Source organism: Antechinus flavipes, chromosome 2 (genome assembly GCF_016432865.1).
Source record: "Antechinus flavipes isolate AdamAnt ecotype Samford, QLD, Australia chromosome 2, AdamAnt_v2, whole genome shotgun sequence".
In the NCBI taxonomy this organism is placed as follows: Eukaryota; Metazoa; Chordata; class Mammalia; order Dasyuromorphia; family Dasyuridae; genus Antechinus; species Antechinus flavipes.
This window is the reverse complement of record NC_067399.1, coordinates 186,151,755-186,223,843: the sequence shown is the minus strand read 5'-3', so window position 1 is coordinate 186,223,843 and position 72,089 is coordinate 186,151,755. Positions and strand designations below refer to the sequence as shown.

Sequence of the window (72,089 nt, the reverse complement as noted above, 5' to 3'; positions counted from 1 at the left end):
GCCAGGAAAAGATAATGATAAATGTTGGAGGGGATGTGGAAAAACTAGGACACATTGTCAGTAGAGTTGTGAAATAATCCTACCATTCTGGAAAGCTTTGGAACTATGCCCAAAGGACTACAAAACTGTGCATGCCCTTTGACTCAGCAATGTCACTCCTGGATTTGTATCCTAAGGAAATGATAAAAGAGAGAAAAGAACCCACATGTGCAAAAATGTTTGTAGCAGCTCTGTGGTAGCAGAGAATTGGAAAATGAGTAGATGGCCATCAATTGGAGAATGGCTAAGTAAGTTGTGGTATATGAAGATAATGGAATGTTATTATTCTATAAAAAATGATCAACAAGCTGACTTTAGAAAGTTCTGGAAAGATTTACATGAACTTTCAAAACAAGCAGAACCAGGAATACATTGTACACAAAAACAGCAAGAATGTCTGATGATCAATTATGAAATACTTGAGTCTTTTCAGTGGTTTAGTAATCCCAGGCAATCCCAATAGAATTTGGATAGAAAAAACTGTCTGCTTCCAGAAAAAAAGAATTATGAAAATTAAATATAAATCAACATATCTTATATTCATTTTTTTCTGTTTGTTTTTTTCTCTCATGGTTTTTTCCTTTTGTTCTGATTTTTCCCTCCCAACATGTACTTTAAAAATAAATAAACAAGAAAAAATGGTATAAAAACATGCATACTCTTTCATCCAGAATACTATCACAAGATTTATATCCCAAAAACATCCCCCTAAAAGGGAAAAGGACCTACATGTTCAAAAATATATAAAGCAACTCTTTTTGTCTTGATTAAGAAATAGAAATTGTTGGGGATGGCTATCAATCTCTGTTATATGATGCATAGTGAAATGAACAAAACCAGGAGAACATTGTACACAATAATAGCAATACTGTTTGATGGAGAACTATGAATAGCCACCATGCTCAGCAATGTTATGATCCAAGTCAATCCAGGGGACTAATAATAAAGCATACTCTCTACCTCCAGAGAAAAAACTAATATTGTGTGAATATAGACTGAAGCATGGTATTTTTCACTTTCTTTTTTTTTTTTCTTTTGTCTAAACCTTCTTATACAAAACAACTAATATGAAAATGTTTTATATAATTTCACATACATAACCTATACTTGATTGCTTTCCATCTCAGGGAAAAAGAGAAAGAACAGATGAAGGGAATGATAGAATTTGGAATTCAAAACTTTAAATAAAAATGTTTTGTTTTGTTTGTCCAAATGTTGTTGTTCAGTCATGTTTGACTCTTGACTCTATTTGGGGTTTTCTTGGCAGAGATACTAGAGTGGATTGCTATTTCCTTTTGCAGCTCATTTTGCAGATAAGGAAACAAATAATCAAGGTTTAGTAATTTTCCCAGGATCACTTAGTGTCAGGGGTCAGATATGAATTCATGAAGATAAGTCTTATTGACTTCAGGCTCAGAACACTGTCCACTGCACTACCTACTTGCCTACTTATTACACTACCTACTTCAGCTTTCCAGAATATATAGCAATTGGCTTGCCTGGGTTGGGCATCTCACCTCATTGTTTCCAGTTAAATGCTGCTGCCTGAAGTCATGAAACAATTTCACCTCCACTCTAAACCTCTATGGAAACTGATAACCTACCTGAACTTATTCCTAAATAATTGACATATTCCCACATTGAAAGTCCCTCCCTAATCCATTGGTTTTGAACCTGATCTTTTTATTATTGTTATTCAAGTCATTTTTCAGTCATATCCAACTCTGGATACTAGAGTAGCTTGTTATTTCCATTTCCAGTTCATTTAGTAGATGAGGAAACTGAGGCAAAGTTAAGTGACTTGCCCAGGGTCACACAGCTAAATAAGTATCTAAGGTCAGATTTGAACTCAGGAAGATGATTCTTCTTGATTTCAGGACTGGTACTCTATCCATTGCACAGCTTAATTGCTTGATCCTTTTATATCTCACTAATTGACTCACTATCTTATAAATCACATGGCTTTTCCAAACTTCCTCAATCCTCCTTTAACTTCCAGGCCTGTGATCCACCCTCTTAGATAAGAATCTTGCCTCATATGTATCTGAAAACAATTGAAGCCATTCACTAAGATCTCCCTTTTATCTCTCTTCTTTACCTCACATTACTAAAATAACTTCTTCCATTTTCGCTTCCTTCACTGTTTCACCGGAAGTGATGGCCCTTCTTATCAAGGTTAACTCTTTTTACATGCTCAAATTGATCTCAATACATTTTATCTTCTCTAGTATATTGCTCCCCTCTATCACACTCATTCCACCAATTATTTTCAATTTCTTCTCTTACTGACCACTCTCCTACTACTTATAAGCTCATGTCTTTCTACCTTCAAAAAACTTTCACGTGATCCACTTTATCTTACTTGATACTAGCTATCATCTTTGATCTCCCTTTTTTGACAATTCCTTAAGAAAGCTATCTATAGCTGGGGAAGGGGGTGGAGGGAGGGAAGGAGGGGAAAAATCGGAACAGAAGTGAGTGCAAGGGATAATGCTGTAAAAAATTACCCTGGTATGGGTTCTGTCAATAAAAAGTTATTTAAAATAAATAAATAAATAAAATGATTATAGAAAGAAAGAAAGAAAGAAAGAGAGAAAACTATAATTGATACTTTCACTTACTTTCTTTTTACTCCCTTTTTAATTCTCTATAGTCTGGCTTCTGATTTAATGATTCAATTGAATTATTCTCTCCAAAGTTTCCAATGATCTCTTAATTGCTAAATTCAATGGGCTCAGATTTCTGGGTTATATGACTAACATATAACATATGATTAACATATAACTTACATAACATAATGCAGAACTAGACATTTTCTTGAATCTTCATGACCTCTCAAAACTCTTCAAAAATTATATGCAAAGACAAAGTAGCTTCAGCTGTCTCTATGGTCTTGGAGACCAAGAAACCTAAAAGAAGGTTAAAAACTCCATGAATTAATGTTTAAATCAAACTCATTCAGCAGTACCTTTCTCCACTTCCTATTACACTCTGAGCCTCAAAGACAAACTAGTTTCTCAACCCATGAACTTGCAATAAAATGCAACTCTACTCTACCCATCACCACCTCTTTTAATGCCATGGTGATCCAAACTGCCAAATTTTGTTGAGGTCTCAGTGCTAGTGCTACACCATCACATTGTGCTACATCAGAACTTTACACGAGAACAAAAGAACATAGGGAATAGGGAAGGACGCATGTATGGATTTGTGATAGAAATGTATCCTGTGCTCTTGTCCCTTATCTTCCCAGAACCTTAATGATCCTAACTCTAAATAACAGGAATCTTACAAGTTCGCAATAGCACCATGATGACAGTGCTCAGTGATTCTGGACCAGAGAACTGAGGAACAGAAAAATAGGACACAATGCTATGGGGTGGGTAGAGGAGGTATGTGGCACTCCACTGTGCCTAAGAGAAAGAACCCAGCATCCAGCTGGGGCCAGTTGTATCTTCATAAAATTTACTTGGGGAAAAGATCTAGGTTAGTGAACCCTGAATTGGCCAGTGTGGGCAGAAGCTAAGATATTCTGAGAGCCATTCCCCAAGAAAACCATCATGAGAGGTAAGGGATTCAGAAAGTGAGAAATAGAGGAAAATAAGAAGAAAAATAAGACTGGAATTAACAAAAGTTTCATGAGGAAGAAAATACAAAGATCTTGAGCATAAGTAGATTAACTAAAAGAAGAAAACATCAGTGCCAGAAGTAAATACAGGCTCTAAATCTTATAAGCAAGTTCAAGCATTTGTGAATAAATACTGCAAAATAAAAGAAAATTATTCAACATTTAATGAGACCGAGAATCCAGTGGAACCACAACACAGTTACTGAGTAGTTTAAGAAGGAAATAAGAATAATAAAAGCAGAATTTATAGATTCCTAGCAGTTCGAATGTTTTTTTCTCTCAATCTTCATCCTTCTTGACTTCTCTGTAGGCTTTGATATCAATTATCCCTCTTCTCCCTAATATTTTCTTCTAAGTTTTCATGACAATTCTCCTAGTTCTTCTCTTACCTCTGTGATCATTTCTTTTTTAGTCTTCTTCACTGGATTTTCATATAAGTCATGCCTTCAAGATTCTGTCCTCTGCCTTCTTCTCCTTCTAGACTCTTTTATTTAATGATCTTATCAGCTCATATAGGACTTTCGTCTCTATGCTGGTGACGAAGATCTATTTACACAGTCTCAACTTCTTGCCTAGTTTTCCATCTTACATCTCCAATAGCTAGATGCGACAAATTATCTGAAACTCAACATGTATGAGAGTAAATTCATTATCTTACCCCACTCCCTCCCCTTGTTCTAATTTCCTTAATACTATGGAAAGTATCACTATCTTTCTAGTCAACCAGACTTACAACCTAAGTTTTCTTCATTTTCTCTCACCTTACAACAACCACAATATGCATTTGATTTTACATTTATAACATCTCTAATATATGCCTCTTTCTCTCCTCTAATATTAACCACCATGATGTAAGCCCTCATCACCTCATGTCTAGACTGTTGTAATAGATTACTGGTTGGTCTCCCTGTCCCATGTTTCTCCCCACTCTACTCTAATATCCACTCAGCTGTTAAGTTCCTCTTCCTAAAGCACAGATTTGACCATTTGCTCCACCAGTCCCCATTCAAACAAACCCAATGGTTCCCTACTGTTTCCAGGATCAAATATAAAATTCTTTGTCTTTGAAAGTATTCCATAACCTGGCCCCTTCCTGCCTTTCCTCTTTGTTTGTTTGTTTGTTTTTAATATTTTATGATCCCCATTCATTCACCCATCCATCCACATATTCTATAACCCAATGACATAGGCCTTCTTGCTGTTTCTCATGCTAGGCACTCCATCTCCTAAATCTGAGTTTTTCTCCTGGCTAACCCCAATGCCTGCAACTTTTTCTTGCCTATTTCTGCTTCCTGCTTTCCCTGGTTTCTTGCAAAAGTCATCTAAAATTCCACCTTCTACAAAAGCCTCTCCCAATTTTCTGTCTTGGGATTAAATAAAATCTAAAATAACTGAGGAAAAAGAGGTTTGAGCTTCTGAGAATATTTATTAAGCAATGCATGCCAATTTTATAACAAATTGAGATCAAGATTCCTCAGGTTAGCACTGGACCCCAACTAGGAAAGACTTTTTTATGCATTAAAAGAAAACAATTTAAAAGATATAAACCAAGATAAAAGAGGGGGAAATAGGACTGAAATTACCAAACACTAAGTTAAGCTCATTCAGCAGTACCTATTTTATTTCTATTTGGAGGAAAGATGATGAATTTTACAAGTTGGGAGGGGGGAAGAGTGAGTTTCAATTAATTAGGAGATGCTGAGTAATTGCATCCTCCTGAATTTTATGAAACAATCAATGACTTATACCCTCTATTTTCTCATGAATAATTTGCAAAACAATAATAACAAGATTATGGATAATACAGGTAGCATCAAAAGATAGTTAATGCTCATGAGATGGAATCAAATTGGTTTTCCTGATTTTCACACCAAACCAATTCCCATTTTGTGACTGACCTATACTCTATTTCTTTGCTCTCTCTCTCTGTGCATACATAGATACATAAATAAATAAACATAGACACATGGATATGTGCATCTATACATACATATATATTTACACACACACACACACACACACACACACACACACACATACATATATACACATACTCATGGCAGTCAGATAGTTCAGTGGCCTGGAATCAGGAAGACTCATCTTTCTGAGTTCAAATCTGGCCTCACACACTTATTTGTTGAGTGACTCTAAACAAATCACTTAACCTTATTTGCCTCACTTTCCTCATCTGTAAAATGAGCTGAAAAAGAAAATGACAAACCACTCCAGTATCTTTGAACCCCCCCCCCCCACACACACACACACAAAAACAAAAATTCCAAAAGGGGTCATGAAGAGTTGGACATGACTAAAAAACATCTGAACAGCAATATATATGTATATATGCACATAAATGCATACATATGTAAAATATCTCTACATGTAATTTTTACAACGTTGTTTTATGTTGTCTTTCCCATTAAACTAAAATGTCCTTGAAAACAGGGGCTTTTATCCCTCTTTGTTTTCTCAGTACTTAGCACATTGTACCTAACACATCAGAAATGCTTAATAAATGTTTGTTGATTAGTTGATGATTGAAAATTGGGGCTAAATCTGTTTCCTAAAAAATTATTCATCTCTTTTCACTAAATTTTCAATTTCATACTACTTAAGGGACTAAAGATATTTTGGATTTAAGGGGCATCAGGATCTATTCAGCAAATGATTCTTCTAAATAGGATGAGGAATGTAAATAATAGATAGATTTTGGCATTCCATTGATCTTATATAATAGCAGATATCATCTGTCTTCCCATTGTACAAACTGCCAAGCAATAATTTTCACAAAGGGTTTAATAGACAAAACACTCTTATTTTGTGAAATGAAATTTTAATTTGTTTTTATATTTAATGTCTCTTTTAATATATAACATATTTTTAAAATCCCTTATGACAGATTTATTTTCCCTAATATTCAAATAGAAAAGACAGAGAGAAGGAAGATATCTCAGCACTGCTATAATAATTTCAAACTTACCTAGTATTTTCTCTGCAATAGGAAGAAAGAATTTTGACTCTGAAGCTTAGGCATTCAACAATCATGAAAGAAAACCTTCTTGCAATGCTTTATTGTAGTGTAGTGATAACTCTTGATTTCCCAAAGGCTATACCAGGTGAGTCTTAAAAATGCTTCGAGTACAAGCCTTGATGTTAGGTTTTTGTCTCTACTCTGAAAATCATCCTATATCATTTTGGGGATTATCAGCAAAATTGCTCAAGGGTGATATTTTTGGTCACAGCAACTAAAAATAATTATCATAACAACAACATAAAAATGCATAGTACTTTAAGCCTACAGATCACTTTGCATATGTTAGCATATTTAAGCCTCCCCACAATTCTGTGAAATAGGTTTGACTATCTCTTATTTTAAAATAATAATCAAATGTAAGGTAGTATGAACTAAACAGAGATGTGGTAACTGCTCTCCTGGCCTATGCTCTGGTCTAGGAGTGACTTTTTTCACCCCAAAACTCTGTCTAGAGTCCTTACTCCCTTACGTATGCCCAGTGTGCTAGTGTTCCTTCTTGCACTGGGACTGTGACCCACAATCTTGTATGGGTAATGCCAAAGAGTCCTGCACCAGTGCCAGAAAAGGGATCTCCAAGGCCTGCTGCTGGCCTGCCAGAGCAGTCTTTTCAGTAAGATAGACCTTTCCTGTTACCTTTTTTTTGTTGTATTAGGCTAGAAAATTGCTGCATTCTGTCCTTTTGTTATTTCTGCCTCTCCAAAATGTATTTTGAGGGATAACTATAAATTTGTTTAGAGGAAAATTTGGGAGAGCCCAAGCAAGTCCTTGCCTTTATTCTGTCATCTTAGTTTTGCTTCACATTATATATTCATTTTTAATTCCTTCGTGATTCTTATATTCCATGTCCCATGTCCCATTGCCATTCAGCAGTAAAGGCAGCTTATTGAAATTAAAAAGCTAGGCCTTTATTTCCATGGAAAACTTGATCCTATTAAAAAAAAAAAAGCTTGGCAATTTCATGAAAGAAATCCAGCCCACTCTTCTCTTCCTGTTCAACTTAAGGCCTAACATTTTAGAAATGGGGAGACAGATAAGTTAAATGTTAAAAGTTAAAAGATAAATAAAAGTAAATTACTTGCCTAAAGCAAATCCATTAACACAATGAATAAGTGTCAGAGATCAGACTCAAACCCAGGTCAGACTTTCTACGCCTACCTATCTTCTTTCATCATGACTCTCTATAAAAGCATAGCAACATTAGGATGTTGAGTGCACTCACGTAGGAAAAAAAATCCAATGATCCTTGAAGCATTTATAAATACTAGCATATATCATTTCGTATATCTTTACAACACTTAGAGGAAAGTTTTTATGTTCATTTTATAGCCTTTCATAAGCCATAACAAGTAAATTGCTGCCATGCATGCCCTGGAATCATTCTTATTAAGGGAAGCAAAAGAATAGAATGAGAAAAAATGTCAGATTTAAATAATCTGGAAAGAAACTAAAACCCTTGTGAGTTGTAGATATGTTTATTGTGGATGTTCCTTTCCCATTCAAAACTTTTGCATTGACCACTTTCTACTTGACTATTGATCATACTGATTAAAATATGAGTATTGTCTCTTAACTAAACAATGCCTGGTTTTATCACTTGGAATTTATGTAATGTCATCAGATAAACTTTGACATAATCCCAACTTTTCCTCTTACAAACACTGTAGTTCCTCCTATAAACACTGAAGAACTTCCCCCATTCCCTCCCTTCCCTCCTTTTTCCCCTCCCCTGGCAATTGGGGGTATGTGACTTGTTTAGGGTCACACAGCTAGGAAGTGTTAAGTTCTGAGACCAGATTTGCATTTAGCTCCTCCTGACTTCAGGGCTGGTGCTCTATCCACTGAGCCACCTAGCAGTCCCCTGGACAATTCACTTTTAAAAGTGAATTCTATATATAAATATAATAATTATCTATCTATAATCTATAAAATAAATAAATAGAATCTGGGAAGACATAGGAAAGTTATCCTTAAGGGCACTGCATGGTTAGGAGAAAACTCAGATATATGATTGAAATGGTATTGCCATGAATCAAATGAAACATCAATAAAATGAGGAGATCTGTGTGTCCTTCTGTAATGCCAGAGAAACTGAGATAGAGATTAGAGAACAATTTAATAATTTATTTAATGGAGAGATTTACTAGGACCAAATGGATCCATGGTTTGGTCCCAGGACTGAATGAAACTGTCGTCTCAAAAAATCCAGCAGTGAATGTCAGATACAAGAATCTTTTATAGGGTAATAAGAACAGTGACAATGGGGGAGGTACCTGGATGGGGATGACCTAATGGAAGGAGGCACCAAGGATGACATAATGGGAGGTATTGGAGAGGCTCCTGATATTCTAATGATGTCTAAAATGGATAAAGACATTTATCCCATCAAACATTAAGAGGGATTGATTATAGCCTAAGATCTAAGATCTAAGACCTTTATCCTAACATTAAGAGGGAAAGATTATAACTTGAGGGAAATCAGGACATTAAAAGAGAACTGTGGCACAACATTCCACACTCTCTCTTTTCTAACTTCAAATCTTTGAATTACCTTCCTCTAGAAGGTCTTAGCATCATAATTTTGACCAACCCTAGTTGTGAAGTAAATAAACCAAATAAAAACCAAAATAAAAGGAGTTATGGCAATGTCAAGTCTCTCCCTGATAATCCCAAAGTTAATCAGCAATACACAAAGCTCCTCATTGCAATCAAGTTAGGTCCTCTGCAGTAGGGGAACATTTGGACAGCTGTGATCATTGATACATGACTTGTCCTCTGCTTACAGAGCATCAGGGCTCAAGGCAGTTGTGCTGCCCATTCAGAGGGACAACCTGCTCCAGGGGAGAAGGGTGAGGCTGGGAGTAGCTCCACCTGTCGCTGCCCAAAGGAACAGACAGGGCTGCAGAAAGGATCAGATTTCTGAGCAGATTATGCACAGTTAGACCAAGGCAGGCAAACCCCAAACTTTTAGAGGCCCTATATCAACTACAAGGTCCTCTTAAGTACGCTGAAATACTAATTAAGGACCTGGGACAACAGGAGTGGAGAAACAGATCAGAGACTGCCAGTTCCAAGACAGGTATCTTATTTCTGGTTGTTTCTAAAAAATAATCCCCAAAACTGAGTCTGCCAGGGCAATTCCAACAGAATAAGGGATTTCAAGATTAAAGTATAACCAGCAAATCATAGTCCAGTAAATTTAAGCAAGGAGTGAAAAATGAAAAGGACTGTTTCTGAACTAGTAAGATAGAGAATGGGGCAGAAGTGCCTAAAAAAATACACCAGTTTCCCCAATTTCCTATTTCTTCCTCTCTTTTTTTCTTACAGAAAGGAATTATCAAATAACCATTCCACATATAAACCCCACGGTGAATCAAAATTCCTATACATATACATAACAGACTAAAAATCCCTCTAATATAACACCAATAGTTTAACAATTTCCATCCCAAGTCTTAAACACAGTAATAGTTTTAACAATTCAACCACTTTCCCACTCCCCATATCAATCTAAATTATATCAGAAGGGGAGATGGTTTTCTCAAAAACTGCTTCCTGCTGAAGATGGGCGGAGATGTTCAGTCCAGGGAGGGGGATGGATATGGTATGGCGTGCTGACAATCAAAGCTAATCTAGGTCTCAGAAGCAAGTCAATATATCTGTAATTTGACCAAATCTAGAAACAAAAAGAAATCTAACAAAGAAAAGTTAGAACAGTCTGAGAAAGAAAGACTGGTCCACGAGGACAGCAACAAGATGTGGCCTCTCATTAGTTATAAACCTTAAAAAAAACTTGAATATCCAGACACAATATCTAATAACCAATAGATGACCAGACTAAATACTTATTTGCTCAAGTATTTAGGGTATAATGATTACAGATAACCAGATTAGAAATAGCAAGTTATGACATAATTGAATTGCATTAACAGTTTCTTATTTACCATTGCTCTGATTATAGAAATCAGTTACAGGAGGGAAAAAATGCAATGACATATTAACTATAAACCCAACAAATTTTACCTCCAATAACAAATCCTAAACAGATATTTACCATAATCTTATATTTATACAAATCAGTTTTCTCCTTTTAGCCAAGAACCAGGTGGCTATAACTTGATTTTTTAAAAATGTCTGGAACAGTTTAGAGGGAGGGGGAGGAGAGGATTCCACATGGCTACTCTTCCCTCCACTCCACCTCCAAAGAGGCAGGGGGGAGGGAAGGGGAACTAAACTGCAGCCCAGGCCAAGTAGATGTGTCATACCTGAAGTAGCAGAGAGTAGTGGAGGTGAGTTTAAATCTTCACCTTTGAAGACAAAAGATCCCTACTTCACCCAACCTTTAAAGTAGCAGAAATCAGTGGGGATGGGGGGGGGGGTTGGTGGGGAGAGGAAGATTTTCCATAAAACCCACATGTCCAGCAGAGCTGGATTTAAAGCATAACTTATAATGTTATAATATTGGTAACAAACTCTGAACCAATTTAAATTCCCAATAATATATAACTGCTTTTCCTATCATATTTCAAATAATGAAACAGTATAGTTTTTCTCTCCCTCTGGCCCCACGTGGCCATTATTTCCAATGGACTTCTCCCAAGTTCCAACTTGGCCAGAGTTGAAGCCTTCAGAAAAGTCAGATCTTTTTTGCTATACACTTTATCTAATTAGAGGCATGTTACCCCTTTCAGGCAAGTTAACAGAACTTCTTTAACAAGTTATTATTCTTTTAAAATCTTATGCTTAAAGATAACTAAATCTAGCCTGCATAGGCAATAGTAAAATTATTTCTCATAATTTAAATCTGTCTAAAAGAATACTCAGAACAAATCTGGCATGCAAAGGCAATAGTAACATTATTTCCCAATTTAGAATCATCCTAAAATTCCTAATCAAATGTTTCCTCCAGCTGGAGTTCAGAATTATACTAAGTACAGTTGCAACATTGAAATAACCAATTCCCAAATTTCTTGATCATTGTTCTTAAATTTAACAGAGCTCTTAAATTAACAAAACAGACAAACAAATCATACAGAACATAGAACACATATAGACTGCACAATCAAAACATTTAACACAGACCAGGGGCTATCTGGAAAGAATAGCCCCGAGGGAAGGAGGTGATAAAGGCCTACAGTAATGGCAATGTCAGAGGAGAAAAGGAAGAGTATTTGAGAGATATTGTAGAAGTGAAATCAATAGGTCTTAGCAATAGCTTAGATATGGGAAGAGATAGTGAGGTATCCGGAATGACTGACTCCTGAGTATATGTTTATATAACCTGAGGGACTGGAAAGATAATGTTGCCTTTTATACTAATAGAGAAGTTAAGAGGAGGGAAAGATAATGTGTATATTTGGTGCTGAAAGATGATTGCCTCTTGGGTGTGATTTTTCTTTCAAACCTATATAACATAACTACCATGGCAGTTCAACACCAAATACACACATTATCTTTCCCTCTCTTTCCCTCCTCTTACCTTCATGCATTTCTCTCATGCAGTGGGCATAAGTCTTTCAAAATTGTTCCTCTTCATACTTTTATTTTCCTTGCACAAATTATTCTCCTCGTTCTAATCACTTTACTCTAAATCAGTTCATATTAGAGAGTATTCTATGAAATCTTTTGTCATTTTTCTGCATAATAATACTGTCATATTTATATACAAAAATTTGTTCAGATATTCCCCCATTGACAAGTACTCTATTTAGATTTTAATCCTTTGCTTTTATTTTTCTTCTCTTCTTTATAAATCCCCTTTAGGATCAGGAAGTTTGTTTGCATATGGCTTTTATTCTCCAGTATTAGACTCCCTTTTTAATGATTAATTATAAACCAACCCCATCCCCAAGTGTTTCTGTGTTGAGAGTTACACATGTGAGTTTAAGCTTTATTTATCCATTCATTTCAGAGAAGAGTGAGACTTATTTGATGCCCATTATATAGTATATTTCATTCTCTTTTCCATCTTCAAAACCTCAGAATAGAACCAATAGATTTCCCAGGTCTTCTGTTTTGCTTGAGTCTCTTAATACTCTGAAAATATTAAGGATCTAAAGGGACATGGGGGTGGTGGTGAAGGAAGCAGGGTAGCAGCTAGGTGGCACACAATGGAGAGAGTAGTAGGTCTCTAAAATTCATTTTCTTAAATTCAAATCTAGAAAGTCACTAAACTATGTTTTCCTCAGTTTTTTTTTTTTTTTTTTATCTGTAAAACAAGCTGGAAAATAAAAAGTGTATCTCTTCCAAGAAAGCATTAAATGGATTATGAAAACTCAAACCCAAATTAAAAATGACTGAGCAACATAGGAGCAACCTGTTTTTTTTTTTTTTTAATCTCTTTAGTAGAATGTTAGTATTTCATTACCACTTCTAATGGCTCAAATAAATTTGCCTTTCTTGGTTTCTCTTGATGCTTCTGTTCATAATTCAAAGTGAAACTATTTTCATCAGAAATGTTTGAAAATCCTCTATTCCATTAAAGATCCATTTTGTTCCTTGTAGGATGATATTCAGTCTTGCAAGGTAAATTATTCTTAATTATAAACCTATATATTTTGGGTTTTTTAAAATACTGTATTCCAAGATCTTATTTCATTTGTAGTAGAAACTTTCAGATCCTATGTGATCCTGGCTGCTTCTTTTTTGATGCTTGTAATGTTTTTTCTTTAATATGGAAGTTATAAATTTTGACTATTGTATTTTTGCAATTTTTTTTATGGGATTTCTTTCAGGAAATGATTGGTAGATTCTTATATTTTCACTTGACACTCTGGTTCTAATATATCTGAGAAGTTTAATTTATAATTTCTTGGAATACAGTTCCTATGCTTTATTCCAGAGGCCAATGATTCTTTTTTTTTTTTTCCTGAGGCAATTGGGGTTAAGTGACTTAGCCATGGTCACATAGTTAGAAAGTGTTAAGTGTCTGAGGCCATGTTCTCTTGACTTCAGGGCTGGTGCTTTATCCACTACACTATACTACTTAGATGCCCCAAGGTCAATAATTCTTAAATTATCTCTTGTCCTATTTTCTAATTCAGTTTTTTTTTATGTCAGATATTTTCTTCTATTCTTCTTTAATCTTTATAATTTATTCTAATTTTCTCATTACCTTAATAATTTTTTAGACTGGACTTAATTCAGATCAGTCTCTTCATATTTTAGTTTCATTATATAAAAAAAAGAGATAATTAAAAGTTATTCAAAACTTAGCAAAAAGAAATTAATTAGCCATAACAGGAGAAGGATATTAAATAAGAAGAGGCAGTGAGAACATCTTGAGTTGATTCAGCTGAGTAAGGTTCTCTTAACTGAGTTATTTATTGCGATCACCTCCAGGTGTCCAAGTAAACTATATTTCCTTTGTATTTGAGTGATCAGGAAATGATATCAACCATCTGAATATTTAGTGCCCTGAGCCAATCAATTCTCAAAGATGTCTCAATACCATTAAAGAAAAAAAAAATAACTACCCTAACTTGCAATGGCTTAGGGAGAGGTGACATAGGAATCAATATGACTATTTCCATTGTGGAAGTCTGGTCTGTTCTAATTTTTAAGAAGTCTGATGCTTGGATGAGTTCTACTACTTTATCTAACTTCCCTCTAATTATTTTCGTTTAGAGCTTTTACTTATTTTTTTTTGTCTCTAACTTCATTATTTCTAGGTATTGGTAATTATTTTAAAAATTTGTTTTTCCCTGAATCCCTGTTTGCCATTGCTATTGAGTTACTCTCTTCTTAAAAGCTAAGACTTTTCAACATTTTTGGATCGGCTATATTTTTTAATATTGATTAAAGTTTTCTTTTTTTTTTTTTTTTTTTTTTTTTTTTTTGAAACCAGGATCTCTGAGTGCAGAGCCAAAGCTCTTTCTTTTTTTTTTTAATTTTTTTTATTTTTTTTTAATTTTTTTTAATAATAATTACTTTATATTGACACTCGTTTCTGTTCCAATTTTTTTTTTCCCTCCCTCCCTCCACCCCCTCCCCTAGATGGCAAGCAGTCCTTTATATGTTGGATATGTTGCAGTATATCCTAGATACAATATATGTTTGCAGAACCGAACAGTTCTCTTGTTGCATAGGGAGAATTGGATTCAGAAGGTATAAATAACCCAGGAAGAAAAACAAAAATGCAGATAGTTCACATTCGTTTCCCAGTGTTCTTTCTTTGGGTGTAGCTGCTTTTGTCCGTCATTTATCAATTGAAACTCAGATCTCTTTGTCAAAGAAATCCCCTTCCATCAAAATATGTCCTCATACAATATCGTTGTCGAAGTGTATAATGATCTCCTGTTCTGCTCATTTCACTTAGCATCAGTTCATGTAAGTCTCGCCAGTCCTCTCTGTATTCATCCTGCTGGTCATTTCTTACAGAACAATAATATTCCATAACATTCATATACCATAATTTACCCAGCCATTCTCCAATTGATGGGCATCCATTCATTTTCCAGTTTCTAGCCACTACAAACAGTGCTGCTACAAACATTTTGGCACATACAGGTCCCTTTCCCTTCTTTAGTATTTCTTTGGGATATAAGCCCAATAGAAACACTGCTGGATCAAAGGGTATGCACAATTTGATAATTTTTTGGGCATAATTCCAGATTGCTCTCCAGAATGGTTGGATTCGTTCACAACTCCACCAACAATGCAATAGTGTCCCAGTTTTCCCGCATCCCCTCCAACATTCATCATTATTTTTTCCTGTCATCTTAGCCAATCTGACAGGTGTGTAGTGGTATCTCAGAGTTGTCTTAATTTGCATTTCTCTGATCAATAATGATTTGGAACACTCTTTCATATGAGTGGTAATAGTTTCAATTTCATCCTCTGAAAATTGTCTGTTCATATCCTTTGACCATTTATCAATTGGAGAATGGCTTGATTTCTTATAAATTTGAGTCAGTTCTCTATATATTTTGGAAATGAGGCCTTTATCAGAACCTTTAACTGTGAAAATGTTTTCCCAGTTTGTTGCTTCCCTTCTAATCTTGTTTGCATTAGTTTTATTTGTACAAAGGCTTTTTAATTTGATGTAATCGAAATTTTCTATTTTGTGATCAGTAATGGTCTCTAGTTCATCTTTGGTCACAAATTTCTTTCTCCTCCACAAGTCTGAGAGATAAACTATTCTATGTTTCTCTAATTTATTTATAATCTCGTTCTTTATGCCTAGGTCATAGACCCATTTTGATCTTATCTTGGTATATGGTGTTAAGTGTGGGTTCATGCCTAATTTCTGCCATACTAATTTCCAATTATCCCAGCAGTTTTTATCAAATAATGAATTCTTTTCCCAGAAGTTAGGGGCTTTGGGTTTGTCAAACACTAGATTGCTATAATTGACTATTCTGTCTTGTGAACCTAGCCTTTTCCACTGATCCACTAATCTATTTCTTAGCCAATACCAAATGGTTTTGGTGACTGCTGCTTTATAATATAATTTTAGATCAGGTACAGCTAGGCCACCTTCATTTGATTTTTTTTTCATTAATTCCCTTGAGATTCTCGACTTTTTATTGTTCCATATGAATTTTGTTGTTATTTTTTCTAGATCAATAAAATATTTTCTTGGAAGTCTGATTGGTATAGCACTAAATAAATAGATTAGTTTAGGGAGTATTGTCATCTTTATTATGTTCGCTCGGCCGATCCAAGAGCACTTAATATTTTTCCAATTATTTAAGTCTGACTTTATTTGTGTGGAGACTTTTTTATAATTTTGCTCATATAATTCCTGACTTTCCTTTGGTAGATAGATTCCCAAATATTTTATGGTATCAACAGTTATTCTGAATGGAATTTCTCTTTGTATCTCTTGCTGTTGGGTTTTGTTGGTGATGTATAAAAATGCTGAGGATTTATGGGGATTTATTTTGTAGCCAGCTACTTTGCTAAAATTATGAATTATTTCCAATAGCTTTTTAGTAGAATCTCTGGGGTTCTCTAGGTATACCATCATATCATCTGCAAAGAGTGATAGTTTGGTTTCCTCATTGCCTACTCTAATTCCTTTAATTTCTTTCTCGACTCTTATTGCCGAGGCTAGTGTTTCTAATACGATATTAAATAATAATGGTGATAGTGGGCAACCTTGCTTCACTCCAGATCTTACTGGGAAAGGTTCCAGTTTTTCCCCATTGCATATGATGCTTACTGATGGTTTTAAATATATGCTCCTGACTATTTTAAGGAAAAGTCCATTTATTCCTATGCTCTCAAGTGTTTTTATTAGGAATGGATGTTGGATTTTATCAAATGCTTTTTCTGCATCTATTGAGATGATCATATGGTTTTTGTTTGTTTGGTTATTGATATAGTCAATTATGCTAATAGTTTTCCTAATATTGAACCAGCCCTGCATTCCTGGTATAAATCCTACTTGGTCATAGTGTATTATCCTGGTGATGATTTTCTGTAATCTTTTTGCTAATATTTTATTTAAGATTTTAGCATCAATATTCATTAGGGAGATTGGTCTATAATTTTCTTTCTCTGTTTTCAGCCTACCTGGTTTAGGTATCAGTACCATGTCTGTGTCATAAAAGGAGTTTGGTAGGACTCCTTCAATCCCTATTTTTTCAAATAGTTTATATAACATTGGAGTTAATTGTTCTTTAAATGTTTGGTAGAATTCACATGTAAATCCATCTGGTCCTGGGGATTTTTTCTTAGGGAGTTGATTGATAGTTTGTTCTATTTCTTTTTCTGAGATGGGACTGTTTAGGATATTTACTTCTTCCTCTGTTAGTTTGGGCAAGCTATATTTTTGGAGGTATTTTTCTATTTCATTTAAGTTGTCGAATTTATTGGCATAAAGTTGGGCAAAGTAACTCCTAATTATTGCTCTAATTTCCTCTTCGTTAGTGGCGAGTTCTCCCTTTTCATTTTTAAGACTAACAATTTGATTTTTCTCTTTCCTTTTTTTAATCAGATTTACTAAGGGTTTGTCTATTTTGTTGGTTTTTTCATAGAACCAACTCTTAGTTTTATTAATCAATTCAATAGTTTTTTTACTTTCAATTTTATTGATCTCACCTTTTATTTTTAGAATTTCAAGTTTAGTGTTTGACTGGGGGTTTTTAATTTGTTCCTTTTCTAGCATTTTTAATTGCAAACCCAATTCATTGATCTTCTCTTTCTCTATTTTATACAAATAGGCCTCTAGAGATATGAAATTTCCCCTTATTACCGCTTTGGCTGCATCCCATACATTTTGGTATGATGTCTCATTATTATCGTTTTCTTGGGTGAAGTTATTAATTATGTCTATGATTTGCTGTTTCACCCAATCATTCTTTAGTATGAGATTATTTAGTTTCCAATTATTTTTTGGTCTACTTCCCCCTGCTTTTTTGTTGAATGTAATTTTCATTGCATCGTGGTCTGAAAAGGATGCATTTACTATTTCTGCCTTACTGCATTTGAGTTTGAGGTTTTTATGTCCTAATATATGGTCAATTTTTGTATAGGTTCCATGAACTGCTGAAAAGAAAGTGTATTCCTTTCTGTCTCCATTACATTTTCTCCAGAGATCTATCATATCTAACTTTTCTAGTATTCTATTTACCTCTTTGACTTCTTTCTTATTTATTTTGTGGTTTGATTTATCTAATTCTGAGAGTGCAAGGTTGAGATCTCCCACTATTATAGTTTTACTGTCTATTTCTTCTTGCAGCTCTCTTAGTTTCTCTTTTAAGAATTTAGATGCTACCCCACTTGGTGCATATATGTTTAATATAGATAGTGCTTCATTATCCATGCTACCCTTTAGCAAGATATAGTGTCCTTCCTTATATCTTTTAATTAGGTCAATTTTTGCTTTAGCTTGATCTGAGATCAGGATGGCTACCCCTGCTTTTTTGACTTCACCTGAAGCATAGTAGATTTTGCTCCAACCTTTTACCTTTAACCTGCATGTATCTCCCCGCTTCAGGTGTGTTTCCTGTAAACAACATATTGTAGGATTCTGGCTTTTAATCCATTCTGCTAACCGCTTCCTCTTTATGGGGGAGTTTACCCCATTCACATTTATGGTTAGAATGACCAATTCTGTATTACTTGCCATCTTGTTAACCCCGGTTTATGCTTTTCTCCCTTCTTTCCCCTTTCCCCCCCTTCCCAGTATTAAGCTTGTGAGCACCACTTGCTTCTCACAGCTCTCCCTTTTTAGTATCCCTCCCCCCACTTTAGAGTTCCTCCCCCTATCTTACCCCTTTCCCTCCCAGTTCCCGTATCCCCTTCCGCTTAGCTTATTCCTTCCCTTTTCACTTTTCCCTTCTCACTTTTCAATGAGGTGGGAGAAGTTTTACCATAGATTGAATATGTCTTAAGATTTTTCACTTAAAGCCAATTCTGAAGGCAGTAAGATACCCACTATATTCATCCCCCTCCATTCTTTCTCTCAGATATAATAGGTTTCCTATGCCTCTTCATGAGATGTACTACCCCCACTTTACCCTTTTTCTGATACAATGTCCTTTCCACATCAATTTCTAGAACAAGGTATACATGTATTCTTTATACATCTATATAGTCAAAATATAGTTCCCAAGATTAATCTTTACCTTTTTAGATTTCTCTTGAGTTCTATATTTGTAGATCAAACTTTTTGTTAAGTTCTGGTTTTTTCATCAGAAATAGATGAAATTCGCTTACTTCGTTGAATGTCCATCTTCTTCCCTGGAAAAAGATGCTCATTCTCGCTGGGTAAGTTATTTTTGGTTGCATACCAAGTTCCTTAGCCTTTCGGAATATCATATTCCAGGCCCTTCGATCTTTTAATGTGGATGCTGCCAGATCCTGGGTGATCCTTATTGTGGCTCCTTGGTACTTGAATTGGGTTTTTCTAGCCGCTTGCAATATTTTTTCCTTCATCTGAGGATTCTGGCATTTGGCCACTATATTCCTTGGTGTTTTGATTTTAGGATCCCTTTCAGTGGGTGATCGATGAATCCTTTCAATGTTTATTTTTTCCTCTGTTCCTATGACTTCTGGGCAGTTCTCTTTGATAATTTCCTGGAAAATAGTGTCCAGGCTCTTTTTTTCATCATGTTTTTCTGGGAGTCCAATGATTCTCAGATTGTCTCTCCTGGATCTGTTTTCCAGGTCTGTTGTCTTCCCCAGAAGGTATTTCACATTTTTCTCCATTGTTTGATTTTTTTGGATTTGCTTGACTGATTCTTCTTGTCTCCTCGAGTCATTCAATTCCACTTGTTCAAGTCTGATTTTCAGTGAAGTGTTCTCTTCACTCACTTTTTTAAAATCTTTTTCTAATTGTCCAATTGAGTTCTTTTGTTCTGTGGAATTTTTTTCCATTTCGCCAATTTTGTTTTTTAGAGAGCTGTTTTCTGTTTCCAGTTCACTAATCCTATTTTTCAAGGATTTTACTTCTTTATCCACTCTCTCTTTAACTTTCTCCAGGCTCTTTTGCCAAGCCTCCCTCTCCTTTTCCCAAGCTTCTCTCTCCTTTTGCCAAGCCTCACTCTGCTTTCCCCATTTTTCTTCTAGCTCCCTTGTGAGAGCCTTTTTAATCACTTCTATGAGGTTCATCTGTGCTGAGGAACAGATGGTCTCCTCCTTTGGGGAATCACCTGGGGACTGCCTGTTTTTAGTCTCCTCAGGATTTAGAGTCTGCTCTCTATCTGTGTAGAAGCTGTCAAGGGTTAAAGTCCTCTTCAGCTTCTTGCTCATTCTGTCTATTAATCAGAGACAAACTACCAAAGAAAAACAGAAAAAAACTGGAGTCTTTCTTTGGGGGAGGGGTTGGGTATGTTATCGAGCTTCCTCTACAGACTGCAGGGGGCAGCAGTGAGGCACTAGCAGGACTGTGCTGCGCCTGCGCTCTGAGATCCCAGAGCGTGCTGAGTCACTGTGGGGGGGGGAAGGGGGGGGCGGCCAGGTCCCGAGAGACTCCAGCTGTTTGGGGTTGTGTTCTTCAGCCCCGGTGTTTTTAGCTTCTCTGCTGGGCTGCTGACTTGCTGCTGGAGTAAAGTATCCAAACCTGTAGCGAAGCTCTCCCCGCAGAGACGGCTGTGATCACCCCCACCCCCTCTCCAGTCTGCTCCCGTGCTCTCACTGCTGTTGCCCTCAGCCTGCGCCCGATCTAAAACCGTCCCAGCCCTCCAGTAAAGACAGACCTTTCTTGGCAGATCTCAAGGATGGCTTCTCTTGGTAACTATATGTGGGTTTTTTTCAGTCAAGCATTGATTCCGAGGCTTGTAATGAAGTGGATAGTGAGAGAAAGCGCGGAGCTTATGCAACTGTGAGCCTCCTCTCCGCCATCTTAACCGGAAGTCTTGATTAAAGTTTTCTTTGCATTATTCCTCTTTCTAGTTTTGGATCTAGAATTGTATCTTCATCACAAGGTCAAATTTTATCCCTTGGTATACTTTTAGATGCATTGGTTGGCCACTGTTGGTCCAACTCAAGGTCACCTGGATTCCTAACCTGACTTCTCTCTCCGCCAAACTTTATTCTGAGAATCAGAGGATTACCTCCTGAGGACCTTTAATGACATCTCAGAACAAAATGCTAGGAACCTCTAAGTTTTCCGAGTCTGTATGCTCTACTCTTTCTTATCATTGCCACTGCTGAAATGATTTTCATTGCATGTTTGTAACCCCATGCTGCAGCTTTCTGATTACCTGAGGGCTTTATTTGAAGAGCCCTCTACACTTGTAACCTACATAAGTGCCTCTCAAGCTACATGTATCTCCGGCCATTTCTGGCTCTGTGAAGAGGTACTCAATAAAGAAAAAAAGTTCAACAGAATAAAAAGAGCATTGACGTTGGAGTGCCAAAGTTGGAATCATAGGAACAGAGCCTGAATTGCACCCTTATGGTAAGTCACCATTCTGGGTCTCAGTTTTCTTATCTGTAAAATAAGAAAGTGGAACTACATAGCATTTTATATGTTCTTCCTTCTCTCAAACCTATTATGAATGATCCTATGGTTTTAAATGATGAATAGAATTGGGAAAGCTAAGGAAGAAAACTGACTCACTAAACCCCAAGTATGGGAGTGTTTAGGTTGGTAAAACTCCACAATTGGCATAAAATCAAACAGTGAATGAGTCGTGGCACAATAAAAATATTCTGTTCATTCAGTGTCAACAAGCTCACTGGACAAACATCAGAGTAGTCATGAGTTCACCTTTAAAAAAAAAAATTTGCAAATATAGAACCAGGCAAAATGAGCACCGCCCCCCAGATAAAAAAGTTGAACCTAGTCAAGCTGCTTCCCCAAACTACATTTCCTTGCTAAAATATGCATTTGTAGATGTACAGACCTATTTCCGATAGCAGTAATAATTGGCTCATCCTAAAAAGAGACCAGCTCCCAATTTTAACACATATTACATGATTGTGTCACCTAACATCTTAATACTTCTACTAATTTTTCAAAAAATAAAAGTAATAATATTCATGCTAGCTATCTCTAAAGGTTGTTATGTGGAAATTCTAAATTATCATAAAGTGGATAATTATGAATTATAATTATTCTTCTCATCTTTTTTTAGGGGGTTCAAATAAAATAGCCAAAGAATAAATCACAATCCTGCTGGTTTTATTTTCTATTTAATGTTTTTTAGACTACATTGAAGATACAAGATAAAATGATAGTTTTTTGTAATTGAATAAGAGTATTGGTATATATGCTCAAAAGACTCACTGAAAATATCTTCAGGCCAATTCCATTAGCAGACAGGATAAAAAAGAGGGCCTATGAGTTCATTACTGGATCTATTTCATAGACTACCTTGGAGGAAAAAAACATTTCATCCTGTATTCAACAATTATTACTTATTAATTGTTTTTCCTTTCTTCCTCTCAAATTGTTTGATTTTTGAACTCTTCAATCTCTCTTGTTTGAGGAGTTTTTTACTTTGAAAGTTCCATGTTGCTATTTGCCCAAATTTTCAGGTTGTATGTAAAATATCTTCTTTTTTTCTGGAGGTACTAAAAAAGGATGCTCCCCAGTGGTATTAGCTTAAAAATTCTAAGTTTCTGGCAAAATTTTCATAAAACACCTGCTGAAATACTCTGGCCTTATGCCTTCCTCCCAGAATAATTGTGAAGAAATTACTTTTAATTGTTGTTGATCAGGGTGTTGCAGTTTTGTAGAAATTGCTTGTCCAGAAACTGTGGTTCTCTATCAGGTTTCCAGAAAGTTCCTGTAGCAAATTAATTATTCTCTTTCTGAAATATGCCACGTGATATCTTAATGTAGTGTTGGGTTATTTAAATTTTGAGTTGAATTTCTTTCAAAGCTATAGTAAAACTTGAGGAAGCTCACTGCAAGCAGCCAAAGTCATATTTGAGAAATATTCCTCCATGTACTGTTATAAAAAGTGTCCATAATAGTCCTCCTCTGATTATTGCATTTCTTCTTCCACTGCCCTCCCACCCTCCCCATACATACACACTGGACTTTAACAACACATATAGATTCTCCCTCAAATACTCTTAACCATTCAGTTTCTAAATTTATCTATTTCCATAGTTCCTCATACCATCTAACCTACACATAAAAAAGGTAACCCCTTCACCTACAAACACATCATCTCCTTGTTCAACAAATTCCCTTATCTAACCACAGTCTTTGGTTTTCCACTTCTCCTTCTGCCTTCCCTTTCCAAATACAAATCTTATGCACACTATGATCTATAATCCCATGACACCTCTGTTGTCTCCCAAGTCATCACCTTTACATTAGCCATTCTTCTCTTTTTCCCATTTGGACTCTTTGGGTATCTACTTTTTTTTTTTTCTTTTCTTAAGTCTCTGGCCTCTTATCTGCACCTTCCCAAGCCTCAACCTTTGATCACTCCTGCCATTTACTGCTTTTACTCCTATACAGATGCTTGTTTGTTAAAAGTGGAGAAAATTGGATCTACTATTCTACAGGTGTGCTATATACAATCTCAAATGAGTATTTATTGTCTGCTATCTGGGCAATTCTCCCTTATGAATTCACTATCCCACTCTCCACAGAAGTTTTTTCAAGTTTTTTCATCTCTCAAAAATCCTCATACCCCACTATCTTCCCCAAATCTCTCAGCTGAAAACTTTAGCATATATTTCACAGAAAATGAGGCTATTCATTAAGACAGCTTGCTTCTTTCCTCTTCCTCATCTGGTATCACTCATATGGCTTCTGGCTTTATCTCTTCCTTTGTCCTTGTCTCACATGAAGAGGTAACTTTACTCCTCACTAAGGGTAACTCCTCTATTTGTTCAAGTAATCACATTCTATTCAGTCTCCTCTAACAGGCTGCCTCCTCTGACATCCCTACTCTATCACTTAGTTTTAATCTCTTCCTCTCTAATGGCTACTTACCTATTGTTTACAAATATGCCTACATCACCCCATTAATCAAAAAATTCTCACTTAATTCTTCCATATCCACTATTATCCTATATCTCTTACACCTTTTGTGGCAAAACTCCTTGAAAAGGCTATCTACAATAGTTATCTGCTCTTTCTTTCTTTTCATTCTCTTGTAACCCCTTGACAATCTGGCTTCTAATCTCATCATTGCACCAAAATTGTTTTCTTCAAAGTTACCAGTCATCTCTTAGTTACTCAATATAATGGTCTTCCTTCATCCTTATTCTCCTTGACCATATCAGTCTGTTGCCAAGACCTCTCAATTTCACCAAGTCTTTCAAATATTCTCCCTTTTCTCTTCTAACCAAGGCACTACTCTGCTGCAAGCTCTTATCTCACACCTAGACCATTGATTTAGGCTCAATAGGTGGGTCAGACTGCCTCAAGTTTCTCTCTGCTCTAATCCAGATTCCATTCAATCATCACAGTAATTTTATTCAAGTCTTTCAGAACTTTACTCTCTCCTACCTTTTTGGATGTCTTACCTCTTACTCCCTGCTTGATACTTTTCCATCCAGTGACACTGATCTCCATACTGTTCCACAAACATTCCACCTGTTTAAGGCATTTTCTCTGACAGTCCCCTAGATATGAAATTCTTTCCTTCCCTATATCCATCTTTTAGCTTGCTTCCTTCCTTAAGTCCCAACTAAAATCCTATTTTTCATATACATATTCTTCACTGGATTTTGAGCTCCTTGAAACTCTTGAGTCGTTGCACTGAGGTGGGTTCAAGCACTTAGGGTTAATTACTGATTGGACAACACTCTATGGGCATATGCTTGGAAAATGGTCCTTCCCAATACCCTGTGCTGGCTCAATGATTGTTGTATACAGAGGATTGTAAGAGGGACTAGGAGGTAGAGTAAGACTAGCCAGAGTCACTTTGGCCATAGATGAGGGAGAAGGGGTCGCGGAGATTCTGCTTCCATCCTGTTCAATCCTACTCTAAAGACTAAGAATAAAGACTAAGGACTTTTGCTTATCCTGACTTTGGCTGATTCTGGGGTGTCTGGGGGTGCTAGCAGGGTCGTCACACTTCTGGGCAAAAACTGTCTTGCCACTTTTTGTATCCCCACACAGAAGGCAATTAATAAATACTTACTGATTGGCACACACACCTATCATTAATGTTTTCCTTTATTTCATTAATTCAGTTATTTATCCAACATTTATTTGATAGTCAATAATGAAAAAGGCAAGAAAAGGACAAAGAAAATAAGATACTTGATGTTAAGTAGGGAAGGAAATTGCTACAAAAGAAAGCAAACTTTATGGTCCTTATATAGCAGAAAATATAATACATGGTCAAGGGACCTCTCCCTCTGAACTCACTGGGTTTGTTTTTGGTGACTTCACCCAAAAGTTAGCTTCTTATTTGGGTCTTTATCATTTGACCCTAGGTTTATTTTGAGAAAATTTAAGTATAGCTCATCCCTTGTTTTCCATAGATTCAAGAAAAAGGGGTACTTACTCCCCATATAAGCACTTATTAACAATGGTATTAGGTACAGAACATCATTTATTTCATCCCATAGAAATGTAAGAGATACAACTTATTCATAGGAATTTTTAAGTAGAAATTCACAGAAAGAGACTCACAAGAGTATATAAATAATCATTACAAATTTCTTTTCTTCTAAGAAATTCTTACTTTTCCTCAAGATCAACCACCCTCTGGTTTGGCCCCATCTTAGTTAGGTAAAGCTCTTATCAATCCTCCTTTCCCACAAGGTTCTATATAATCTTCTTTTTCCCCCTCTATTCTTCCCTTCATCAAAAACAAACCATAAAGTTATCTTGTGAGTATACTCCCAAAAGGGAAGAGAAATACTGTTTGGAGCTGTTACTAATGTAACCTATCCCCAACAGACTTGCATTGTCTGAAGGATACACTGTAATAGTGGGAAGAAAGTCAAGGCTATCAATCCCTTATAGTATAGTCTGAGTACTTCACTGCTCCTCCACTATGGGGAAGGTACCATATAGACAATACTCCAAGACACATGTTGTTCAGGAATTCAGTTTTTCTGAATAGAAAGCTGAATCTTCAACTCTCAAACTTAGACAGTACCCAAGGCAGCAAGAAATCTCACTTCTCTGACAGAGGGGCTAAATTCTTGAATTATACTACTCAGAAAACTGAAATTCAAGAATAATGTTGTCTGTGAATTACCTGCTTTAGCCACATGGGAGAGCTCATAAAGCTCTTATGTGCCTTTCCAAAGTACTTTACATCTGTTCTGGTTCCTGCCATATTTGGACCAAAAGAAGTGAAAATTTTAAAGTATGTGATCTGTGGTCTGATTTCAGAAACAGAAAAGAAAAGGGGGAAACTTTCTTCTTAGACCGAGAAGAAAAACAAGCAGTTCCTTTTTGCATATTCACCAAGATTGTCACTTATTAGTTCCTCAAGATGTGCAGAGAATTTCCTTCCTTTCATCACTGCACTCTCTCCAGTAGTAGAGTAGAAGGAAAAAAAACCAAAAAATAAATGCTGAGTTTTAAATGAATGAAGAATCCAACGTAACCGATGCAACTCACAACAGTGCCATTTATCCTATTACTTCATGACTTAATTAGGAATTTTCTTTTTTTCCTCATATAATCATGGATCAATGTGTAAACCATCTACTGAAATTAGGAAAAGCATCCAAACAAAGGCTTACTTATTGATAAGCTGATCTATTGTACTTAAGAGCTCCCCTCACTAACTCCTTTTATAGGTATACGTTAGCAAAAATGTTTTAAACTGATAGAGTTCATGTTCCTACTATAAAACTATATTCAAAACAATAATTCAAAAAAAGTACTGCTTTTTTGGCAAGAGTTGTCCTATCTTTCCATTTTTTAAAAAATTCTTCTTGCATTTAAACTTGTATGGTATAGTTTAGTTGTGTTACATCTTTCTTTAAGCCAGAAGAGCATATGGGTAAACACATGTTCAAAACTACAATTATATTTTGGAATTTGCCAAGTAAATTTTAAATGGTAATTTTTAAATGTTGAAGGTGTAAGTACAAGAAAAACTACAAGGAAAAAAACAACACAGTAATGATGTTATTAAAAACTCAGTTAAAGGCATAAACTATGCAAATGAAATGATTAAAATGGTTGTCCTAAATTTTAATCTTTTGTCATTAGGCACGACACATAACATTCCAGTGACTGATCTAGTGTCATCCCATCCAGGGCTATGAAGAAATCTGGGATACAAGTTACTCAGTACCATAGGATCATAGATTTAGAGTAGGAAGGAGCCTTGGGTTGTGGGTGTCAGAGGCAAGAAATAAATTCAGATTCTCTGACTCCAAAACCAGTACACCTTAAATGTAAATAAATGATATTCTATTCTGATAGGTGGAGTTTTCTAATTGGGCATTAACTAAACCAGAACTTCTTAAATTTTTTTCCACTTATAACTCCATTTTGCCCAATAAATTTTTATGCTACCCCAGAGTATATAGATACATAATGGTGTTGGGGTAGCAATATCTAGTTCAATATATACATGTGACAAATTCATAAAAGCCATTCTCTTTGACAAAAGGCAGATTTATTTAGGGAAAGAGGTTACAACAAATGATGGGATACAATAGACACCAGGAATATTATGTATGAAAAAAGTTGAGAGAGCATATAGTTAAACTAAGGAAAAAGACAAGTTTCCAGGGAAAGTTGCAATTAACCAGCAGAAAGAAAATACTCCATGAGATGGGAGTAAGCTTTTGATTTGGCAGATTAGATTCATAGACGAGTTTAGCAGACAAACCAGAGTTAGCTAGTGTAAGGAGAACAGCACCATTAGAAGGAAGGCATTGTCAGTAGCTGTCTTAGCTACTACTTAACATCTTAAGCAAAAACCTAAGTAGTCTTAGCAAAGACCATCATAAGCAGATATTTTATACAGGAAAAATCAGTCTTGGGAGCTTTTTTCAGGGAGATCAGAGAAATAAAGGTAGAACTCCGAGGGAAAAACAGTCAAGGAGCCAGGTAGCAGACCAGATCCCAGATCTACCTAAAGATATGCTAATCAATATCTCTAAAGGTTGTTTTAAGATACCCAGAGGTTAGACAATGGGATTGATAAAAAGTTCCTTCCAGGAAAGTCAAGGAATTATCTGATAACAGAATTATCTGAATATAGCTTCTTCCTGATCGGGAAAGAGAGTAAGTCACATCAGATATGTAAAATAGGTATAAAAATCAAACATATACTGAAAATAAATCATAACTTTGTGACCCTCACATTCAGTTACCCATATGAACTTTCAACCCACAGATTAAGAAGTTTTGGTTTAAGCCAGGAAATAATAGATTAGGCTTCAAATAATTCATGATTCATGTCGATCTCATAGTCAACCAAAATTTGCCCTTTTCACAGATAATAGAAATATATATAGCACTACATTGGTTGTAAAAGCAGATAAAATGTTAAATAAAACATGATCTTTACTTTCACAAATTTCATAACCTACTACTTATCACCTCTGAAACTTCTTCTAATTAACACCTCAGAAAAAATTTTAACTTCTACCATATTTCCCCTTTTAGTTTTCTCTCTACTTCTATTTTTGTCTTTTGTTCTTTCTATACTTCTCAACTTTCCTACAAGAATGCTAACCATTTGATACATATGAGCAAAACAATTCATAATAATATCCTTTATATATCTTAATTTGTTGTAAATTCTTTTTAAATTTTCATAAGCTGACAATTTAGTTTCCCCTTTTTTTGCTTTTTAAACAAATTAGCTAATTGTTTACCTTTTAAAAATAGGTCCTAGTTTTATTTATTAATTCAGTGGGGTGACTTTTGTTTTTCTGTGAGAGGCAGGAGGTTTATGTTGTAAAAATAAAGCAGAGCAGTTGATGGAAAATGAATGATAGTGACAGTCACTAGTGATAGTGACTGCCTCTCACAGGATAAAGTCATAACCCAAAATCTCAAAATTATGGAGATTTGTTTCAGCTTTGATACTCAAAACCTCCTCCTCCTCCTCAAAAGTCTCTTCTTTCTGACTGAAGAGGGAAACAACAAACTCCTCCCCAAACCTCTCTTTAGAAAGACATCAGACTTTTCCAATGATTCATTTCTTATCAATTGCTCTACTGGGTTTTGACTCCATAAGCATTATGCCCCTTCACTGGATACTCTGCCTTCCCCCCACACCCCAACACTAGCCCCCAAATACACACCTTTTCTGGCTTCCTTTTATCTATTGCTTCCTCCGTTTGATTCAAATTCCTTGATGGCAGAATTTTTTTTTCTTCCTTGTCTTTTCCTTTTTCTTTTTCCCAACCCCAAAAGCTGATCACCTGAAATCTCATCATCAGGCAGATTAACTCAGGTCTGTATATTTAACAACTGATCAGCTCTCTCCAAGTTACCTCTCCTCTCTGCAAGACTAGAATTGTTTTTATTCAGTAATTTTATCCATCTCCAACGCCTCCTGAGCTCCCATTTGAAGTTTTCTTAACAAAGAAAAGTGATGTGCCATTTCCTTCTCCAGTTTATTTTGCAGATGAAGGAACTGAGGTAACAGGGTTAAGTGACATGTCCAAGGTCACAAAGTGTCTGAGGCCTGATTCGAGGCCTGGAACTCTTTACATTGCCACCTAGCTGCCTTAGAAGGCTAGAGGGCAGAACATTCCTCCAAAGTCTCCTTTATAGAGAACTCACAATCCTTTCATATAACTTAATTAAGCACCCTGTTTATCTTCTACTCCACAGGTGACCTTGCAGCTGTACCCCTGAGTCATGATAGCCTTCCCTCTTCTTTTCAACTTCCTTTTATACATTGTCTTCTCCCAATAGGTAGTAAACTCCTTGAGAACAGGGAGAATCATTTTTTCTTATTTGTATCCTCAGAGTTTAACATAATGTTTGATCTACAGGAGATGCTTAAAAAATGTTTATTGAAATGACTCCAGTGTAATACATAGGTTCTAGATCCAGCTCTGTCACTAATTAGCTGTGTGATCTTGGGCTAGCAGATCCACCCTCTAGTTCTTAGTTTCCTAAGCTGAAAGAATTTGACTAGATAGACTGGTCCCCGTATTAGTCATAGAACTCTAAAATTGAATAACCAAAAATTCCCAAATAAGGTGTCTACTTGGGTGTAATCAATATGATAATTTTAATCCTAACAATTAAATAGATGGTAACATTTATTTAATTTTAATTTCAAATTCTTTCACCTCTTTGGGTAAAAAAAAATAAAAGGCTAGGGATTATAATTGGCATTAGATCTCAATATAATAGAGGACTCTGAGGTAAGAGAGCTTCCTCTACCAATTCAAGCAGGCATTTTCTCTGAAATTTAGGCTCTTTAAAAGTGGCCCACAGCACTGTAAAGTTGAGATATACTTGCTCAGTCATACTGTAGATATAGGATTCTAAGACTTGGACCTCCTTCTTGGCTTTAAGACCAATTCTATCATCTCATTCTGCTAAAAGGAAGAAATATAAATTAGGTTCTAAATAATTCCCAAACTGGGAAAAAATTAGTACTAGAATAATGGGCATTCTATCTAAAGGTCTAATTCAGTGGTTCTCAAAGTCTGGTCCAGAGCATCCTCCAAATCTCTGAAATCCTTTCAGAGAGTCTATAAATTCATAATTGGTTTTTATTTTTAATGTGATCAATATCTATAACTATAACCCACATAAACAAAAATTCTTGGACAGATCCTCAATCATTTTTAATAGGATAAAGATATTGAGAATAAAAGTTCGAGGACCACTGGAATCTAAATTATAACATTCTTGAAAATATCTCATTTATTGCCAGGGAATAAATAATTGCTTAATAGTTGACCAAAGGCCTTTAGTTTTATATAAAATTCCCCAAAAATAATTCCTAGGGAAAAAAAAAAGAGAGAATACCAGGTCTCGAGTCAGATAGCTGAGTTCAAATGGTTACTTTTTACCTGTGTGGCCTTAGAGAAAATTACGTAATTTTTTTTGATTTTCTATTTTTTCATCTATAAAATGAAATGATCTCTAAAATCTAGTCCAGCTTTAAATTCCAGCTTGTTTGGAGAAAACATAGTTTATTATCAATAAGCATATTTTAGTTATCTTGTGCCTAAAGTTTATGCCTCCTGTGAGTTCCACATTTTATCAGTAAGGATAGTTAATGAAACATTAGGTCCAAAACCCAATGTTTGAGCTCTAAGTACAGAAGACCTTTCCAGGGCTGCCACATTAATGATTCATTCAAAGAAGAGAGTAGGTGTGATCTCAGGGCAATCAACCAGGCTGTTAGATACTCCGGCTTTTCATGTTAAATGAGTCAACCCTTACTTGTGAGTCACCTCATTCCTGCTCATTTGTTATTAAAATCACAAAGTTGATTTCCTTCTTGTTGGACTCAAACTCACCCAGGAAAGTAAGATGAAGTAAGATTTAGGATTATTATAATAATTACAAACAACCAGATGAAACATAGTACATTTCTGCTGTAGCTTGTTACCAAAGTATAATAACAGTGTTACTGAAGAAGAAAAAAGGTTTGGAATTAAACTCCTAATTATAGTGTGTGACTTCTGGTCACCTGATCAGGAAGTTTCACATTCTCGCCTATTGCCACAATGACAGAGATAGATCTAACTACAGTAGGTTCTATCAAGAGAAAAACAAAACAAAACAAAACAAAACACAAAAACAAAGGAAAACTTGGATAATTTTTTTTTAAATTGAGATTTCCACTAAATATCTCAATAAGGATGCCTTCTTTTTGGCTTAAAAGATCTCTCAAGTCCAGTATAACATGTTTCTTGACATTTTTTGAATATGCCAAATTATTTTGTATACAAAAAAAAGTATATATGTGCTTATTGTATATCATATATTTAACTTCTAGTATTATTTGATAGTAAATCATAGTGAGGAAAGATAAATGCTGAATAATTGTGTCTAACTAAAATAATTATCACAGAAAAGCTATTTTTAAAATAGCAAATAGTTTTGATTTAATCACATTCATAGAATGTCAGAACTGAAATAGAATTTATATATTATCTAGTTCAGCTCTCCTCATTCAATAGATAAAGAATCTAAAGCTTTGTGATAAATACTACCCAAAACATCTTAAACCTTGAAATAATCTTCCCATAGAATGACAAATTCCAAATCACTTGCTGTAGAACACTTAACTCTGGAGTGGGGAAAGAGGAAATCTTCTGATTTAAGTCTGGTGAAGAATATGACAGTCTTAAAAATTAGATAACCTATTTCTTCCTGTCTCCATAGTGCTATGCTCTGGTTTTAGAATGCTTGTTCTGGTGGTTATTAGGAGAAGAGAAACTATCAGATAAAAGAAATAATGACTTCTCTCAGTCTGGATTGAGGCTGTGGTACAATACCAGCTACGAAGGCAAATGCAGCAACTCATTTTACCCGAGGAGGTAATCTTGTTCATCTAGAACTTTTCTCTCTCTGTTTTTTTATTGTTATTGTTAGTCAGTCCTAAATTAAATTAGAACTTCCACTAAGACTTTTAGGTTTTCTGAGTATTTGAGGGACCATTTCTAAATTAAAGATCATTCACTGACCTGACCTGAAATGGTTGAGGAAGCAGTACAGCTTATATAGTGGATCATAATTACATATGCTAGCCTCAGAGTTATAATCAATGAAAATTTTGTTACTCTGTTGACTAGTCCAGACTCTAAAGCAGGACAGTTCAGTTTATAAAATTAATAATTAACAATAAACTGTGTCCCCCTGATCTTTTTGAGGGGGTGTTAGAGAAACCCTAAAATCTCAACCTCTTCTGGCCTCTGGGAGGGTCCTCATCCTCCTTTTCCTAGGGGAAATTCCCAGATGGTGATGTCTACCTACAATTCAATTGGAGATCTTGGCCTGGGACATAATCACTACTCTTTATGGAATTGAAATTAGTCCCTCAAACTCATTTAAAATCTCTCCCTAACTTCAGGCCATAAAAATCTCAAGCCTTTGCTAAAAATCCTAACAGGATTTGGGCCACTGGGAAATTGTTTCTTCTCAGTATAAACCCATCTTTGCTAAAAAAAAAAAAAACAAAAAATAAAAACCTGCCTTTGCTAATTCCTTTAGAACTTGTCCTTTGGGAAGTTATTTCTCATTGTAATAAACCTTTTTTTTTTTTTTTTTTTTTTTTTTTTGCCCACAAACCTCACCCATTGGGATTGCGAATTCTTTCGCAAGAACCTGCAGCACTGGCCAGGGGATCTCTCATCCTCATTTCTCACAACAATAGTACTCCCTATCAAAGATTTGTGTTGTTAGTTTTGATTGGATGCAGCTTCTAGGGGAATTGTGGCCATAACCCTAAGGCCACCTAACCTTGGGTGAGTAGTTAAAAATGATTATCTTCCCCTAGCTTCTAGAGAAAATGTAGCAATACCACTAAGGTCCTATGGCCTTGAGAGTGCTGTAGTTGAACAAACTTTGGTGGCTGTCAGATAATAATCTGCTGGTCAATGATAACAAAGTTTCTGAGACAATAATAAGGTACACACCAGATCATTCCTCAAATTCACCTCTAAGTCATAAAATTAGTATATCAGTGACAAGAAGCACCTGCTCTCTAACTTTTTCCTATAAATTTATCTTTTTGCTTCTGGTTCTTTACTAAATTTTTTTAGAACTTAGCTTGCTTTAATTGACATTACAATTATAATAAACTTTGCCCCTTGACTTGGAGATGGGTCCAAGTCTATAAACTTTTTAACCTTACAATAAATATAATAAAAATGACATTGCTACCTAATCTTTTATTTAGCTCTATACCAATCAAACTCCCCAAAAAAACTATTTTAATGACCTAGAAAAAATAACATATGGAAAACAAAAGGTCAAGAATTTCAAGAAAATTAATGAAAAAAAAAAATCAAATGAAGGTGGCCTAGCTGTACCAGATCTAAAATTATGTTATAAAGCAGCGTTTACCAAAACCATTTGGTATTGGCTAAGAAATAGACTAGTTGATCAGTGGAATAAGTTAGGTTCAAAGGACAAAACAGTCAATAACTTTAATAATCTAGTGTTTGACAAACCCAAAGACCCCAGCTTTTGGGATAAAAACTCACTGTTTGACAAAAATTGCTGGGAAAATTGAAAATTCGTATGGCAGAAACTAGGCATTGACCCACACTTAACAACATACACCAAAATAAGGTCAAAATGGGTTCATGACCTAGGCATAAAGAATGAGATTATAAATAAATTAGAAGAACATAAGCTAGTTTACCTCTCAGACCTGTGGAAGAGAAAGGAATTTATTATCAAAGAAGAATTAGAGATCATTATTGATCACAAAATAGAAAAAATTGATTATATCAAATTGAAAAGGTTTTGTACAAATAAAACTAATGCAGACAAGATTAGAAGGGAAGCAATAAAGTAGGAAAACATTTTTACAGTCAAAGGTTCTGATAAAGGCCTCATTTTCAAAATATATAGAGAATTGACTCTAATTTATAAGTTATCAAGCCATTCTCCAATTGATAAATAGTCAAAGGATATGAACAGATAATTCTCAGATGAAGAAATTGAAATTATTTCTAGCCATATGAAAAGATGCTCCAAGTCATTATTAATCAGAGAAATGCAAATTAAGACAACTCTGAGATACCACTACACATCTGTCAAATTGGCTAGAATGATAGGGAAAGATAATGCGGAATGTTGGAGAGGATGTGGGAAAACTGGAACACTAATACATTGTTGGTGGAATTGTAAATACATCTAGTCATTTTGGAGAGCGATATGGAACTATGCTCAAAAAGTTATCAAACTGTGCATACCCTTTGATCTAGCAGTGCTACTACTGGGATTATACCCCAAAGAGATCTTAAAGAAGGGAAAGGGACCTGTGTGTGCAAGAATGTTTGTGGCAGCCCTCTTTGTAGTAGCCCAAAACTGGAAACTGAGTGGATACCCAGCAATTGGAGAGTGGCTGAATAAATTGTGGTATATGAATATTATGGAATATTATTGTTCTGTAAGAAATGACCAGCAAGATGATTTCAGAAATTCCTGGAGAGACTTATATGAACTGATGCTGAGTGAAATGAGCAGGACCAGTAGATCATTATACACTTCAATAACAATACTATATGATGATCAATTCTGATGGACGTGGCCATCTTCAACAATGAAATGAACCAAATCAGTTCCAATAGAGCAGGAATGAATTGAACCAGCTATACCCAGCAAAAGAACTCTGGGAAATGACTATGAACCACTACATAGAATTCCCAATCCCTCTATTTTTGTCTGCCTGCATTTTTGATTTCCTTCACAGGTTAATTGTACACTATTTCAAAGTCCGATTCTTTTTGTACGGCAAAATAACTGTATGGACATGTATACATGTATTATATTTAACTTATACTTTAATATATTTAACATGTATTGGTCAACCTGCCATCTGGGGAGAGGGAGAGGAAGAGGGGAAAAATTGGGACAAAAAGTTTTGCAATTGTCAATGATGAAAAATTACCTATGCATATATGTTGTAAATAAAAAGCTATAATAATAATAATAAAAAAATAAGCTACTTACAACATAGGTCTGGAACCCCAGCCTTTTAGAGTCTCCTTTGAACCCCAACAGTTTTTGTTTCCAAAAAGCAATTGGACAATAAATGCTAACTCAAAAATAGTAAGAGATAGCTAGGTGGGTACAGTGAATAGGGTCCTAGGCCTGGAGTCAGAAAGACCTGAGTTCAAATCAGGCCTCAGACACTGCTAGTTGACCCTGGGAAAGTCACTTAACTCAGTTGGCCTTAGTTTCTTCAGATATAAAATGAACTGGAGAAGGTAATGGCAAACCATTCCAGTATCTTTACTAAGAAAACTCCAAATTGGGTCATTAAGAGTCAGATAAGACTGAAATGACTATCCAACAATAGGAATGGTGATTGTTGATGCAAGGCCCACCTAGCTTTCCAGCTCTGTCTATTTATGCTATAGCCTCTTCACCTTTTCACCAAACCTTGCAGAACCGTAATTTAAAACCAGAAGAACATCAAAGACCATCTAGTCCAACTACTCATTTCACAGATGAGGCATTAAGAAGCCAGGATAAGGGAAGTGACTTAGCCCAGTGCCCACATATAAATGGCAAAGCTGGGGTTCAAATTCTGGTCTTCTGACTCCAAATCCTGCTGTGCTGTTGTCTCCTTTAAATGATGAGAGCCTCATCATTTTTGCTAGCTGAAGCAGAGGACATATATTATCAGCAATTTGTTGTCAATAAAAATATCCTGAAAATTCAAATATTTAATCATAAAAAACATATCCTATAGTGATGATAAGGTCCTGAGTAACTAGGTGGGGTGGCAGAGAAAGACTGAAGTACTTATAAAATTACTCCCTGAGGCAAACAGGGGAAAGCATCGATGGGCATCAGTTCAACCTTTTAGAGAATGGAATTCTATAGAGGTCATAGGTAGCCCCATCTTGCTATGTGCAGTCAGAAATCCAAGTAATGTCATATCACTGAGATTAAATTTCCCCTACAAATCTGTCTATAACCCATGCTATCTTTGCTGAACTCTTTTAAGTTAAGCCCATCACAGCACTCTGCCTCATTGGTATCTTTCCCATTACCCTTCTCCATGTCATATAGCATCTTTCCTCTCATCATCCCACCATGCCTCATATTATCTTTCTTCTTATAACTAACTCTTTCAGGGTATTATACTCTTTCATGGATATAGCCTGCCAGCTAAGGACATACTCTAACTTTATGGGGTGTTACCTTTATCCAGATTAATGGTAAGTTCCACAAGAGAACTTGTCTTTTCCATTGTTAATTGTCATATGCTCTCCCAAATCTTATTTCCAATGTACCATTCCTGGTGTCTATTTTATCTCTTCATTTTATCTGTGACTTCTTCTCCTAAATACACCTATATTTTTTGCCAAAGAGAATGGCCAAAGGGAATTCTTCACATTACCAAATGCCAACATTTCATGACATCATTTGGTGCTGATACATAAATCACATCAGTGATACTTTTTTTTTTTTTTTTTTTTTTGCTAAGGCAATTAGAGTTAAGTGACTTGCCTAGGGTCACACAACGAGGAAGTGTTAAGTGTCTAAAACCAGAACTGAACTCAGGTCCTCCTGACTTCAGGGCTGATGCTTTATCCACTGTGCTATTTAGCTGACCCAATACTTCTGTTTTCATGTATATCATTCACTATTGAAATAATATTGTAAGTGGAAAGAGTGCTAAACTTAGTGGTAATTAAAATTCTGATTCTACCACTTCCTAGCCATGTGATCTTACAAACATCTTTATATTTCTGAGCTTTAGTTTCTTATTCTCTAAAATAGAGATAATGGGAGGTGGAGCCAATATGCCAGAGTGAAGCCAAGAAGCTGCTTAAGCTTTCTCAATTTCCCTTGAAAACCACATGAAACCAAATCTCTGAACAGAATCTGATGGAATGATAGCACCCTCTAGTTCAAGATAGACTGGGAAAACTTCAAGAAAGGTCATTCTCATTGGGGTGAAAAAGGGACGTTCAGCATCTGGGAAAACTAGTGAGATCTTAATCCCAGCAGATCAGCAACTGAGACCATGGGTCCTGGCTTAGTAGTGGAGCAAACCAGTGAGACAGCCTCCAGCCTCAGCTCAGAAAATAAATTCTTGGAAACCAGACTATTTCCTGGAAAGAGGAGGCAAAAGTACTCCCTGAAAACATAAGAGGCCCTGTGCTCAAAGTCAAGATTTAGAGCTACACAGGAAGCTTGGGACAGTGCCCCCTTTACCTTAGGGGCAGAACTCAAGCATAAAAGTAAAAAAAAAAAAAAAAAAAAAAAAAAAGGAGGAAATACAAAAAAGAAAGAAAATGAAAAAAAAAAAAATAGAAAAGAACCTTGAACGTAGAAAGCTACTATAGTTGACAGGAAGGACCAAAACACCAACTCAAAAGAGGACAAAATGTCCACAGAGAAAATCTCAAAGAGACATATGAATTGGTCTTGGGCCCAAAAAGACTTCTTAGAAGTGCTCATAAAAGACTTTAAAAGGCAAATAAGAGGTAAAAGAAAAAATGAAAAAAAAAAAAAAAGAAATGAGAGGTATGCAAGAGAAAGTCAACAGCTTGGAAAAGATAAACAGTTTCTTAAAAAATACAATTGACCAAAAAAAAAAAAAAAATCAATAGATGCCCATTTATTGGGGAATGGCTGGATAATTTGTGGCATATGAAGATAATGAAATATTATTGTTGTATAAAAAATAAACAAATTGATTTTAGAAAGACCTGGAAAGATTTATAAGAACTGATGCTGAGTAAAATAAGCAGAATCAGAAGTACGTTGTATACAGTACATGCCATGATCAAACATGAAAGACTTGGTTCTTCTCAGTGATTCAGTGATCAAAGGCAATCCCAATAAACTTCGGATAGAAAATGCTATCTGCATCTAGAAAATGGAGATTGAATATAAATCAACATATGCTGTGTTCACTTCTTTTTTCTGTTTTTTTTTTTTTTTTGTTCTGATTTTTCTCTGTCAACAAAATTCATAAAAAAGGAGAGGGGACAATGGTGTGGAGAAAGAATCATGAAAAATTTCATCTGCAAAGGGGACTTAACAAAGGGGGATTAAAAAAATATTTGGATTTGGAGAAGAGGTAGTTCATATCACATGGCCACAATTTTGTCAGTAAAACATTTAAATTAGTCTTCCAGAGTATATAAAGCACTTTACATGCACTAATTCATTTCTAAAATATGAATTATAATAATACCTCTATCCCAAGGTTATTGTGAAGAACAAATGAAATAATATTTACATAGCACTTTGCAAACCTTAAAATAATATACAAATACTACTGTTTTATGATTGTTAGTAGCATCATTATTATCATTATCATTATTGTTTTAAATGCTGATATCCTCAACTAAAAGGATGGAGGAGTGAGAATTGTGGAAAACTTGAAGAGAAATTTCAAAGAAATTCTATGGATTATGGAATAGGGAATGAAACTAGGAAAGAGAAAAAAAAAGATGTTGCAATGAGAGTTTAGTTGAAGTTAGAAAATATAAAATTTGTAGTACAGCATAAAAGGATATTAAAAAAAAAAAAAACACCTTCCTAGTTTCTCTAGAAATATCAAAAAATATTTCACTAGTCTACAGAGATCTTATCCAATCTTATCTCTATAGGGAAGTAGGACAAAAGTCCTTTCTAAGAGAATTAGATTAAGAGTAATAATCAAATCATTGAACAAGAAATAATTTTTATTATATCATTACCTTCCCCAATTCTGAAATGACTGAGCTGTTAACTCTCTTAAGGTCAATTTTTTCTTCCCCAATTCCTGAATTGATGAAGCAACTATAATCCACCCTTCTCCATTCAGAAAACATGATATTGATTACAGGGAAGAAATAAGGAAATACTTAAGGATAGAACTGTGTGATGAGTGTTGGAGATGGGGAAAAGGGATAAGCATTTATTAAATACTTTTCATGTGCCAGGTACTGTGCTAAATGCTTTACAATATTTTCTTTTTTGATCCTTAGGACAGCCCTATTAGACATAGGTGCTTTTGTTACTCCTGTTTTGTGGTTAGAGATAATGAAGCAAATGGAGGAGACTTGTTTGGTCTCACATCACTGGTAATATGGCCACCTAACTGTTTCTATTGTTCTATAACAGCAACTACAAACTATATTTTAATATATTGTGATCTTTTCTTTTCTTTCTTTTTATTTTTGTTCAAGAGTCCAATAAATATAATCTAAAATCATCTTGTGGTAAAGAAATATGTCTGAGGACCTGGGGAGGACTGCCAGTTCAGACATCTCTCTCTTTAAGTAAGAAATTGTAAAGTCCAGGCTAGCTCTCTGGAGGCCTCAAGAACAGCCGGAGTCAGGATAAGTAAAAGTCCTTGGTGTTTAGGGGAGAAGTGAAGGAGACAGACAAACTGCCACAGGCTCTCCACCAACCTCCCTTCTCCTGATCCTGCTGCTAAGTGAAATTCTCTCCTTTCTTTCCCCTCCACCCCTTAATACTTACCTACAATTATCTGTATACACCAAACATTGAGCCAGCATGGAACAGTGAGAAGGAACATTTTCCCAAACATATGCTAATAGAATCATTGTGTAATAGATAATTAGCCTTAAGTGCTTAGTTAAAAAGCCAAGGTTCAAGCACACCTTTTAAGAGTTTCATACCTTCACATCTCCCAATTTCTTTTGTTTTAGAGCACAGGTAGTCACGCCATCCCTGACTTCTCAAGGAGGTGAGAATCCCCAAAGGAGGTGATCACACCCTCCAACTTCTCAGAAAAGGAGGTGAAAATACCAAAAAGGAAGTGATCATTCCCCCCCCCCCAACTCCCAACTTCTCAGGAAGGGAGGTGAAAGCACTAAAAAGGAGATGATTATGCCCTCCCTGACATCTCAGGAAGGGAGATGAAAAACACCAAAGGGAAGTGGGGAGTCAAGCCAGATATTGTTAGCAGATTTCTGGGCTGAAGGGTCTTACTAGAAACAGGTGTGCACAAACCCATCAGCATGGGAGGTATTGCACAAGCACATAGCAAAAAAGCACAGGCTAGCAATGATGACTCTCCCCACAGCCAGTGCAGGCTCAATGTGGTGTAACAAACATGAATTGTACATGCAAGTAGTGATATAACAAACAATATGAATTAGCATAATGTTGTAAAAGAGTTCCAGAAGTCCTAGAAGAAGGGTATGTAAACAAGAATCACACATATGCCTCTTTCAGCAGCCAAGAGATAGTCCAAAACCAATCTATTGTCCGCTTCACATGTCAGGGAATCCAATGATCCCCACAAGTTTTTGAAGTCCTGCAACAGTCTTTTTATGTGTTAGGGAATCCAATGATTCCTGCAGATTTTGAAGTTTTGAGATAGTCTTTTCATGTTTCAGAGAATACAATGATTCCTGAGGGTTTTCAAGTCCTACAACAATCTTATCATGTCTCAGAGAATCCAATGATTCCTGAGGGTTGTCAAGTCTTGCATCAGTGTCATTAACAATTTTTGATGTCCATGATTCAAACGCCATAACTGCCAGGCTCTTTCAGTGGTGGGCACACTCAGCGATGGAACCACCTGATATTTCTTGGGTCTTCACCTTCATTTCAAGGGTCTGCTCCATCTCTCTCTGATGGACAAGGCGAATGTGGCTCGTTGGCACCCATCTGATTCCTTCTCCATTTGTAGAGATACAAGCAAACCCTCTCCCCCAAGCAGTTAACCTATCTGGTCCCTTCCATTCACCACTTTCTGGGTCTCTCCACATCACCTGGTGATTATCTTCAGATCATGGAACTGCTTGCACTGGACACTGCCCTCCCGGGGGGGTTATAAAACCTGTCTGCCAGAACCACTGCATCTTTATCAAAAATCAAGAGGTTAATAGTATAAAGAGCTAAATTTAGAAGTTCTCTAGAGTTACCTGTGGCTCCCCCTTTCTTTTGTTTTTGGAGGAGCATTTTAATGTCTCAGTTTCTCCTCTCTACTATTCCCTGTCCTTGAGGATTAAAGGATATGCCAGTGGTGTGTAAAATCTTATACTGTCACAAAAGTGTGTGAAACGTTTAGAAGTATATTCAGGTCCATTATCTGTTTTTATTGCTTGTGGCACACCCATAATTGCAAATTCTTGTATAAGGAATTCAGTGACCACTCGGGTTGTCTCTTTTGCTTCCGGTATTGCAAAAGTGAATACTGAAAAGGTGTCTTCCACCACATGGATAAAAGACAGGTGACCAAAAGATTTATAATGGGTCACATCTATTTGCCAAATTTCATTGGGTCTCAAATCACAAGGGTTCTTTCCTGGAGGGAGCGTAGGAACATGGAAAGGAAGGCAAGCTATACAGGTTTTTACTATGCTCCTAGTTTCCTCTCTTGTTATCCCAGATTGCAAAAGTAAAGCTCGAGCAGACTGATGATATTTAGAATGAGATCCTTGGGCTGCCTGAAATAAAGGAGTAGGGATCAAGATGGTTAGAAGGCTATCTGCCTTTGAATTACCATCAAATATAGGACCTGGAAGTCCACTATGAGAGAGGACATACAAGATACAAATCTTACCTGGATGCTTTCTCACTTGCTCTTGAAGTTCCTTAAAGAACTGATATCTATTAGAAGCTACAAATTTTATTGGGCTTTGGCAATTCTTTGTACCACATCTACTGAATAGGCCGAGTCAGATATTATATTTATATCTCCTGGATAATAAGTGCTAGAATGATTGTATACAATTCATTCTGCTGAGTGGACTGAAAAGAAGTTCTGACTACTTTTTTTATAGTTAAGTCACGAGAGTATACAGCACAAATGTTATGTTTGGAAGCATCTGTAAAGATAGTTGGTCCTTTAAGAGGAACTTTAGAAACCTTTTCTTTAAGAATCCATTGCCAATTATGTAATAAATTGGTTATCTTTAATGGAGACCCATGTGTAAAATTTGGAGCTGTGGCCAATAAAATTTGCTACTCTGGGATGGATTCACAGCATATGTTAATTTGTGCATTGGTGTAAAAAGTGTGTATCTTGTCAGATCTTATCCCAGATAATTGTACTGCTAGCTTAATGGCCTTTAATAAAATTCTAGCCTCAAGCACTGGGTAAAGAGTAAGGCTTTATTCTGGTTGTGCTGGGAGGTTCACTCACTCTATCACACTGTCTCTTTGATGAAGGACTGCTGTGGGTGCCTCTCATGTAGCAAAAACTGATAATTCCAAGGGTTTAGAAAAGGTTGTAAGTGTCCTTGGTCAAATTGCTCCTGTATTATATCTAATAAGGCCTCAATTTTATCACTAGCTAAGAACCACTGTTCTATCCACACTAGTGTATCAGTTTTCTATTGGATAGGAACTGGTGAGAGTGTTTGCAGGCCTTCAACAGCAGCCTGCCTAAAAAACTGAAGTACTCATTTGTAATACTAATTGTTGTAAAATGTCTCTTCCCCACAGATTGATGGGGATTTTTTCAACTATAAAAGGAGTAAAAACTCCTATTTCAACTTCAAAAGTCCATCTCAAAGGGGTAGCACTAACCTCAGCTGCTATTGATCCTCCTATGCCAGACATGTAGGTGTCTGCCTTAATCTTTGGCCAGTGACTGGGCCAGCTGGCACCTCTAATGACTGTATGATGTGCACCTGTGTCTACCAATCCTTCTAATGGTATGCCATTTATATAGATAGTGAGCATAGGTCAGTCAGCTGTCACAGCTGCTGTCCAGTATATTCCTGGATTTTGTTGCTTAGAATCAGAATCTGGTCAACTATCATCAGATTGCTTATTAGGAGTCTGTATCAGTAAAACTGATGCTACTAGTTCTCTTGGTTGATGTCACACATTGTTTAACTGTGCCAGTGACTGGAATATTATCTACACATTCCCCAGTTTCCCACATCAGTGTATGGATGAACACTGTTTTGTAAGTACTCTCAGGAGGTGAAATGGTCAAGCCTACTGTGCCTGAAGGCAAAGGATCTATAGGCTGGAGAGAAACAGATTTCACCTCTCCAGGAGGTATCTTAGTTGTCCCGGCTGCATACAACTCTATTCTCCCCAGTTGTAATCCCTTTCTCCCATCAGTTGCTTCCTGGCTGATTGGTCATGTCTGGGTATTGAACTTCTAAAGGCTCTTTGGGGCTGCCATCATTCCCCAAGTATTTTTTGCCTTGTGACCTGGGACTGGGCCTCTCATCCCATTTCTCTAAATCAGTCTACATTCTGATGCCCAATGAAAGCCTCTGTTGCATTTTGGACATGGGGTTTGTTCTCCCACCCTGTTTTCTCACTCTGTCTCTATGCCAACATTGAGCTTTTGGGTGCCCTACTTTACCACATTGAAAACATTGATGAGTCTCTCTGGAAGTCCCTTGCCAAAAGGGACCTCATCTTCCCATGTTCGGATCTTGGGAAGTCTGCATCATAGCCCGACTATAAAAGGCATTTGTGCTCACTGTGGCAGAGCATCTTATGATCTCCTCTAAAGGAGCATCCTTGTGTAGTCCTAGTATAATTCCTTTACAAACCTCATTAGCATTTTCTTTAGCAAGTAGCCTTATCATAATTTCTGCTGCTGCATTTTCACCAATAGTTAGTATGACAGCTGTCTGCAAACATCCCACAAAATCAGCAAAGCATTAATTTGACCCTTGTGCTATTTTCGTGAAGGCCTCTTCTTTGTCCTGTTTACCTGGATAAAACCCCATGCTTTGACAGCAACAGAAGCAATTTACTATGGGATAATTAATCTGTATTGAAGTGTCTGCATAAGAACCTATCCCTGTTAGTTGGTCATAGGTGAATGGAGTATTAACTCCACTTTGACTATTTCGTTGGGCTTCTATCCTACAGAGCTCACTATATTCAGAAAGCCACAACAAGTTTTGTCCAGGTTCTAAGCATGTCCTTGCTATAGATTTCCAGTCACTAGGGGTTAACATTTCATAAGACAGATTCTGTAATAATATATTAACATAAGATGATATAGCCCCATAAAGAGTGCAAGCCTTTTTCATGTCTTTGATAATTTCTATAGCAAAAGGAGTGTATCTTCTACTTTCTTGACCTGAAGATTTAAACTGTTGAATTACAGGATATATTTCTATTCTCAAATCAGCTGTTTTCTGCCCTTCTTCTGTGGCTTTAAGTAATGCCTTTTGCAATCTAGTCATAGGAGGAGGTGATTGCTGGGGAGGGAGGGGGGGAGGGGGAAGGTGCTGGTGATGTCACTGCCCTTCCCACTACTTCTCCCTCCATCCCGGAAGGTGAACTTGATGGGGGATGTCAAGGACCTGCTCTGGTGTAGGCAGAGTTGAAGCTGGGCTGTGAAAATGAGAATTGCCATGCCCTTCAAGTTCACTTAAGTCCTCATGCCCTCTGGAAATATTGCCATTAATCTGTCCTTTGTCTTCCTCTTTTTCCTCACACTTCCTCATTTGACTGTTCTTTAAACTTTTCTTTTTTCTATAACTTGTGGAATTCTTTAAGGCCAATTGTATTAAGTTGTACATATAGAATGTTTCCTTGGAAATTGAATCAGGACCATTATCATTATAATATTCACATAGCTGATCTCTTACTAGTTTCCATTTGTCAGCCTCTATTTCTTCTTCCTTGAAGAACCAAGTGGATATACATTCTAATGTAGGGGCCCTCAAACTTTTTAAATAGGGGGCCCGTTCACTGTCCCTCAGACTGTTGGAGGGCTGGACTATAGTAAAAACAAAAACTTTGTTTTGTGGGCCTTTAAATAAAGAAACTTCATAGTCCTGGGTGAGAGGAATAAACGTCCTCAGCTGCCATATCTGGCCCGCGGGCTGTAGTTTGAGAACCCTCTGCAATCGAATGTATTCACAAGTCCATCAATCTGTTCCCAAGTTATAATTAAACTGTCTCTTTATCAGTCTGAGTATGCTTCTGGTAGATCTCCTTTGGGGTGGGGTTGGAGGTGGAGTAGGGAGAATATTTTCCTAATATCCGCCCCATTTCAGCTAGAAAATGAGAGTTACTAGTTTAGCTCTTAATAAAAGTAAATTCCCTATTCGTCTATTAAAATACTCATCCTATTTCCTAGTCACCTGGGACTTCTTCACTGAAACTGGTTCCTTGGTTCACACATTAGGTACCAAAATGTAAAATCTGGGCTAGCTCCCTGGAGACCTAAAGAATAGCTGGAGTCAGGATAACTAAAAGTCCTTGGTCTTTAGGGGAAGAAGTGAAGGAGACAAATTGCCACAGGCTCACCACCACCCTTTCTCTTCCTCTTCCTGATGAAAAGTGAGTCTGGCTTGTCTCACACCACCTTCTAATCCTTCTTATGATTATTTGTATACACCAAATAACAAGCCAGCATGGAACAGTGAGAAGGGCCATTTTTCCAAACATATGCTAATAGAATCATTGAACAATAGGTACTTAGCTTTAAGTGCTCTGTTGTCTGATTCAAGCAACCTTTTAAGAGTTTCAGCCCTTTGCAGAAATAATTTGAATATTAATGTTGAATTAAATAAAATATGCCATCCTGGTACCAGACACAGAGGATAGAATTTTTTTCTTCATTAATACCCACCTAGAATGTGTGATTTCTTCTAGCTCTGTTCAGTGATGAGAATAGAGTTGGAGTAGGTAAAAGATAAGAGTAATCCCAGGTTGACTTTTGGCAAGGAATGGGTGATAATAGAATGGGGGGGGGGGGAGAAGGGAGAGGCAAGGTACTCCAAAGGAGAGGAGAGCATTCATGTGCTTAGTTATAGAAAAGGAGAAAAACAGAAAATAGGAAAATATAAGAAAGGAGAAAAATCAAAACAGGGCAGGGATAATGCCCTCTATTGAAGAGAAGCCTTGTTCTTATCTCATTTCACTCAGACTAAATAATGGTATTTGAGAAGAAAGAAGAAGTGGTAAGATATTTGAAAGAGTTTCACTATCAGTATTGAAGTTCCTAGTATAAATAGGGACAGGAATTGAGGAGTAGAGGAAGACACAAGTCAGGTATTAAATTCCTTGAAAAAAGAGAGAGAAAAACTGGGGGTCCTATAGACAACAGCCACCATAATTTGTGTTGATTTTAAAAATGTAATAGAATGAACTTTAAAGAAAAGTTATTAGCAAAAGTTTGGAAGTGGTAGTTGGGATCTAAGAGTATTCTAATTCTCCTTCTAGTACCAGGATAATTAGGGCTATGAAAATACACCAGCTGCTATAAAATATGGCTAGGGATGAAGTGTCATATAGGTGAATTGGAGAATTTAGGGTTCTGTGAACATTTATTTATTTAACATTTTCCCCAGTTACATTTAAAACAAAAACAAATTCACATTTGTTTCTAAAATTGTTGATTTTTAGGCTCTCTCCATTATCCCCACCCACAATTAAGAAACCACTTGTGAAATTATATAAAACATTTTCATAAAAGTCAAATTGTGAAAAAAAATTATAGATTTCCTACTCCAATAAAAATTAAAAACCCTCAAGGAAAATTAAATTAAAAAAAAAAGAGATGGAGAAAGAAAGAGAGAATGCTTCAGTCACATAATCAGTTCCTTCTCTGATTATGGATAGAATTTTTCATCATAAGTCCTTCAGTGTAGTCATGGATGATTGTTCTGCTAAGAATCAGCATTCACAGCTGGTCATCCCAGAATACTGCTATTTGCATATAGTACATTTCACTTTGCTTGAGTTCCTAGAGGACTTTCCAAGGTTTTTTTTTTTTTTTCCTCCTGAGAGCATCCTGCTCATTATTTCCCATAGAACAATAATATTCCATCATAAATACACATATTATTGAGCTATTACCCAATTGATGGGCATCCCCTGAATTTCCTTTTTCCTTTTTTTTTTTTTTTGCTCTGAGAAGACTGCTGCTGTGAATAACAGGCATTCTCCATTCTCCCCCCTCCCCCCCCCCCCGAATCTCTTTTGGTATTAATAATAAGAAGTAGTGTTGTTAGATCAAAGGATATACATCAATTTATAGCCCAATGGACACGGATCATATCATTTAATCATTTATCAATTGGGGCATGGCTCTTATTTTTTATGAATTTAACTCAGTTCTCCTGAAATTCAAAAAAAGGGGCTTTATCAGAAAAACTTGCTTCAAAATTCTTTTTATAATTACTATTGCTAACTGTATTTTTCCCATTTATTTCTCCTTTCACCCTGTCCCTCCTCAAAATTACTTTGGTACTGACCACTCCCTTCCCAATATACCCCTCTCTTTAATCACCTTCCTTCTTCTTCCCATAACCCATTTCCCTCCTAAGTTCCTGCAAGGTAAGATAGATTTCTAAATATGTGTTTTATTTTCTCTTTGAGCCAATTCTAATGAGAGTAAGGTTCACTTTCTCACCCTTTCCTCTTCTCTTCTCCTCCACTGTAAGAGCTTTTTCTTGCCTTTTTTTTTTTTTTAAGGCAGATAATTTGCACCATTCCACTTCTCCCTTTCCCTCAGTACATTATTTAACTCATACCTGTGCCTTCTGTCTATTTACTCCTAACTGCCATAATAATGGGAAAGTTCTAATGTATTACAAGTATCATTCTCCTATGTAGGAATATAAATAGATAATCCTTATTAAGTCCCTTATAATATCACTTTCTGGTTTATTTCTCATGCTTCTCCAGAGTCCTGTATTTGAAAATCAAATTTCCATTCACTCTGGTCTTTTTATCACAAATGCTTGAAAATCCTCTATCTCATTGAATGACCATCTTTTCCACTGAAGGATTATATTCAGTTTTGCTGCGTAGGTTATTCTTGGTTGTAATCCTAGCTCCATTGCTCTCTGGTTCATATTCCAAACACTCTGGTCCTTCAATGTAGAAGCTGCTAAATCTTGTGTTATCCTGATTTTGGCTTTATTATACTTGAAATGTTTCTGGATAATTGCAAAATTTTCTCTTTGACCTCAGAGTTCTGGAATTTGGCTATAATATTCCTGGTAGTTTTCATTTTGGGATCTCTTTCAGGAAGTGATCAATGAATTTTTTTCAAATTCTATTTTACCCTCTCTTTCTAGAATTTCAGGATAGTTTTCCTTGATAATTTCTTAAAAGATGATGTCCAGGATCTTTTTTTTTTTTTATCATGACTTTCAGGTACACCAGTAATTTTTAAATTATCTCTCCTGGATCTATTTTCTAAGGCAGTTATTTTCCCAATGAAATATTTCACATCCCCCCCCCCCTTTTTTTTTCATTTTTTTGGCTTTGCTTTATTATATCTTGCTTTCTCATAAAATCATTAGCTTCTCAATAAATTGGGAAAACATTTCTACATCCAAAGCATCTGATAAAAGTCTCATTTCTAAAATATATAGAGAATAGACTCAAATTTATAATAGTTCAAGCCATTCTCCAATTGATAAATGGTCAAAGGAGTTGAACAAACAATTTTCAGATGAAGAAATTAAAACTATCATGAAAAGGTGCTCCAAATCATTATTGATAAGAGAAATGCAAATTAACACAACTCTAAGATACCACTACACACCTGTCAGATTGGCTAGGATGACAGGAAAAATAATGACGAATGTTGGAGGGGATGTGGGAAAACTAGGACACTGATACATTGTTGGTGGAACTGTGAATGGATCCAACCATTCTGGAGAGCAGTTTGGAACTATGCTCAAAAAAATTATCAAACTGTGCACACCCTTTAATCTAGCACTGTTTTTATTGGGATTATATCCCAAAGAGATCTTAAAGAAGGGAAAGGGACCTGTATGTGCAAAAATGTTTGTGGCAGCCCTTTTTGTAGTGGCTAGAAACTGGAAACATTGGATGCCCATCAATTGGAGAATGGAAGAATAAGTTATGGTATATGAATGTTATGGAATATTATTCTGTAAGAAATGACCAGCAAGATGATTTTAGAGAAGCCTGGAGAAACACATATGAACTGATGCTGAGTGAAATGAGCAGAACTAGGAGATCATTATACACGGCAACAAAAAGACTATATGACGATCAATTCTGATGGACGTGGCTCTCTTCAACATTGAGATGATTCGGGCCAGTTTCACTTGTGCAGTAATGAAGAGAACCATCTACAATCAGCAAAAGAACCATGGGAACAGAGGGTGGAACACAGCATAGCATTCATACTCTCTCTGTTATTATTTGCTTGCATTTTGTTTCTTTTTTCAGGTTTTTTTTCCTTCCTTCTTGATCTGATTTTTCTTGTACAACTGGATGGCTGTGTGGATATATATAAATATATTGGATCTGGCTTGTATTTCAGCATATTTGGCATGTATTGGACTTCCTACTGGGTGGGGGAGGGGATAGGGGTAAGAAGGGGAAAATTTGCGGCAGGGGGTTATGCAGGGGTCAATATTGGAAAAATTGACCATGCCTATGCTTTGTGAATAAAAAGCTTTAATTAAAAAAAAAGTCATTAGCTTCCATTTGCTCAATTCTATTTTTTGAGGAATTATTTTCCTCAGTGAACTTTTGTAAGTCCTTTCTCAATCGGCCAATTTTGCTTCCTCATTAGCTTTTTGCATTTCCTTTTGTACAACTCTAATTCTTTTCCTAATTTTTCCTTTATTTCTCTTAATTGATTATGAAAATCCCTTTTGAGATCTTCCATGGCCTGAATCCAATTCTTATTTTTCTTAGAGACTTTGAGTATATGAGCTTTGACTTTATTATCTTCTAAATGTGTGTTTTGATCTTCCTTGTCACCACAATAACATTCAATGATCAGAAACTTTTTTTGTTGTCTGTTTTTCTAACTTATTATTTGGCTTTTAACTCTTTGTTAAAGTGGGGCTTTGTTTCCAGGGTGGAGAGTACACTGTCTCAAGTTTTAGGGGTTTTCTGCAGCTATTTACAGAGATCCTTCAAGAAACCTAATCTCAGCACTCTTTTCTACTTGAAGTTGTTAGGATTGTCCTTGCCTCCCTATAATTGTTAGAAGTGTCCCTACCCCACAGTAGCTATAAGATCTAGTATGCTGAATCAACAGGGTTCTGCTTTGCTGGTGCTCAGGCCCTGGAATTGGGGCCAGGGCTGTGCTGGAGTGGCCCCACTGGGACTGTATTGGGACTACACACCAGACTCTGTTGCCACAGACTCTCTCCATTGACTTTCTGAGTCTTTTCTGATGTTCCCAGTCAAGAGGTCCAGAAGTCTCTAGCACTACTGCTTATTCAGAGGTCCTCTCTCATTGACACTGGGATCCACATGAGGCCAGGCCCCGGGCTGAGGCAGGGTGGAGCTGACACTGGGGCTGGGGCTATGCCTGTTACGAGCTAGGCTCCCATTCTGTTCCACAGACCTTTTCTGCTGACCTTCCAGGTTCTCTTTGGTGTCTCTGAGCTGAGAAGTCTGGAAACCACCAGTATTGTCCCTGATTCAGAGGTTGAGCTGGGGCCAGGGTGCAATGGAGCAGCCTGCACAGGGACTGCACAGTGGATTCCTACCCTTTTGTCACAGGCCTTGTCTACTGACTTTCTAAATTCTTTTCCAATGGAAAATGCTCTAGTTCATCTTTTGGAGTGTTCTGATGCTCTAGTGTTTAGAGTCATTATTTAAAGGAATTTGAAGCAGTTTGGGAAAGAGGATGGGTGAGTTCCTACCTTTACTCTCCATCTTAGCTCTGCCTCACCTTCGAGAGTTTTGTGAATAAAAGTATTTATTAGTATGAGAAAAAAGAAATCCATAATTAATGAAAATTTATTACTGTACAGGATTTTCAAAGCTCCTTGAGGAAGGAAAAGAGTTGAAAGAGTTTGAAGAGCCTCAGCAGTAAAAAAGAAGGGAAAAGGAAGATGAAAAAAGGAAATGTAGAATTTTGGAGCTCTTTACTTCTAATCTATCAGAAATGAGATAAACAGAGATTAGGAGAAAACCAAACTTTCCTAATACAAAGCACTACCTATCTTCCAGTCACCAAAGTCTGCAACTTTGGTTTCATCCTCACAACACCCCTACATATCTAATCTCATTTGTTACTTTTACCTTTACAACATCATCTGGATTTGTTCTTGTCTCTGCTTATACAATACTATTTCAGAAATTCATTGCCTCCCACATTCAGATTCTAATTCATTTCCTTACTACTAGTCTATTCCCATTCCAATCCATTTACTATTTGTATAATTACCAAAGGGATTTTTCTCAGTTTTGACCATCATACTAAATAAAGTCGGGTAGTTCCCTTTATTTCCAGGATTTCTTTTCTTTTCTTTTTTTTTTTTTGGCATTTAAAACTCTTCATAACTTAACCCATTCCTCCCTTTGCATACATCTTCCACTTTCCTCCCCTCCAAATATTCTATGATTCAACTACATCAGTCTTATTATTCCTAGCATATGCTGGGGAATTCTCTGTACTTCCTGAGAGATGAATACTTGTCAACAGCAAAGCCTAGGTGAAATATAGGAGTCAAACTGAAAATGAAGAGATATATTATCATACTAAAGAATCTTCTCTCCTTCATAGCCAATTAATATTTTTAGGGTACACCTATGATTTCAGACCCACAGCAGCATTGTTCAGCAACTTAAGAAAGTAATACATTTTACAGGAGTCAAAAAATAATCAGTCAAGGGTAAAAGGGGAATATTAAAATTCAGGAAGCAAGATTTATTATCAGAATAATAAAAAAGGAGAAAGAAGCCAAATACTTTTATAATTGTGAAAGAAGTCCTTTTAGATAAAAGTACATCATCTTGTCTAAGGGTAGGAAGTACTTATAACAGTAAATGAGACCATGGACTTTACCACCTTCTTTCATAGGGGTTGGATAGTTTCTAATATTAGGCCACCAAGTGGTTAGGGAATTTCTACATTGTTAGTCTATCAAATTGCCACAGAATAATTGTGGTTCCTATTTTTCCCTACCCACACACATGCCATTGTTTCTAGTTCTTAGTATCTTTGCCTTGACTGTTCCCTGTTGCTGCTGTTCTTACTCTAGTAAGAAAAGCATTTCCAAAAGTTATGTTATTACATTACATGGATGCTATCTTGAGGTGTGCACCTGTGGAACAAATGTTAGAAGCATGTCTACAAAAGACCATAGAAACACTAAGGAACTACAAATTGCACATAGCTCCAGAAAAAAATTCAAAGACATGCTCCTTTTCAATATTTAGGATATGAAGTATATCCTAAAGTGCTTACAGTACAAAAACTTTCTTTAAGAACAGAGAAGTTGAATACCTTAAATGACTTTCAGAAATGGCTCAGGAGACAAACCAGACCCCAAGGCCCATGCTGTGTAACACAGGATGTTGCTTTTATGGAAATCCTAGGACAAATGGCATGTGTTCAGTTTGTTAGAAAGAACATCTTCAATGGCAGCAGAATAGTGAGCAGAATGAGCCCAATAGGATCAGCTAATGGTTCTAACAGTCCTACCTCAGATTCTGTATCAGTTCAAAGAGTAGAAACTAGTTTAAATAACTGTGAAGGTGCTGCTGGCAGCACATCTGAAAAATCAAGAAATGTGTCTGTGGCCACTTTGCTTGTAACACAGCAAATGACAGAAATGAATATTTCAAGAGAGGTCAGACAATGCAACAGCCTCTCAAGTCAAAGAGATCAGAGAACAGCAACTGCCTCTCAGTCTCCTTGTATCATCCTCTCACAAGAGGAGATCCATTCTGCAGGTGTGGGCTAGATCTCCAGCAGCCCTGTCAGGTGGTTCCTGTATGCCAACAGTTCCCTAAACAAGACAAATGAATTAAGATGTGGAAGGTCTTGCTGGGTCTATCCCAGTCAATCACCAGATCAATTAATAACATTTTAAATGTGCCATATATTGTGCTAAGTGGTGGGGATATAATAAGAGGCAAAAGACAGTCCCTATCTTCAAGGAGCTCGAAAATCATTAGGTTAGGGGAAGACAATTTGCAAAACATGTAAAAATCAAGCTATATATAGTGTTAGTAGAAAATAGTTTCAAAGGAGAAAAGATTAAAATTAAGACAGATTGGGAAAGGCTTCCTGTAAAGAAAAAAAGTGGGGGAGGAGGAGTTGAAGTGAGACTTAAGGGAAGGCACAGTAGTCAGTAGACAAAGATGAAGAGAGAGAGCATTCCAGGTATAGGAGGAGATATTCAGAGAAAATGTTAGTGAGTGGGCTTTTAAGCAGTGCTGATAGGCTTCAGTTCATCTATACAACACATTTCCACCTGTTAGGAAGTTTTTTTAACCAACAAATTTAAATTCCTCTTTCGGAACTTCACCTGTCACCCTTTCCAAGAAAAACCAATCTAAATTTCTTTGGAGTACCCTACAAATATCTGAATACAATTTTTATTTCTCCCCTACTCCCCTCCTTTTGTCAATCTTCTTTTATCTGGGTTAAACATTCACAAAGTGCCTTCTTAACTCAGCTCTCATATACAAAAGACCTCCCACTATTTCCTCTTCTACCCTTACAGGAACTGTTGACTTCCTAGTTCTATGATCCTAAGTCTACTTAAAAATAAATCTGAGTATCCCTCCTCCAAAGCACATTTATCTAGGCTTCCCCTTCCACAAGAAATACAAGCAAGAATCCATGCAAAAAACTGATGCAGATGTGTCCACATTTTCTAAACTACTCAGCATTTTCTTTTTTGTTATTGTTTTCATATCACTTCTGTTTACAAATATAGCCCACAAATATAGATGGCTCCATAGGGAGCCATTCTTGGAAGAAATAATGCAAAGGAGAGGGGAAAGAATAGTTCCATAAAATTAACCAGTGAAGTCTGACAGTAAATGTTATGTTCCACATCCATAGTTAACCTTCTGCAAAGGGAGAGAGAGTAATTCCTGTTATCTTCTTTGGGACTAAACTCAATGATTTCTTTTTCTTTTTTTTTTTTCCCCAGATTATACATGTACTTTTTTTTTTTTTTTTTTTTAACACATACACCTCAACACCTTCTTTAGGTATTTTGAACACATTTAGGTGTTCAAATGTTTAGCACATTTGAAATAGTGCTGCTTAGAAGGATAAAAAAAAAAAAATTAAAGGTTAAATTTAACCATAAAAATTCAAAACAGGGAATGTTATCTGTCTGGGTTTGGGGAAGATAAAAGTCTGAAAAGGAAGTCATTTGTTAATGGCTTGAGGACCAGTAAACCTCATTATAAACAGAATGGTTGATAAAATAACATTCCTTCCTTGGTGAGCACCCTCCTAGTAGGTGGACCTTTTGGTGAACAGGTTAAAGTATGATGTAATCTAAACAGTAAATTAACTAATAATTTAGTAAGCTTTACTACTACCTTTAGAACAGGTAAAAAAAAAAAAAATCTTCCAACAGAGATTTTAGTTAGGATTTGAAGGAAGGGAAGCAAAAAGAAAGAAATGAGTTCCAGGAACTGGGAAATAGTGAAAATGTTTGTCTAGAGATGGAGTGTCTAATTTGAGAAACAGCAAGGAGGCCAGTGTCACTAATTCTAAGAGCTTGGGGAAGTACAGCATTAGAGGAAAGGTTAGGATGTAAAGAGGTTGGAAAGATGAGGGCTGGGAAATGGGGCAAGTTATGAAGGGCTTTGAACACCAAACAGAAGATTTTATATTTGGTCCTGGAGGTGATAGAGAAGGAGTAGATATACTTATTGAGTAGAAGGGGTTGAGGGGGATTAGATATGGTCATATTTGTGCTTTTTTTGAATATCATTTTGATAGCTGAATGAAGGATGACATATAATAGGAAAGGAACAAAGTCCAAGAGACCGACAAACAGGATATGACAGTCCAGGCCTGAAGTAATGAAACCTTGGACAGTATCTAAGGAGAGAAGTAAATAAGAAATGTTGCCATGGTAACATCAACAGCCCTTGGCAACAATTTGCATGGGTGACTAGGGGAATGGATGGTGATGCTCTTATTAGTCAGAGAGAGGAATAGAGAGGAAGAATTGGGGAACGGATGAGTTCAGTTTTGAATATGTTGATGAGTTTAAGATACCTACAAAAGGCATCCAGTTCAAAATATCCCATAGGAACTATAACCAAAGAGTTATCAAACTGCAAATACTTTGATTCAGCAGTGTCTCTACTAGGCCTGTATCCCAAAGAGAACATACAAATTTCCATTATCATTAATAAAAGTTTGTAAATTTGTTAGAGATGGTGTGGTATAGTGAATAAAACATTGTATTTCTAAGATGACAAACTTCAGTTTTGCTATTTAATACCTTTATAACTTTGAGGAAGTAACTTAGCCACTTTGGGACTCAGTTTCCTAACTTGAAAAATGGGGAGATTAGTCTGGCCCTGAAGATTATCTCTAAGGTCTCTTCCAACTCTAAACGTATAACCCCATAAACATATACATATATACTTATACAAAAATATACAAATAGATGCTATTATTATTCCTAGAATATAAATCTGGAGTTGGAATGGACGAGAAAAACTTCAACTAAAAATTCTAAACCAAATAACCTCATTACTAAAAACAAGATTTTTGTTTGATTAGAACACCTTATCCCTAATGGTTGCTGATTGAATTCTTTTTTTTAACAGATTTTAGACTGAAAATAATTCTTCTTATTGCTCTTCCCCTAATGTCTTTTATCACCTGGCGACATAAATGAAGCATTTGCTTTTTTAAAAACAAGCTGATGTTGCAGAAAAGTTTACAGCCATCAAATAATACAGCATTGTTGTTCAGTCAGCTCGACATCCCGTCACTTTTCTCAGCATGGATACTTGGCTTGCCATTTCCTTCTCCAGCTCATTTTCCAGATGAGGAGGCTCCGGCAGAGAGAGTTAAGGGACAAGTCCAGGGTCATGGAGCTGGTGCCTGTCTGAGATAGGATGTGACCTCTGGAGAAATTAGATTTCCGACTTTTAGTCCCAGCGCTCCACGTGCGCACTGCACGACAAGGCAGATTTAGCTCCTTCTGGCAACTCTGGCAACGACCACCGGTGTGACTTCTCGCGGCTGCCACGGCCTTCTCTGTAAAACGAGGGGCTTCAGGGAAAGCGCGACGGACGCACAAACTCAAAGCTTTAGAGATGGGAGGGGCCTCGAGGTCATCCGGGGCAAGCTCTTCATCACAAGACCTGGATATTAACCCGGCCTTTGCCACTTCTAAAACTCTGTGATCCTCAGACAAAGCGCTTCAATTCTGTCGTCTCCTTTTCCTTTTTAGTCACGTTAGAGGACCCAGCTAGAAGGAGCCTTCTACCTACACTTATTATCCTAAGGGCTCAAAGGGCGCTTCCATTTAGGCTCTTAGGACAGTCCCTGCACTCTACATTTCCGCCCTCAGGTTTCGGACCACTTGGTACAGTCCAGTTGTGCTCCACCCCATCTCTCCCAGACATGGCCTGGGCGGGGTGGGCCTCGCATCACGTGGGTGGGGCTGGCTCTCGGCTGTCGGAGGCGCTGTGGCTCCTCCCTTGTCCCACGCCAGGGCTGCTGCGTAGGCGCGTCCTGGGAGACTGGCTTTACACCCGGGGCTTGGGGTGACTTTGCATGTTTGGATTCCGGCGCAGGTACCGAGTTTTGTAGGTCAGACCCGAACGAAGTAATCCCAGAGGCTTGCAGAGACCCGAGGCCTGCGGATCTGCGTGAGTAACCCCCCCGAAAACAGCAGGAGGGGGCGGGGCTTGGAGGAGACGGGACTACAGACTTAGATCGCGAAGGAGCCGGGCAGGTGAGGATGGCGTGCTCACCGTACCCCGAGCTCAGCGATATGCCGGGTTTCTCGCGCAAGCTCGGCCTCCTTTAGAGGAGACAGTGGTTACCCTCCCCCCATCCCGAGCTCCCCCTCTCCCCGCTCCCGCTCCCACGGGATGTGTGGAAGAGCCCGAGAAGAGGAGCCCCCTAGGAACTCGACCTCCAGCCCTTCCTGCATGGAGTGTGTGTCCCTCGGCCCAATAAGTGACCTATGGGTGGAAAGCCAGTGATCCCATCTCTCCCTCCTCGTATGCTCCGCCCAGATGGAATCGATAAGTGGTTGAGTTTTCCTGCTCCTCTAAAGTAAATGGATTGCTTTAGCTCTTTGAGCACTGGAACTTGGATCGTCCATTGTATGAGTCTTTATGTGAAATCTACTTCCCAGCTCGGACCTCGGAATATTGCATTACTTAGAAGGGTATTGAGAATGGGAGGGATGGGGGACAGCTTTGGTTTCTGGGTCCCTATCTACGAAGTCAGCCGCTTCGTGGATATATAGACTGGGAGAAGGTAAACAAATCCTGCCGGTGTCTAAAAGTTGGGAACTCTCATTACTCCTGCTCCCTTTGTAGAATCCAAAATGGGGCAAAGGGTACTGGATTTGTAGGCAGGTGTTAGGATCATAAAAACCCATTTGCCACTTAATACTTTTGAGCTTGGACAAGACACTTCCTTTTTCTAAATCTCAGGTTCCTTGCCAGTGAAGTGAGAGGATCCCACTAAAATTTACATGATCAGAGGCTCCCTCCGTTTTGATTCCAATACAGTTCAGCAATGAAGCACCTACTATGCATGAGTCCTTGTGGCAGATGTAGTCTTGCAAAGATGAAAGAATGGCTCAGATCATGCCCGCATTCTTCATAGATTCTACTTCTTGGGAAAATGATCCATCCATACATAAATGTGTTGGGGTCAAATGGGTCACTCAAGCGAAAAGGCTTCCCCTGAGGAGAAAAAGTTAAAGAAGCTCTCCAAGAGTTTTCATTTTGTTGTTTTGCTTTTTTAATAGTATTTTATTTTTCCAAATACATGCAAAGGTAGTTTTCAACATTCACCTTCTCTCTGCATGTGGATGGCACTTTGTCTCCTAATTGCCCCGAATCATTTCATTGTTGAAAAGAGCTAAATCCATCAGAATTGATTATCATACAATCTTGTTACTATGTACAGTGTTCTCTTGGTTCTGCTCACGTGGCTCAGCATCAGTTCACATAAGTCTATTAATAGTCTGTAAGACTATTTGTTGCTGAAAAAATACAGACTTCCTTTATATCAGGAGTTTCTTCATCCACTAGTTTCCTTTACTAATGAAATCACAGGAGAAAGTCCCTTGTTCCCTGTCTGTAATGTTATAAACATTTTGTCTATGGACTTTTATTCAGTCTTATAGGATACCATTCATGTAGTACCTAGCACATAGCACAGTAGTGATTAATAAATGCTTGCTGAATGAATTCTGATGAATAGTAGTTTGTAATCCACCATTTTAAGCTTTTCAAGTCAGTCACTTCACAACTATTTTTTAAGCACGATGCTACCAGGTGGTCCCGTGGATACAGCACTGAATTTAGATAGGTTATAATAATGTATCTTCTAGTTAACAGCCTCCTGAGGGAAAATAGTCTGCCCATTTTACAGACTCAGCCAGTGTCTTGAATGGTATTGAACTCAGATGAACTCCAAGGCCAGACCACTTTGAACTACTAGATTGCTTTAGCACATCTCAGGGAGCCAGCCACTTAGGCAAACTTCCCTTAAACCTGAGGTACACTCAAGAAGTGATAAGGGTTGAATAAATCCATATCTGAAGAACCATGTGGTAATAGGCAAGTGTTCTTGACAGATACTTAACATGAGCTTTCTAAACTTTTTATAAGTTAATTTTAAAGTGTGGCTTAAGATTTCTAATAATACTAGAGGGAATATGGCATAAAATGACTTAATCTAAAATGGTAAAATGACTGACCTTCCTTCTTGGCATTGGGATGAGATGGTGGAAGTGCTATGTGTTTTAGATTAAAATGTTGAAGCCATAAAATCTAGGATTAGAAAGAGGCCTGTGAAGGTGGCATGTACTCCTATTTCTTAGTGCAGACATTAAACTGCTAAATAGATTTATAGACTCATCACATTTTAGAGCTAGAAAGTTTACTTTTAATAGCAAAATAGACAATCCCTTTTCACCAATCAGCCAATTGATCAATAATATTAATGAAACACTATGTTCAAGGTACTGTGCTAAGTGCTGATAACAAAACTATCTCTGAATCTACAATGTTTTTACTTTTAAATGATTTATTGCAATTGTCACTAGATCCCAAAGGTTGGCTTCCGGTTAGCCATAAAAGAAACTCCCAAGCACATTCTAACATACATAGTCGACAGAATTCCCTTCTGACCACATCTACTATCATTCTGTCTCTCACTGTGCCTCAATCTTCTACCTTAACTTAATTAATTATAACCCTCATAACCTCTAACTCTACAAGCTCTTAATGCTTACTCAGACTGTAAAGGGCAGCTAGATAGCACAATGGATGTAGTGCCCAGCCAGTCAAGAAAACTCATCTTCCATATTCCAGAGTTCCAATCTAACCTCAAACACTACCTGTGTGACCTTGGGCAAGTAATTTAACTCTTTGCCTCAGTTCCTTGTCTTAAAATGAGCTGGAGAACAAAATGGCAAACCATTTCAGTATCTTTGTCAAGAAAACCCCAAAAGGGATCACAAAAAGTAAGGTACAATACAACAGACTCTGACCCTTGCTTTTTGACTTTATTTTCCTCTCTTCTGGATCATTCCTCTTATATTTCCTACCTCCCAGAAAACATTTCTTGTAACAATTTAAAAAAAAAATAGAAGAAGAGGGGGATAGAAAATTAAGCAAAATCAGTCTCATTATAGACAGTGTTCATAGCTCTTTGTGATCAAACTTAGTCTTTGTAATTTTGCGATATTCATTTTTGGTTATTTTCTGGTTGATGATTTACCAGTTTTTGTTGTTGTATTGTGTATATTTATAGATTAGTTTAAAATCACACACTTAATCTTCTCAATTATTCTATAGAAAGTATGAGCCAGACATTGTACAAGAAGCTGAGGATAAACTAAAAGGAAAATATAGAAATTAAAAGGAAAAAAAAATAGTCCCTTCTTTCAAAAAGCTTGCATCTTATTAAGGAGAATACATAGAAAGTTTAAATACAGAATTAAAAAAACAACAACAATTTCTAGGGTGAAGTTACTAACAATCCAAAAAGGGAACTCTGGACAGATTATAAATTAATCTGAATTTTGAAGGAATCTGTAGATTCTGAGGGAGGACTGAGAAAAGGAAGTGCATTCTAACGTTGGGGAATGGATGAGAAAGGAGAAAATCATGTAGATGATTTTGACTGAGTGACCTTTGAGTTTGAATTGGTTTAAGAGACTGAAAATAGGTAACTATACCAATCTAACTAATTAACTAGGAAAACACATAGAGTTCTCAGACAGAGAAAGAGGTATTAGTGGGAAATCACAAGAATAGTAAATAGTGCTGTTGGGGAGTTAATAGACTTTTCAGTAGTAATTGAAGTATGGATTTGATTAAAAAGTAGAGACCACATAGTGTCACAGTAAATATAGAATGGTAGACCAAGAGTCAGGAATTTTGGGGGTTCAGTCATTTTCAGTAGTGTTCAACTCTTTGTGACCCCATTTGGGGCTTTCTAGGCAAAGATATTGAAGTAGTTTACTGTTTTCCTTCTCCAGGTCATTTTATGAATGAAGAGCTAAGGCAAAAGAGTAAAAATAATATCCCCAGGATTATAAAGCTAGTAGGTATTAGAAACTGGACTTTAATTCATCTTGATGGCAATCCAGATGCATGATCCACTGTGCCACCTAGCTAGATATTAAAATTGGATGTGTGAACTTTTTTCCTTTTAATTTTCAATAACAGCATAATTATTTTATAATTCTATATTTAGATTTTAGAAACATCCCAAGAAAGTTCAAAAGTTTCACTAAACTCCACATACTCTCATTACTAATGATCTTTTGATTGCCAACTCTAATATATTTTTCTCAATCCTCATCTTCCTTGACCTTTGAAGCTTTGACACTGTTAATCATCCTCCTTTCCTTGATAGTCTTAAGTTTTCCTGATAACTTGATACTTTCTTGTTCTCTGTTTCTATCTCCTTTTCTGGATCTTTGTCCTTTTCACCATACTTCCTAACTTTAGTTGCATTCCAAAGTTGTGGCCCTTTTCTCCCTCCTTCCCTTATGCTATTACTCTTATTGATCTCTTCATGGATTCAATCATTATCTCTTTATGGATAATTCTCCAATCAGAGTAACTGAAGATGGCATCCTTGGTATTTTTCTTAGCTCTTCACTGGACCCTCTAACACTTACCCATCCCAAGTCAATTTGTTGTCATGTCCTATGGATTCTACCTTCACAGCATCTGTCCTGAAACTGTTATCATCCTGGTGCACATGGATTTTACCTTCACAGCATCTGTCCTGAAACTGTTATCGTCCTGGTGCACGGACTGTGATAGTTACCTTCTGTTTGGTTTCCTTGACTCATCTTTCCCCTCTCTAGACAGCTACCAGTGGTACTTCTTTCTATTGAAACAAAATTCTCCCTCCCTCCCCCATCTTTCTCTGTCACTCACTTGCCTTTTTCTCTGACTCTCGTATACACACACACAAACCTGCTGCTCCTGTGTAAATTTCAATGGTTTTTTCCTTATTAGGTCAAGGATCAGATATAAAATCCTGTTTGACTTTAAAACCCTTAATATCACAGTGTTCCCCATTCCCTCTTTCCAGACTTTTTTTACTTTACTCCTCTCCATGTACTCTACTATCAAGAGACATTGGCCTCTTTGCAGGAATAAGATATTTCATCTCTAAACTTAATGCATTTTCATTGGCTAGTCTCTTTGTCTGGAATACTCTCTCACATCCCAGCTTTTTGGCTCTCTGAATTCTTTTAAGATTCAAAGTTCATTTTCCAGAAACTTTTCCTTGTTTCTTTAATCCTATTCTCTTTGAGGCTATTCCCAGTTATTTTGTATATTTCTTGTAACATAGGTGTTTCTCCCCATTAAATTATGAGCTTCTTGAGAGCAGGGATTATTTTTGCCTTAAAAAAATAATAATATTAGCATCTGCTAGGTGGTACAGTGGATAGAGCCCTGGACTTGGAGTGAGGAAGGTCTGAGATAAATTCTCCTTTAGATATTTAATAAATGTGTGAACCTAGCAACTCAGACTTTCAGCTTTAGTTTCTTTATCTAAAATAGGGATGATACAGTATCTACTTCACAGGATTGTAAGGATAACTTGAGAACACATATGACTTTGCAAACCTTAAAGTAATATATGCTAGCTATTATTATTGTTGTATACCCAGCACTTTACATAATGTTTGGCATATAGGAAACACATGCTTGTTTCCTTTCTTATTTCTTTTACCAGCCTTTGCCAAAAATTCACAAAATCGTGGCAAGAACTTCAAAAAATTTGGATGAATTTCTTCTTGAGGCCAAGAAATGTTTGAATTCTATATTTCTATCTTTAGCATTTAATGCTTGTTAATTTATTGGACCTTAGTTTAAAGATCATCTTTTCAAACTGATTACTCATAAAATGGAACTCATCAGTTTGGGAACATTATTTTACATTCCTTATTTTTCTTTTTATAAAGTGTTATGGGATTTTAATGCCAGAGGGAAGCACATTAGTTCTGTGTTCCAGATTCTACTTGGTCTATATTAGTGAACTGTTTTTTTTTTTTTTTTCCTTTTTCCTAGATTAAAGAGAAACCTATGAGGACCCCAGAAGGCAGAAAAGGAGGCATTGGCATTGGACTAAAAAGTGGTTGAACTATATAAAACATTGCTTAGAATTTAAAGTAGAAAAAATGAATCTGGAAAATGACAACACTGCATCTAAAAGCATTTTTGATATGGACTATGCTTCATGGAAAATCCGTTTATCATTAGTGGTGGCCGGTTTTGTGTTCTATCTGGGTGTCTTTGTGGTCTGCCATCAGCTCTCTTCCTGTCTTAATGCCACCTATCGATCTCTCGTAGCTAAAGAGAAGGTCTTCTGGAATCTTGCTGCCACCCGAGCAGTTTTTGGAGTTCAAAGCTCCATTGCTGGTCTATGGGCTTTGCTTGTAGACCCTGTTCTTTCTGCTGATAAAGGATATTCACAGCAGAACTGGTGCTGGTTTAATATTGCAACTGCAACTGGCTTCTTTTTCTTTGAAAATGCTGCTGTTCATGTGTCAAATTTGGTTTTCTGGACTTTTGACATGTTCTTAGTAGTGCATCATCTTTTTGCCTTTCTTGGATTTCTTGGATTAGTGATCAATCTCAGAGCTGGCCACTATCTGGCCATGACAACCCTGCTGCTGGAGATGAGTACCCCTTTTACTTGTATCTCCTGGATGCTTTTAAAGGTAAGTGTTTCTTCTTGAAGGTATGACACTTATTAATGCTACTTAGGGATGTCATGATAGGGTAAAGGACACAGCAAGAATATTTAAAGAGAAGTGATAATTATGGAAATTGGCATTTATGTAGCCCTTTTATGTTTGTTATATAAAATATGACATTTATGTAGCAGAGCACTATACATGTGCAAGAAACTTTTAAAATAGATACTTTAAATGAGGAAGCTGAAGGTCAGAGAGATTAAGTGCCTTTATGCAAAAGTAGCTCTATGTTTGGAGTCATGAGTTTGTGTCCTGGCCTTGACACTTATTAAATATAAAACATTGAAATAGTTGCAACACTTCTGAATTTTTCTGTAAAGTAAAGCTTTTTGAGGGAAAAGCACTTTCTAAAGCCTTATGCAAGTTATGATCCAGTGCTGTCATTATGGCTCCTCAGGAGAACAATGTATTTAGCAGTAGGTTCACTTCTGTTTGATCCATTTTATTTGTCTGTATTTAGAATCTTATGAAAGAAGCAACCCCAAATAAAAAGATTTTGGTAGAATGGTAGAAAATTTTTTGTGGTAAAAAGAACACTAGTTTCTGAGTTAATGTGTAAGTTTAAATCCAAATTTAGCTTCATAGTCCATTCCAAATTACTTTCCTTAATTGCAGATTCTTACCATGTCACTAAAAAACCTTTATTAGCTACTGTTTGCATGTAGGAGCCTATATAGTCTGACTTCAATCAGCCCTTGAATCCTTATTTTACATTCTCCTTCACCAAATAGAAAGAATTCAGAGACATTCTCATCAGACTAGAGGAACGATCTTTTTTTTTCTCTTGTCCTGCAAACTGTGCTCCTGCATTTGTACAAGCTATATGTCTTCCAGCTCCTCTAACACTCCTCCCCGATGCAATCCTTGTTTTCTACCCCATTTCTAGCACCATGAGAATGAGTTCTTAGATTTTCTTGGAGTATTTTGTTTTTTTACCACTTTGTTTTTTACTATGTTTCAGACTTATTTGTGTGCATGTTATATTCCTCTTATTGAATGATTAGCTTGCATCTCTCCATTATTAAGGTATTGCATGTATAACATGTACTTAGCAGGTACTTAATAAATGTAAAATAGGAATAATTTTAAATTTACTGAAAAAATGTATTGGTAGCATGATATTAAAATATTGTCACTTTATTTTTTCCCTTGCAGGCTGGCTGGTCTGATTCTCTGTTTTGGAAGGTAAACCAGTGGTTGATGATTCACATGTTTCATGGACGCATGTTTTTGACTTACCACATGTGGTGGGTATGTTTTCAGCACTGGGATGACCTACTGAACAGTCTAGCTCATCCACACCTTGCACTTTTCCTTGTTGGACTGGCCCTCCTTACGTTAATTATTAACCCATACTGGACACACAAGAAGACTCAGCAGCTGCTCAATCCAGTGGATTGGAACTTTGCAAATTCAGGACCAAAAAACAGTCAATCTGTAAAAGTGAATGGCCAGACTCTCCAAAGAAAGAGGCAGTAATTTTGTTGGGACAATTAAGTGCCTGCTAAGAACTGAAAAATAAATGGGACACATACAGTGTGAAAGTCTTAAGAAAATTCTTTTACAATTAGTAACAAACTGGTGAATAGTTATTTGTTTTGATTTTTGCATTTTCTTGATATTAATTTTGAAGTAGCCATAAAGTATTTTGTTTTTATTTTTAAACCTCAGTTTACTTTTATAAGTGGATTTTGTCCCATAACAAGTTCTTTTGGCTTCCAGGGTTCAATGCAGTGAAGTTTACCCATATTGGGTTCATTAGTGTAGCATTAAGAAATAAGAGGCATGAATGAAATTTAGAGTCACTTGATAGATTTTTCTTTTCATGTAAGGTTTTAGGTTCTGGATTAATTTTGAGTCAACATATATTTTCTATTCTTGTTTTAAAATTTTTTTCCTCATAAGGAACTCAAATTGTGGATTAACTTTGAGTCAGCATCTATTTTCTGTTCTTGTTTTCAAAAATTTGTCTTTTTTCATAAGGAACTCTTATTGTGGGCTAACTTTGAGTCAGCATTTATTTTCTGTTCTTGTTTTCATACAGTAATGTGATTTGTATCCTTATTTAAAATTAGTAACATTTTAAATTCTAAATGTACAACAGTGTCATCTAGTGGCAAAATGAAACATGAACCAACTGATTCTTGAAGATTTAGAAGACTAAACATGGAGAGAAATAATGGAATGAAATGAAGGAATTTTATTATGGAGTTGGAATTTCAGCACAAGTATTTGAAGGAACTAATGCATATTAAAAGATATGTAAAGTTTCTGATTCATACATTTTTGTTATGAATTTACACCCCAAAAGCAGATTACTCCTAGTATCATAATTCATTTAAATTCTTTTTAATGTTCTACAAGACACTGAGGTGTAGTTTCGTTTCTTTCTTTCTTTTTTTTTTTGGACAAATCTGTTTCTTTAGGTGAGTCCCTTAAATGAAGGCGAAATTGAGTAGTAATAATTATCTGATATTATGAATGCATTAACTTTCATATTTTTCTCCAAGATTTATCTTTCTATTCCTTAAATGTAGAATGATTTTATTTTTTATTTGGGTTAAATACTCAGTAATTGCTTATTGTAAAACAAATGATGATGTGAAAGTATTTAATTTTTCTAAGGGTTTTTTTTTTTTTTTTAAGATTGTGGTATCAAGACTGCCTGTCAAAATTGTTAAAATATTAGTTCCCTTATTTAAGTAAGTCAATATGCTAAAATTACTGATGTACTAAAATATATTTAAAGTTAGCTCTGTTATTTAAATGTCCATAATCATTAGTATACAGGAACAGGATCTGTGATTTCATTCATCTAGGAAATTCTTTATTAATGCAGGCGAGCCCCTTCTCTTCAGCCTGTGAAAAGTGTAGAGCATTGAAGTTACCTCAACAGTAGGTATCAGTTGTGTCAGAGATAGGACTTGAAACCAAGTCTTCTGACTCTGAAACCAGTTGTCTTCCATGATGCCATTTTAAGGGGAAAAAATTTAAGGGAAAACTTTTTTAAAAATTGATATTATAAGAGTTAAATGTAATCTTGTAATATTTTAGCTTTTATTTTCTTGCCGAATTATATTTACACTTCAAATAATTCAAGAATCCATTTTGTCAACAGCAATTCCTTCCATTGAAGCAATTGGGTAGTACAGGGCTTAGCATATTGGACCCAAAGTTAGAAAGACACTTCATTAATCATGTTATCATGGGCAATTCACTTAACCTCTGTCTGCCTTGGTTTCCTCATCTACAAAATAGAGAAAATAATAGCACTCTCTCAGAGTCATTGTAAGGATGATATATCTTTAAGCAATTACAAATCTATATGCTATATAAATGCTGCTATTTATTATTCTGTTGAAAAAAAAAAACTTAGTCGTAATCCCTATAATACTATGTGTTTCTAAACTTAAGATGGTTGATCTCTAGGTGATGAAATATTCTTCTACTGCCACATACTTGGCCTTTTCAGCATGTTCAAACATGCAAGAGGTGGTGTTTCATTAAAATAGCCTTTGAAATCTTTGAAATCAAAGGACCTCAGTTAATGAAAGATGAATTGTTAGAAAAGAAGTTTTAAAGTAATTTTATGTGTATCTTTCATTATTCAGAGAGTGACTCTGGTCATCCCTGAGCTACTTCCTAAGTACAAGTGTCATTTATATTGTATTTATAGGGATAGTCTCAAGAATTCTTGGCCACATTTTGCTTATACCAACTCTCCTCTCCTCATACTTGGTTGTGTAACTAGCTGTTCCTTTTGCCCAGTTTTTTTAATATTTAAAAATTCAAATCAAAGAAATTTAGAATTATTTAAATGAGAGGAAATATTAAATAATTTCAACATGGTTATAATTACATGATTAGAATTGGGTAGGAATATGCTAAATATGTTTTTAAAGTGGTGATTCTAACTGGAAATCATTGGTGAAATTTTAAATTAATGTATATAAAATCTTCTGATATCAAGTTAGATTTTTTTAATGGTTAAAATTTTAAAATCTAGAGCTCATATTAATATCTTCAAAGTACAGCTCACTAACTGCCTACTCCTCAAATGACTTGAATATTTTCTGTTCAATTTATCTTTTTCAGTGCAGTCACTAATAGTATTAGCTTTCTCTTCAAAAGCAGGAAAATGTGACTTGTATTAGCAGTACCAGTGAAATCCCAGTTCATATATAACAATAAATTAACCTTGCTATTTATCATAGAGCTTTAGTTGTGGATATTTTATTTCTGTGATGTGTGTGATCAGCACTCCTGAGTGACAATAAAACTCAGTTTACTTTGTAGTTTTTAAACCTAATTATTAACTGAACACAACAAATATGGGTCTTGGAAGTGTAGTAAAAATTACGATCAGAGAAATGCGAAATATGAAAAGAACTGAATATATGGTGAGATTCAGAGAGTCAGGTAAATAGTCTTAACTGTTTTATTGATGTCTCATAATAGAAAGGAACACCTTTAAAATCTTAAGTGAACCCACTTGTTGTGAATTTACAGAAAGATAGAGACAGGAGTTCTACAAGTATGAATGGGTTGCAAACTGCCTCATTAGAAGGAACATTCAAGTTGATGAAGTAACAGTTCCACTGTATATTTTTAAATTTTTTTAAGAATTTTAATTTCTTACCTTTATTAGGAGGGGAGGAATGTCATTTCTCTAGATCATGCCATCCATTCACCTTTTTTTGCCCTTCATACCTTGAGTCTTAATCATTTATTATGCATCTGTTATGTGCCACACAGAATGCTTAATGCTAGCATACAATATACTATTGGGATATAGAAATACAAGATAAAGACTGAAGGTCCCACTAATGTCTAATATTTAGTATCCTTATAATTATAGACAAGTCACTTAACCTAATGAAATGTGTACTACTTATACAGAAGAGCTACTATGGAAGAAGTGCTCTATAATCATAAAGTGCCTCAGAAATGTAAATAAGTTATTAGTGTCAAACATTTTATAAATAATGGACCAGCCCATATTCCCATTTTTAAGATTCCTACTATGGCTATGTCCTTTTAAATATTTCAATAAATCTATGTTTTCATTAATACTAATTTTCTTTAATGCTTTAAGGTTTCTAAAGAGATTTCCTTCCTAAAACCTTGTGAAGTATTCATGCAAACACTTTCTTATTTAAATTGAGTTTCTTGTTTTTTGTAACAATAAAGCAGGGAGCTTGGGCCTTATACATGAGCCACTTAAAACTCAATCCCCTTCCCTTTTACTATGACTATTACTGCCCCTCTTCTCTTAATAAGAAAATAATAAATTTAAAAACCTTTTTTTTTTGTAACAGAAGTATATAGTGACCCAAAATAAATCCATTTATTGGAAGAATCTGAAAAAGAATGACTCATTTTGTGTCTCTGGGCTCTCACTTGTGCCAAAAGGTGGAGAGCATGATTCCTCTTGGCCTCATGTTTGATCATTGTGTTGATCATAGTTCTCTAATTTTTCACAGTTGTTTTTCTTTGCAGTGTATAAAAATCTGTGTGTGTGTGTGTGTGTGTGTGTGTGTGTATGTATGCTTTTTCCCTTAAGAGAATGAAATCTTCAAAATAGAGATTTTTATCTTTTTATCTCATTACATGCTGTTATCAAATATAGATGTTTCTGAGCTAGAATTAAATCTTAGTCTTCTCATGTCTCAAAAATTCTTATCTCTTGACAAAACCAGGTTTCTTTCTGCTTTGTAATATCAATTAACTTTGCTAACGATTAAAACACTTTCTCTAAGATCCCCTTCCATATCTAAATTTTATGATTTCTGAAAAGGAAGTTACTGGCCCAATGAATTTATTTTTTAATTTATTTCTAATATGAAATTAAATGTATATTTTGCTACTACAGCATTTGTTTTCTGGATGTTGTCATAAAAATTTTCAAGTAATAAATGGTTTTTTTCCCCCCCAACTATATATTGAAAGTAAAATGGATATTATTTTACTGCCATTTTCAGCCATGTTCAACTCTTTGCCCATTTGGGGTATTCTTGTCAAAGAGCCAAAAAATGGTTTTCCATTTCCTTCTCCAGTTCATTTTACAGAGGATATGAGCCACAAATGGTGACTTGCCCAGAATCACACAACTAGTGTCTCACAACATATTTGAACTCAGGAAGATGAGTCTCTCTGATTTCAAGACAGACATTCTATATCCACTTAGCTACCTAACAACTTTTATTTGTTGTTAAATAACAACAGATGATACTGCAAAAAAAATAAAAATAATTCAACATTAAGTTGTGTAATTTTATACATCACATTTTAAAATTACTCTCAAAATAAGTCACTAAGCATAACCTATGAAAATAAATATAAATATTAAGTAGACAGCCCTAAACTGGAAATATCACATGTCCCACCTACACAGCTGTTCTTGAAACTTTAACATCTTTTTTTCCCCACCACCAGCCTTAACCTCCCTTAAAACTATAAGAGGTAGGTATAGCATGCTGGAAATAGCCTCAGATTAGGAAGCAGGAGAATTTCTAACAATTTTTTGGCGGGAGGATAATGGACCCCTTTTCAGAACCTTGTTTTTATTTTTAATACATTATGCATTAAATATATACATATGTATATGCATGCACACATGTATGTATGTATGTATATACATATATATATATATATATATATATAAATCTAATGACACTTTCTATAAATGTTCAAGTAAAAAACCAATGCAATATAAGGAAGTGACTAACTAGAACTTTGGAAAGTAAAGAAAAGAGAAAAAGAAATTTACTGTGGGGGAATAGGAATTAAAATAATGGGCAATAAAAGAAAATACCAATGAGGGGATATGGATTCAGGTTTGATTATAAGTTTTTAATGTCATATTTGTTACATTATATTTGCCCCCAATATCCTCCTTCACCTCCCAGAGTCATCTCAAATAACAAGTAGCATTTGTAAAAGATAACAAAGGAAGAAAAACAACTAATCAGTAGAGAAAAAGTCTGAAAATGAGGAATTTTATAACACCTATGGAACTCTGAGCACATTCTCTCACCTCTTCATCTAGGCTTGTTTATAACTTCACAAAATTCACTTTTGATGTGTATATATAACATAGGAGCAATTCTTTTTATTTTCATTGCTATAGCCATTGTGCATATTATTATTATTATTATTTTTTGCTATGCATCATTTCTTGCAAGAACATTAACATTCTATTACATCCATATATCGTAATTTATTAACCATTCCCCAATCTAAGTGTTTACTGTTTCTAATTTCACAAAAAAAGTGCTGACACATATATGGCTTGTTAATGGCTTCCTTGGGGTAGAATTTCTAACAATGGAATATCTGGGTGAAAATGTAAGGACACTTCAATCTCTTTATTTGTATCTTTTAAAATTATTTTCCAAAATGATTGCAGTGATTGACAGCCCCACCAACAATATATTGGTATACCTAAGCTTCTATAATGTATCCAACATGACTAAGTTGTCTTTTTTTTTTTTTTTTTTTTTTTGGTCATCTTTATCAGTAAGGTAAATACTGGGAGGTGCTTTGATTTGCATTTCTCTTATTAGTGATTTGAAACTTTCTTTCATATGATAAATACTTTTCAAATTTTCTTAGAACTGTGTTTCTTTTGTTCCCTGGTTTGTTCCTGTGTTCTTTTGACTACTTACATACTAAGAACTAATTGGTTGTTGGTCTTATATTTGTACTAATTAGATAATAAATCTTTATCAGAAATTTGATAAGATATCCCCCAATTTGTCACTTCCTTTCATCTAGGTGCATTTTTTTTTTTTTTTTTTTGCTACAAAAACATTTAGTTCATGTAAAAGCATCTATTTTGTCTTTAGTAATTGCCTTTGTCCCTTGTTAGGTTATAAATACATTTCCTACCAGTAATTGTAAGAGATCTGTAATTGACTTCTATTGCGGGGGTGGGGAGGAGGTGTGATACTATGATGTTAAGGTTGTAATGTTAATGTAAATGTAAATGGTTACATTTAGAATAGCATATGATGTTAAATATACAAAACCACCAAACTGCTTTTCACTTTTCATAAGGATTTTTTTTCCTTATTTAAGTACTGTTTTCTACTTTATGGAACACTGAATTGTTGAGTTGCCTGATTTTTGATTCTACCGTGTCTAGTCTGTTTTTCTGTTTCTAGTCTGTTACTTCTGTTTTTTAACCAATATCAAATAATTTTGATGACTGCTGCTGTTTAATTTGTCAATTAATGTGAGCCTCCAGACCTGTTTTCATTTTTTTCTTTTGATATTCTAGACCTTTTGTTTTTCTAAATGTTTTTCCCATTGTTTTAT

At 36.0% G+C, this 72,089-nt stretch overlaps 1 protein-coding gene across 2 annotated transcripts; it reads left to right on the top strand.

Annotated features, from left to right (window-relative positions):
- The first annotated feature begins 56,956 nt into the window (after window positions 1-56,956).
- On the top strand, window positions 56,957-67,983 carry CLN8 (CLN8 transmembrane ER and ERGIC protein). Of its 2 annotated transcripts, none has more exons than XM_051976006.1 (3): window positions 56,957-57,162; window positions 63,082-63,734; window positions 64,926-67,983. In XM_051976006.1, exons 2-3 carry the CDS (start codon window positions 63,192-63,194, stop codon window positions 65,247-65,249), a joined length of 867 nt encoding a protein of 288 aa, XP_051831966.1. In that variant the 5' UTR covers window positions 56,957-57,162; window positions 63,082-63,191; the 3' UTR covers window positions 65,250-67,983. The 2 variants fall into 2 exon arrangements, with proteins under 2 accessions (XP_051831966.1, XP_051831967.1); XM_051976007.1 differs by having other exon boundaries at window positions 56,957-57,248.
- Window positions 67,984-72,089: the final 4,106 nt, after the last annotated feature.

Excerpts from the sequence above, each read along its gene's own strand:
- CLN8 (XM_051976006.1), top strand. The coding sequence starts at position 63,192 with ATGAATCTGGAAAATGACAACACTGCATCTAAAAGCATTTTTGATATG. Across the intron at positions 63,735-64,925 it reads TCTCCTGGATGCTTTTAAAG|GCTGGCTGGTCTGATTCTCT; the intron begins GTAAGTGTTTCT and ends TTTCCCTTGCAG.